Source organism: Leptosomus discolor, chromosome 1 (genome assembly GCF_034619465.1).
Source record: "Leptosomus discolor isolate bLepDis1 chromosome 1, bLepDis1.hap2, whole genome shotgun sequence".
Taxonomy (NCBI): Eukaryota; Metazoa; Chordata; class Aves; order Leptosomiformes; family Leptosomidae; genus Leptosomus; species Leptosomus discolor.
Genome location: NC_141391.1, coordinates 33,013,773 through 33,085,861, shown reverse-complemented (window position 1 = coordinate 33,085,861; position 72,089 = coordinate 33,013,773). Strand labels below are relative to the sequence as shown.

At 41.1% G+C, this 72,089-nt stretch overlaps 2 protein-coding genes across 2 annotated transcripts; one reads left to right on the top strand and one right to left on the bottom strand.

Annotated features, from left to right (window-relative positions):
• Nucleotides 1-11,414: 11,414 nt before the first annotated feature.
• On the bottom strand, nt 11,415-45,361 carry CCDC122 (coiled-coil domain containing 122). Its single transcript, XM_086478640.1, has 7 exons — nt 44,979-45,361; nt 44,211-44,343; nt 41,885-42,283; nt 40,622-40,738; nt 35,978-36,131; nt 33,839-33,896; nt 11,415-11,718 (listed from the first exon to the last, which is right to left on the bottom strand). The coding sequence occupies exons 1-7, from the start codon at nt 45,359-45,361 to the stop codon at nt 11,415-11,417; spliced, it is 1,548 nt and encodes a 515-aa protein (XP_086334766.1).
• Nucleotides 45,362-50,624: 5,263 nt separating this feature from the next.
• On the top strand, nt 50,625-56,105 carry LACC1 (laccase domain multifunctional purine nucleosidase 1). Its single transcript, XM_009950578.2, has 5 exons — nt 50,625-51,192; nt 52,472-52,653; nt 53,136-53,301; nt 55,195-55,420; nt 55,925-56,105. The coding sequence occupies exons 1-5, from the start codon at nt 50,625-50,627 to the stop codon at nt 56,097-56,099; spliced, it is 1,317 nt and encodes a 438-aa protein (XP_009948880.2). The 3' UTR covers nt 56,100-56,105.
• The last annotated feature ends 15,984 nt before the right edge of the window (nt 56,106-72,089 follow it).

The following is a 72,089-nucleotide window of genomic DNA, read 5'->3' as shown; positions in this document are numbered from 1 at the left end:
ATCTTAATAAACTGTCTCTCAGCCCCAGGGTCTTTGTTCTCATATAAGTGACCTACAGTTGGTCACCCTGGATCTTTTACAAAGCATGACGAGCACAGAGGTTATATGAGTTAATTGCATAGTGACTGCAAAAATAGCATGCTTCCCTCCTTTCAGCAATGTGGTCTTTATTGAAAACAACTGGAGTTACACTGTAATTCAAGTTAATGACAGAACTGTGTATCTGGATAACTCTATCATTAGTTAATGTTACCACCACACAAGCTTGTCTGTATAGTCTTTGACAACAAAATTCAAGTTAAACAGCCTCCTCCAGAATGAAGACAGTATTGGATTAATTAGAAAACTTGCTACACATTTAGAAAATGAAGATGAATATCCCTTTTATAACCATATTAAAATCCTATGGAATAAGAACCAGATTGTAAACTGGTATTGTAGTTTAACTCATTAATATCTCTTAAATTACTCAAAATTTAAATCACTGGAGATCAGAGTCTGTCCCCATACATCTTAAAAGAACATTTCACTCAGTACTCATGTAAAAAAGGACACAATCTCCATCCACACAGGAGATGCACTCCATAATGCACAGGAACCAATTTGTTTCCTAGGAGAGTTCAAAATTGTCTGACAAAAGAACTCATATTCTGGTACTCCTAACATATTATGTTATTTTTATTGGTCTACACGCTACTTTTGCTATGGAGTGAACGTCTGGAGAAAAGCAGAAACTGGGGTCCATTGCTTAGTCTTTTCCCCACACGCTTCCCAGAACTCAGATAAGTTTCCTCCTCTGACTGAAGACAGCCACTGGAAATACTCTAAGAAGTCCATAAAGCTTTTACTACCTAAAACACAAACCACATTCATTTTGTAACATGATTATTCCTTCAACATGGTCCAAAACTAAAAGCATGCCACTCTAAATAAAATACACAAAAACGTCGTAGCTGAGTCACAAGTCTCTAAATAGTCTGGTCTACCATTCTTTTAGTCTATTTTTAGCTCTGCTTTAACAACTTGGGATATGTCTACATAACCTTTTTGAAGATAGATTAGTTTTCTCTCTAGCTGTGCTTTATGATGCTTTTACAACAGCCAGGGCTGAACCTCAAGTCGTGTTAGCAAGGGATCAAGCGTGAAAAAGTGAATTTATCAAAATGTTTCAAGCCCAACAGTGCAACACAGCAAAATGCTCCACATTGAGCTGTGCACAGAAGAAAACACCTTCAAGCCTGAAACTTCCATGTTCAACTGCCAGTGTCTCCCATAACTTGATTGCTACATACTTCACTGTTCTCACACAAACAAGGATAAAAGAATGCTCATCTGGATTTCAGTTTAAGTTATGAAACCACGCTCCTTCTGGCTATCCCACTTCCTTTTATCCCACTTACTGCAAGGCTTGGTGAGAATCACAGACAAATAGAGTGGGAAACAACTATGCATCAGGATCAGTTGCATCCTTTAAAGACAACACAGTTATATCTACCATGTTCTTGAAGACTTCAACTGGTGAAGGCCCCACAATGTTCACACAATCCATTCTGGGACCCCTCTGCATCAATTTTCACTAGAAGAATTTTCCTAAACTTGTTGTTTCTTGCAACATATTCAGCCTATGACTTTTACTCTACTCACTGTGGGCATTGCAGATTTTTTGTCCTAATTTGCTAGTTTTCTTCCTGTTCTCCATCTTCATTCAAAGCTTCATCTTGTCATTCAGTTTCTACAGATGCTGAGGCTTCCTTCAGTATTTTTCTCGAATACTTGGTGCTATTTATTTGCAAGTTAAAGGAAGAAGGTTTCCACTTGAACTGGAGCGTCATCAGGCTGTAGCTGGTCAAAAACCTTCTGAAACCATCATTAGTTGCCTTGCTAAGATTACCGATTCTCTGTGGAGTATCTTGCTGTGTAAAAATTTTTTACAAAAGTTGTGTTCAATTTTGGTTTAAACAAACTTGCACTATTGAGGACCACAGAGTAGAGGCAAAAATAAAGACAAGATCTTCCTCAGAGGATGCCAAAGAGTATCCGAAGGAAGGAAGCATAAATACTCTTTTTTTCCAGCCAACTCCTAATTACACAGATGGTTCTTTCTCACCGAGATGAACTCAGCATCAGGACAAACCTACTTCAGAAGTTCTCATTTCAATTTGTTTCTGCCACTACTACACTTGCTCCTCAGGCACTTACAGAACATGTTCTTGTCGTACAGTCATCCCATGGCATCCCTTAGAGACATGGCTGAGAGCATTACAAAGGTCTGCATTTTTCCTTGCACAGACGCTCATAGCCAGTCTCCGAAGACTTCTCATATTCACTGAACCACGTTGCATTAATAGAAGTGCTGTTTATTTTAGGTTTGGATTTTTTAGTTCTGCATTTCACTTTTCCTTCATCCATTTAACAGCAAACTGGTGAATTTAAATGTCTTTAAAAAGGCAGTACACACAAGCTTACATCTCACCCTATATATCGCTCCTTTTGTGTTATGCTGACAGTAATGGTAGCTTGAAAGGAAGTTTCTTACCAAGTTTGAAGTCTTCATTTTTCCTAGTGTTTAAGATAGGAGTGGCTAATGGTCTCTGTCTTCGCAAAAAAACAAAGACAAACCAATTCCTCTAGAAGGAAACAATGTTGAAGAGCCACTGAAAAAACTAGAACAGTGACTTCAGTGATCATCACAGCTATATTTCAATGATGACAGGGTTGTCAAAGCATCTTGATGCTTTGACATCTTTGGGATTATCAAATTCAATCTTTTGCTTTCGATTCAATATTCAGTTTCATCTGGCAGCCTGTCTGACATTGAAGAACCAATAGAAATGGATTTTCTGCATGATTTCAAGGTGACCACTGGTCTTTTCTGTCTAGCTACTTGTGCTACATTTATACTTTAAGTATAGAAGAATTGTTTGATTTCAGTGGGTTAAGCAATTTGCTTCACACTACTCCCTTTATTCTTGGGCAAGATGAGCCTGAAAATTATTAGGTTTATCATTTCTATTTTATTTATAGTATACAATACCAAACAGAATTAACTTTGTTAATATGGAAAAGGTAAACCTAGGTGCAAGACAGGCAAGCTGGCCTCCTATAAAGCTGCCCTGTCAGATTGCTGCTGACTTCCAGATTTTAACAAATGAAGTCTGCTCTGGCCACGCAGTTCTCCATTCTCTTCCTTCTCATCATTATCCATGGCGAGCGGATTACATTAAGCAGCTGCTCCGTTCTTTCATTATCAGCGAGCCTTCTCTTTCCTTTTCCACAGAGATTTTATGCAGTTACATAATCTCCCTTAATATTTTCCAAGAAACTTAAAAAGAAATTCCAATTTTTCAGCCTTTCTCTTTTACTTAATAAAATGTTAATAGTTTCCTTCCCAGGCTGAAATTACAGCTGCCTTCTATTTTGCAAAGAAAACAATGTAAACTACACATTACGTATGTTCTGCAAGATGATACAGAACTTAAACAAACACATCATGAAAAATAAAACTGCAAAACCCAACTAATGACATACGCACCACACCTGGTTTCACATGTTTTTCTGTAATAGTATGAACCTTACAGAATTGCCAAGAAACTGGATAGCTAAGTAGACTGGTGACAGTACACCGAGGCTTTTACCTGGAGCGTAACATCCTAAGTTTAGCTCAGCTCCCTCTAGGAACGGACAGCCTCACAGGCTGTCAACGCAATAAAATGCTAATGGTTGTCTGGTTCATACAAAATGGGAGATTACATTGCAGAAAAAGAGCCATCAGCATAAACAGTATTTACTGTTAAGATATGAATAACCTTAAACCAAAAAACTGGCCAAGGTTACCTTCATTAGCTAAAATGAAATTAACCTAAGAGATGCTCATTTTAGGCCAGCTAATGGAAAAGCAACATAAAGAAGATTCTAAATCAAACGTACTCTCCAGGACCTTTAAGTCTTCAGCTTTCACACGTAACAGCCTGACACCAACACCTCCATTTATGCTCTGCGTGAAGATGGTGGAAGCCAGATGTGCATGTACAGAGGAGGCACGAGGATGCATGAATAGACCACCCATTTACAGCTGGTAAATCCACACAGAGTGCTTGTTCACATCCAGGTGCCAGTCATACACATCTGTCAGCAGAAGACCATGAACACACACTTTTTCGATGCATCTATAACCATACTACATTGGGCTGTGATCTCAGCAGATTTCACTGCTAAGTAAGGGTCATACCTCTGAGGAAAACTCTCAATAAACTAAGTGGATCACTTATTCGGTAAATGCAACTCTTTCTTCTGAGTCAGTGTTGAAGTAATGCCAACATCCATCGTAAGTCATCAGAAGAGATTAATCCATGGATCTTTGCCACCAAAATACAGGCCTCTACCACTGCAGAATAAGAGGGAGCTGCTTCACTTGGTAGAAAATAGCAAACTCTTACTCTATACACAGAGGAGCCACTGAATTAGGATATAACACAATTTCACAAAATGTCAGACCAGCAAAGTATTAGGAATCAACCTGCTACTTTCAGACAAAACAAACTTATTTGTCACCACTTCTTATTCCAGTGCCCATTCTAAGAGCGTGCTCTCATTCTGGCTGTTGCATTTCATCTCCCTAAATTCACCCCACAGCTTTATCAGCTACTTCTATTTCATTTCTTCTTTGCTTCCCTAACAAAATGCTTCCTAACAGGTATGGGTAAGTCTAAAGTGAATTGTAAAAAATACTGCTAAGCCCTCACTGTATTCTACCCCAGGCAGAGGTGTTACGTCCTGAAGCATTTTTACATTGTGTGTAGGGGGCAGACCACTTTAAAATCTACATAAAGCCAATGTGTCATACCAGAATAGTTGTATGTTATCTGCTCTGGCCATGGAGGAACTGTTCTTCATCATGTATTGATGAGATTTATTGCATCAAATCTCCACATCCTAAATGCTAACAATGTTAAAAGTCCCTGTATAAAAATGCTTTAAAGCTTTATTTAGCTTAACTCTAAAAATAAAGATTTATTAACAGAAATAAATTGTAATTAAGATTGTTGCTGACCTAGCTTCTCCCTGCAAAGGAGAAAGAGTGATAATCTTACAGTATCTTTCAGTCTAAAGGATTCCATCCAACAAGTCTGATTTTAGACATACTTATACAGAAGTGCGTTATTAACATACACAAGTAATATTAAGTAAATCAATCTACCCAATTTCATTACCAGCAACTACCAAGCTTGATCCACTCAATTTTATGGGTTCTTTTCATTTACCTTATCCATCCAGCAACAAATTATCCACCCATCAAAAAACCCTGTCCCTCTAACATCAGCAATGCACTGGCAACAATTTCAGTCTTAATCCTTATGTTCTACCTCAAAAAAAACCCTTCCTCCAGCTTCATTCAACATCTTCTCAGACCTTCATCATCAACACTATCAACAAACACCAGCAAGGGCTGAACCTGGTTTACCTGTCAGAGGATTCGTTTTTAAGCAGTGACCTGGGATGTATTGTGAGTGTACTGGTTTTTAATAGACAGACCAACTTTTTCCATCTTATTCTGCACACAGTGGACCTAAACCTGGCTTCCACAAGTTCAAAACACCACCTTCTTGAACCATCAAATACTTACACCAAAGGTCAGTCTCACCAACCAGCTCTACCCCAGATCAGCTTTCCCTTGTGTGTGGCACTCCTGCAAAATCACTGTTTTAATAATCATCAAGCAAGGAAGGGTTATTCTGAATCACTGTTTTTTACCTCGTGGTTACCAGAATAGGCCTTATTTAAACAGTTGGCTGTCAGGTATCCATAAAGCATCCACCTCCTCCTCTGCAATTGGCATGGCTGTTGGAAAACATTCCCTGATGATATCAGTCTGCACAACGATTTTTTTTCTGAATACTTGCTTCGAGTAAAATGAATTACAAGAAACCAGTGTAATAACATCATTCCAGACGAGAGTTCCTCAAGAAAACTGCCATTACACCTTGAACCTGCACCCTCCCTGGCTAAGTCTTCTCCCAGTCTACATGGGTGAGGGAGAAGTTTAAAGCAATGCACCCTGGGAAAGATCATCTGTATGACTCTCCTCCTTTCTCAGCCTCTTCCAGAAAACACACCACTGATGGCAGTAGTCATCAGGACTTGCACTGCACACAGACTAGCCAGATCACAGGAGACAGCTGTTATAAGATCAGGGCATCATGATAGGGGGATAGGCAAGAAGCAGTAGTACCTGCTATCCATCATTGCTACCTGACGGCAGTAAGTTTCCTTCGATGACCAAACAAAATGCTACAGAAACTGTCAACAAACAAAGCTGTCACCTCTGTGCCCTCTACACCACCCTGGGATGCTCATTGTTTTCAAAAAGGAACATAAACAAATAAATAAACTAGAGCTGTTTACTAAATAATCTACTGTAGCTGATCCCTGTACATCCATCATCCCAGCATTGACTCAACCTGAGCCCATGTGATGACCCTGTTCTGAGTCATGCATTTATAAAAGCATAAAACCCAATTGTCTTGGCACTGGAAACTGCTTAGCCAAAGTACGAACATCCCGGTTTGAGAAAAATCAAGTCAAGGATGGTTGGCCCAGTACCTGACCTAGTTTCTCTTGTAAGCGTCAGCTGAAACTAGAATGAAACAGAGACATGAAAAAGGGCAGTTAGATCTTGTACTCCATCTCCTTGAAAACGCAGAATTGCTTCCTCCAGTACATTTGCTAGTGACCTGCCTACTCTTACTTTAAATGTCTGGAGAGGCATGGGGGGCTTTCACTACACCTGGACTAACATAGGCTCAAATACATTTTTCTGTCATTAAGTTTTTGCCCAGAATTAAACTTAAACTTTTATTTCATTGATTTCTTGATATAGTCCTGGGTATTCTCTCCCATAACGTACCAGAAAAATCAGATTCCTTTGACTTCAATACATTTCAAATATCTATATGCAGTTAAGCTACTTCCCCCATATTTAGTGCCAGCCTACAAATAGGTCTATTTTTGAATATTTGCCCTCCAGCTTTGGAGGAGTATTTTGTTGCTTTTCTTCGAGCTTTAGTCCAATTGTCAATACCTTCCTGTTGATACAATATGTTCACGGCAGATTCTTATAAAAAAGGGAATCCCACCTCTTTGTGTCGCGGACATGGTACCTTCTTCTTGTCAGCTCAAGCACAAACCGTGCTGTTCTGTAATCAAGTCACACTGCAGACTCAAGTATTACTTCCTGCTGGGTCTTAATTCCAGATCCCTTCCAGCATCGCTATTACCCGCCAGTAAGTTCCCGATTTGATACCCCTTTCCCTGTGAACTTGCCTTTTCCACAAATTTATTCCCTTCACTCCTGTAGGAATTCTCCTGATGTTCTGTTTACTCCAAAGCAAAGACATTAGTTTCAAAGGTTATAGGTTTTGCTCAAGGCCCCTATTCAACAAAGCATTTAATTACATGCCTCACTTTAACCACATGCTTAAATCCAGTTGATCTCGGCAAGTAGAGATGAGATTAAGCATACATTAAAAAAAAAAAAAAAAAAAGTTAGGCATGCAAGTCAGTGCTGTGCTGAACCAAATCCTCAGTATCTGTAATCACTTGGATGGTTTATTTTCCATATTTGGCAAGAATTGACAGCTCAATGCTTTTATGTTACAGGATTTAAAAATGAAGCTTCAAGAGAGTCCAAAACTGACATCATGCTTTTGTTCCTTTCTTAAAATAAGAAAAGGAAATAAATACGTAAGTAAATATGCAACAGTACAGTTGCTTAATACATTAAGCCTATAGGATTTTAAAATGCCATAAGTAGCTCTATATTCTTGTTACTGCAGTACCCTCTTAAAAAAAAAAAAAAGCGCCCTGTGAAAATTTTGAAATAGCATGTGCATCTCAGTAAGATATGCATGTTCCCTGGTAGCTCATTAGCCATGACCACCATTGCGTAGTTAAACGGAGAGAACAAAGCTGTCCATTTCTTAATTCCCATCTACCAAATGTCTTTAAATTCAACAGACTTAACTCATTGTTCCAGGAAAGATGGGGTTTTAGGGGGAAGAAGGTACTGGTCTTTGGTTTTGGTCATGGGTTGACTATTTCCATCAGTCGCCAACCCACAAGGGAGCAGATGTAAGATTTTTACATTCATCAGCAGCAACAAATGCAGTTGGCGTAACGGGAATTTTGTGGAAAGTATTCAAATTCACTTCCAAATGTCTTCCATTGTTTACATGCAGAATACTTCATGACTTTCTCTCCCCCTTGTTTTTTGTTTGTACTTTTTGTTTTCTTTGCTTTCCCTCATTCTGCTGCCTTGTAAACACAGACAGAGACTAAGCGGGGACTGCAATTAGGCAGCCACACCAAGCTTAATCTGAGGACTAACTAATTGTAAGATTCAAGGTTTGGGAGGAGTGCCATCTGAGAAAGAAACGGAGAAGAAAAATTGGAAAATGACTACTTCCTCTCAATCCATAAAGCCTTCCAAAATTCAATTAACACATTCTAAACTAAACCATCCACACATGCTATGGCACTAAAATGCGTGATTTCAAATATAGACAAGAAAGTAGCTCCTCATTGATATTTTTCAGAATTATAATGTTCTCTGACCATTCCATTTCCACCTTTTTTATTGAAGTGGCATCTGTTGTAACACTTTTGTACCTCAGTACTTGAGATGAACCAGAAAAATGCCTATAGGCAATATAAATAAATTGTACATGCCTGCATATTGGATCTGTTAAATAACACTGTGAACCCCAAAGTCACTCAGAGAATGCCGTTCCTGCGCCCAGCACAAATATTGTTGTTTAATAATGCATACATGATTAAGTTTGCTGTCTTCCCCACGGCAATTTTTCTTGTGATTTTATAGTTTCCGAGATGGAAATTATATCTTCTCTTTCGCAGATTCACCAATGCAACCAACAGGAGAACAACCACTGTTTTTATTTATAGTGTGACTGCTGTAAATACCGCCGGATAGAGAAGACTCGTAGGTAAAACTCCATGAACAACTTTTTGCCACTTTCTCCTATAAAGGAAGGAAAGGTAGCAAAGAGACAAAAGCAAAGAAACACCTCTGTACAACTACTGATCTGTGCCTACTCACCTCCCTTCCCTACTGCATTTCAGCATCAACAGCAGCCACCTAAGCACTCGCACCTGCTGGCAGTAAGCACCGATACCGGGTTAGATCCGCAGCTTGCACTAATGGATTTTTTCAGATAGATGGCAGTGCACAAAGTGCATCCTGGTCCGGGGTCGAGATGCCATTTCAATGCTCAGACACTTTAACTAAGGGAATTACGGCTTAGGACCCGATTCGGTTGCACTGTGATAGCTCTGGCTTTTCTGTAAGGGTGAACTGAGTGCCAAGAATGTAAACATAGCAAAGCGGCACTTAGGGTTTTACTTCCCATTCCTGTGAGTGCCAAAGGATTTTTCTTTCAATACATTCTAACAAATGTAGTTTTAAAACACAAAGCTAAAGGATGCCTAACAAGACAAAGTCCAAAAAGATACTGTGCACTGGATGCAGGAGATGATAAATCTGATTTTCAAGGGTCTATAATAGCACAGATTTAGAAATAGTCCAGCAATAAGAACAGGGTATTTCAAATCACTCTTATGGGCAAAAATTCTACAGTTACTCCTTAATTTTGTGCCCTCTTCATTCTGACATTGTTATTAAGCTAGGAGAGCATTTTAACCATTCAACTGCATTTACTCCAGCAAATCCCTTTCTTACAAAAGGAAAATATTAACAAAGCAGCTGAAACAAATAGGAGCGAGTCTCACTGCACGATTAGTAGTTCTGTACCTACTACCTGGGGGTTTCGACATACAGCTATCATGATGTGGAAGCATCCACCATCGTTTTGTTTTCTGTTCACAGTAGGGGGTTGCTAGGAAACAAAATACTATTGTCTGATTTCATGATCTATTGCCTGGTTCGCCTGGCAATAGAGTCTTCTAAATCTATTACCGGATTATTTCATATTTTACAGAGAGATTAAGACTAACATTAAAACACATGCATGCAGAGAGGAACAGTAAAAAAAAAAAAATCCTCAAAATTCAGGGGAAAGGATGTATCTATTCCAGGTCAAGAAGACAAAGTATCCTGAGGAAAAATGAACTTAAACAGTCTGGTGATATTTATATACACATGCACTCACAAGCGTATCAGCGTTCCTCGACTGTATCTATAGTTTTGCCAACTTGTCAAAGACTCTCTTGCTTCTGAGGATACAAAACGTTCTCTTACTACTGGAGAGCTACTGTACGCTGCAAGTTCTGTAAATACCACATGCTGCAGAACGCCTGGTGCGGGTGAGCACACACGCCAGAATCATTTTTGTTCTTGGAATTCAGCTCGGGGTTCTTTCAGTGCCTTAATTTCTTTATGTAATCATTTTTTTTGCACATTTGGACAGATAGAAAAGTCAGCGACAATTCCCTACTCTCCTTCCCCTCCCCCCTTCGGTTGTAACATAAATAAATAAATAAACAAACAAATAGATACACAAATAAAAGCATCAGGAAAACAGATCTAAAATTGAAAGCCACAAGAGCAAATTTCACGTATTTTTACAGTGGCAAATCTTTGTAAAGTGAAAGATTAAAAGATCACTAAAACCAGAGAAATGTGGGTGCCTCTCAAGGCAGCCCCACAACATGACAGGAGACCTCAATAGCAAAAAACAATCAAAACCTGAAAGACAAACGAAGAGAGTTCAGCACAAAGCCATAGAGAAAAAGGTTTTAAAACAAAACCTGCAAAGTAGTTATTACTCTTTTATGTATATGTACAATCTCACACCGTGCACAACATGCGCTATTTCAAAGTCCTTTCAACTTATCGATGTCTATGCATTTTATCACTTCATTTTAAATTTGAGAAAAAAATGAATGAGGTACATTGCAAAAGACATCAAAGCTTTTGACACATCACAGCAGAACTTCCAGTGATATCAAAAAAAAAAAAAAAAAAATAGTAACACACAATACAGAAAATACACAATCCACGGGAAAGATCAAGAGAGCTTCTTGTCTCTCCTGCCCAGAGATGGATCTATTCAGCCTCTAACCTTCCTTTCAAAAACCAGGAGCCCTCACTAAAGACACATCTAGAATTAAAGAACAAAAGAGTAAAATGCAAGAGAGCTTTCTCCACCCCACATAGCAGCAAGCTACTTCTAGCGATTAGATCTAAGCAACGAGAGATGGACACGACCCACAACCAATGCCACTCCTCGCCAGGGTAGGATACGGCCATTCCCCAGCTGGTAACCCACACAATAACATTGCTAGTTACAAAACGGTGCCTACCGGTTCCCCTGTCCCTCACCGGTCGCACACCGAGATCCTGTCATCTACAGCTTCGCTGGAACCTGTTTTAAAGCACTCATTCAAGGAAGGGGGGAAGAGGAGGAGAGGGATGGGACAGTCACCTCCTGAGCCGCCACCAAAAACTGTTCTGCAAACTGCAGGGGTGGGTGCCAGGGTCCTCGCAGCCGCAGCCACCTAACTCTCGGGGGGAGAGCGGGCTTTGCAAGCGGGAGGGACCCCGGGGTCCGACCCCGGCTGCCCAGGGTGCGCTGCCCGCTGGCCCACGCGTGTACCCAGGGGAGGCTGCCCAGCGCGGCGGGGCTCTCCCCGCTGGGGGCAGCGGCGGGCGCGGGAGCCCCGTCCTCCCCGCCGCTGCAGCGGCAACTGCAATTAAAAAAAAAAAAAAAAAAAAAAAGGAAAGACAATCTAAATAAATAAATAAATAAATAAATAGCCCGCACGCAGGAATGGGAAAATAAAAACCCACCCTAAACAGGCGGACCTCAAACAACAACAAAAACCGGGCGCCCAGGACAGCAAACTTTCTGACTCACCGGGGAGAGCCGCTGCCCGGGGGTGCGGTGGGCAGAGGCGGGGGCGGCGCACGGCCCCACGGCGCCGGGCGAGCGGAGCCGGAGCCGGAGCCGGGCGAGGCGGGCGCCGCCGGCGGGGCTGCGGCGGGGCCGGGGCAGCGAGTCTCGCCCTGCTCCCGCCGCCCTCCCCTCCTTCCCTCCCTGCCCGCCCCGTCCCCGCCGCAGCGCCTCCTCCGCCGGGCGCCGCCCGCGGCGAGCAGCCACCGCGGGACCGCCGTACCTACCGGCTGCCGGTGCGGGGCCGCGGAGCAGCGAGAGCAGCCGCCGCCGCCGCCGCCGCCGCCCCCCTTCGGCGGCTGCCGGGTCCGGCGGTGCTGCAGCAGGCGGAGGACGCCCCGCGGCGGCGGGGAGCGCGGGGCCGGCGGCGCGGGGTGCCGGAGAGGCGGCGGCCGCCGATGCACAGGCAGCGCGGTGCCTCTGTCGGTCTGTGCGTGTGCGTGTGTGTGTGTGTGTGTGTGAGTGTGCGTGTGTGTGTGTGCGCCGGGGAGGGATGCTGCAAGGGACCGAGGGAAAATTCTCCCCTCCTAGCAAAGCCGCCGACAAATGGCAAGGCAGGTGTGCAGGGGAGGCAAGGCTCCCGGAGGACGAGGAGGAGGAGGACGAGGAGGAGGAGGAGGAGGAGGAGGCAGGGGGAGAGGGGCGGTGAGGAGGGCGGGGAGCGCACAGCCCGGCGGCAGGAGCAGCAGCGGGGCGTCGCGGCGTCCCCGGGGGGCAGGGACCCCGCCGAGGAGGTGCCGGGTGCGGCCCCTGGGGCGGGCGCTGGGGCCGCAAGAAGCGGGGTGATGCCCCACCGCCGCCGGCTGCCGCGGGGGGGCCCGTCCCGCTCCGCCGGAGGGGTGGGGAGTCGGCGCTGGGCAGCGGGGAGCGGCGCCTGCAGAGCGGCGGGAGCTGGGGGGGAGGAGACGCCCCGCAAGCCGGGAGTGCACCCCGCACCCCCGGCAGGGCACCCTGCCGCCAGTTTTCCCCGAGGCCTCCACTCAAACGCACCCGGCCGCTGTTCACAGCACCCTGCGCAGCTTTGGGAGCTACACCCCATCCGATGGCGTTGGTGCTTCCTCTGGAAATCCTCTCGTGAGAAGTAGTTGCATGTGTTACATGCAGAGGTTCACACCTCCCAGTTAGCACTGGGTTAAATCCAGCACCCCTCAGGGGAAACCCTTGCTACAGGGTCTGGGTTTTTTGGGGGTTTTTTTGCTTATTCATCTCTCAGGTAGGAGACAACCCGGCAAGAGCACCTGAGCTCACCTTCCATCCAGAAGGCCATGGGGCAGGTGGCCAAGGACAGCTCTTTCCAGAGCAATGCACTGGGCCCAGGGGAGGTGGCAACAAGTTCTTCCCCAAAGCCAAGCGCTGCTCCTAGAGATGACTCCGAACACCACGCCTGAGCGGAGAGTTAATGAAGGCATTTGTGGCTGCACCTCGGCTCCTGCAGAAGGTGCTTGCTAACCTGAACTCTTCCTGCTGTTTGAATGGGAAAAGCCTGTTCCTCTCCTGGCCTGAATTACCGTGCAGGGCTGCTGTAAGCAGTCCCTCTCCTTTGTAGAGATGGTTGTGATTTAGTGCCAGAGAAAGCCTTTGTATGCCCATTTATAATACTTTTCAACACACTTCTAGGTGACGATTAGTTGGTGAGTGAAAAGTGGCTGTGGCTGAAAGGTGGAAACTAACATCAGATATTAAATATTGCACACGGCAGCTATGATTTCTGGTGGTAGGAAGAAAATCTGATAGAAAAATCACCCGCCTGTCTTTTTCCACCGTACTGCTTTCACCAAGGCGGTACTGAATTACATCCACAGGTATTGGGCTAATTATATAGGCTCACCAGCTCATCGGTTTGGGTTTACCAGCAAGCACACTTACACAACAGAAGCAATTTCCACACCACTGGGCTCATCTGATTTAAACAATACTGGCTTATGTTGCCTCTGTGTGTAGCTTTTTTTCCCTGGGCTGGCAGGGTTAGTGTCACAGCTTCAGTCTGAGAAGTGACAACAAATAATACGGACACAAATTATACCAAGCAACACAAGGACACGTGTGGAGGACGAAACATGGAAATTAATGTGCTGAGGAGCAGGAGCCACTCTTGGCCCAGCTGTGCAGCTGTGGATCACTTATTTCCAAACTGGTTCTTACTTTGCTTTTAGTGGCGATATAGATAGCTGAATAAAGGAAGAGTTGCTGGAGGCACTTCTGTTAAATGTAGTCCTGATGAAAGTGAGACGTAATTATAACTTGGGCACCCTCTTCTATATTATTTACAGTAAAATACATCTTTTCAGTCTTTTAAAGCACAGGCCCTAAGCCGGTGCATTCTTAAGCTTTTAAAGAGCACCCAGAAAGCTTGCAGGGAAGTTCGTGCACAACTCACGTACTTCACCTGTAGTGTAAATTATTTTGTGAAATCAAGGACTAGTTAGAAAAAAAAATCACACAGACGCCAGTGTCTGAGTATATTTCTTAAGTTTGTTGCTTTTATCTCTGTTAAACTTGCTTCTTCATCTGCTCCTCTTAACACTGAATGCAGTTGTACTTAGAAACATGCACACATACAATATAACGCAGTTTAAACACACTCTTCTTGACTGTTCAGTAAGCCTTGTTGATACAAAACACAGGTAGAAGAAAATATCTTTGCCAATGTTGGTCTTGTTTAACATAACTGACCCTGGCGTGAAAACACTTGGTAAGTTTATTTCATTGTGGCAATTTAGGGTTGTCCCCTCCTTCCCTCCCACAGAGCTGTCTGCACAAGTGCGTGCACACAAACGCGCAGGCACGCATCTGCAGGAGAAGGTGTTACCTTCTCTGTGTGGTTTTCACTAACACTTGCAGCATTCGTTTACTGTTCGCAGGTCGGTACAGCACCTGGTTCCAGCCAAGACCTCACTTTGTTACATTCTGAATAGCTCTTGGGCAGTTGCTAGCTTGACCCTGAAGACTTTGCAGTCTAATTTTTTAATAACTGAAGGATTTTTTTAATTTCAAAAAGGACCCATTTTAGCTGTCGCATAAGCGTGCATTATATCCCAAGACTTCAATGGCAGCTGCACAATGTGCAGAGAGCACAATTAGGCCCTCTGGACCTTTTAAAGCTTCAAAAATAGTCATGTGTAATTCCTTCTTCTGTGGATCCTGCAAGCTTTAAGAGAATTTTTGAAAGCTGTAAATTCCTATTTATCCACTAAGAGGCTCACAGGCAATCTTCCCCTAATGGAAATAGAACTGTAAAGCCGAAACATTAATATACACAATATGATACATTACGCGGGGACAGACTCCTCAGAGCCAACGAAAGGGCACGGCGGCCGTGCCGCTACAGAGCCAGAGCCAAGCAGGTTCGCTCCACTTACGCAGCTTCCTGCACATGGGTTTTGCTATCTGATTTATATTAGCACTGTACAGTTCTCTCTTAAAAAAAAACAACAACCCACCAACCCATTTGACCTTTGAATCCCTCATCTGCATTGGCTGGCAGCTGGGACTGGCGAATCATAGGGCGGAGTTTGGGCTAAATACGAGACAGCTATTCTTCAATAACTGCGCTGTTAATATGCAAATCTCAGTCCTCCGTCAACTGTAATCTCCCGCCTCTGATTGGCTTCAGTGACGAAAGAAATTCAGGTTATTTGCTAGCAGGCAAAATACACTCTTCAGGTTCCCCCTTAAGATGAAGTGTTATAGAGCCTTGAGAACGTACATGCTAGAGACAAACAACAACAAAGCAAGACAAAAAGAAGCCAAGAAAATGGGATTAGAAACATGATAACAGGGGAAATTGTGCATTTAAAAATTCTCCTGGATCCCTTTCTTCTTCCTGGCGTTCTCTCGGGAGTTTTGCCAGTGACTGCAGATAGGCCATTTTTGTTCGTTTCTTTTTCAACCCTTGCCTTCTACATACGATGGTGGGCTCAAGTTCACAGCAGAAGACTTGAATTTGTGCTGAGAATGTAATTTCTGTACTGGAAGACATGCACGTGTCTGTCTTCATGAGTCAGCTTTGCTGGCCTGCAAACAGAATGCTAGGAAGAAATATATCAATATGTATTGATAAGTATCTTGATATCAAAAAAGGCGGACGGAGCAGTTGAGTGAGAAACAATCTACGGTTCAACTCTTTAAAAGCCAAAACCAGCCACCAATATCAGCACCAATATTGCCATATTCTTCACAGCAGGCCAGACTTGGCTGAACACTGAACTTAACAGGATGTTTTCTGCAAGATGTGAGCTGGTGGGAATACTCATGCCACTCAACTGTCGAGACAAACACTTCATTTTCCATCAGAGTCCAATATGGCATGTGTTCTCCATTACATGGTATAAAAATTAAATATTTCTGTCAACTCTGGCAGCATTAAATTCTGAGGAACATTTGCAGAGCTGGGTTGGGCTTAGGGATCTCCAAAGTGGATGGGCAGTCACACTGTTCCTCCCTCTTTGGCTTTATTTTGTACTTTTTCCTTCATTCTTGCAATTCACCTTTCCTGAAACAGCACCTGACAAGCTGCATTGTCTTCACTCCTGTACAGATGGGGCCAGCTCTCCTGCTTCCTTCTCTGAAGCGGCAGATGAGATCAAGCTGGTAATTTCTTAGATCTATGTATCTGGTCTGAAATCGTAGTCCCAGTTAAATCAGCATTAATTTCATCATCAGTGTTGTCACAACTGTGATTTTGCTTTGCGGGATTGGCAGCAGTGTTTTTGGAGGACTGGACGCTGGCTGTAATTTCCAGATAAGATGAAGGCCAGGTGCTGTTAGCCTACAACGAGTGACCCTCCTTTTTCCTCAGGCTTTTCGCCAAGGAGGAGCTAGATTATTTCAGGTGGGTGGACAACCCCTCTGAGTAAAAAGAAGCAGAGTTCTGAGAAGTAAGGTGATCTTGCCTGTGCTTCCCACAAAGCATGCAAGGCAGCTCCTTGTACAAATTACTGAACAAAGAGTGAAGCACATGTACCCATGAGGAACCCACAGTAACAGCGTGATAGCATTACTTGACTACAAGTCCCTGGACACCTTGGAAGGATGGGAGGGCTGAGCTCAGAGGGGGCTTCACACGGGGCTTTTGATTGACTTGCCACAAAGCGAGAAGTTGTAAAAACAGATAGCTGTGCCACAGAGCTGCTTTCCTTTTCTGTCTCATGCATTTCAGATACAAAGATAATGGGAATAGCACTAATGGAAATGCAGGCAGATATCGGAAACTAAAGGTTAAAAAGAAAATATTTTGACAAGAACCACATAGGCTTCCCATAGCAAAGGTCAAACAGTGACCTCCACACAAATTAATACCACTTCAGCTACTCTAAAGGAAATTTAATATTTCAGTTTCAGCAAAAAGCCTGAAAAACGCATTATGAAATCCATTTATTCTGCTGAGTTTTTTCTGCGAGTGTCGTGCCCATCTCTTTCAAATATATATAAGGATTCTCGTTTAATAAATAATAATAAAGCTAGGTAATAATTAACTCTCAAATGTGTTCTAGCTTGTCTTGCTCTAAGGAAAAAGAGAAAAAAAAAAAAGTCCACAGGCTTCAGCAGCCAGAGCTACAAGCACATCCAACCAGATAATTGACACAGCCGTTGAGCCAGCTCATGTTAACTCTGTTTTAAGCTTCCCCAAATCATCTAGCTTTAGAAACCATGTAACTTAACTGGATTGCTACAGACCTGACAGCTCTCTGTGTACCTTACGCTAACGGATCTCACCGTTACTGTATGATTGGATACATAAACTAATGCTGTCAGTCCTGGGAACTGTCACCAGCCCTGAAGCTTGTCCTTCATCTTCTGGTCACCATCAGAAAATGAAAACAACTGTGTTCCCCTAAATCTGAATATTTGGGAGAATTTAAACCCACCACATATTGGAAGCAGAAGGTTTGGGCCAAACCTCACATCCTCAGTCACGTAGGTGATCCTCCATCCTGTGGCTGTTCCACTGAAACTCCAGTTAACTCAAGCAGGCTCATAAAAATAATCACTCTCACTTAAATGAGGAAAAGTCTGCTGAACCAGGTCTTTATCATCCCAAAGGAGAAAATGTGAAGACAGTTTACAAGGCAACACTGCATATACTCAGTAAACACAGACAGAGAGACGGTGTGGATAATACAAGGTAAATAGCAGATTGACAAATTCTAAAATGCAGTTTCCGTTTCCACTTTAATGAAGCAAAAGCTAACAATATTTGTAAGCTGGAGATGTCCCCAAAGCAGGAGTGACAGGTAGGTGCCAAATCATCATCAAAAGTCTGTGAGAATTAGATACCCCTCTGTCATTTGAGTCAGCGTACACCTCCCCAGCATCACAGATCTTCTGAAAGAGAAGATTGGTGTTTTGACCTTTATGCTGTCTCTCTGCTGCCGCTTTCCTGGATGCCCATTGCACTTTATCACTATTTTGCTCATTTTGTAGCACAAGTTTCATTTTTATTTAGAAGTCACCCAAAGCAAGCATAATCCTTGTTCTTAACTCTTATGTGGGCTATCCAGATATTATTGCCCCATTTTAGGGCGGGAGGGGGGCACCTTGAAAGCACAGAGTTGCTCAGCCTTTCTCACGTTAATGTCAATAAATGCCTAAGCTGCCACTGATTACTTTGTAGACAAATGTCTGGTATTTCAACAACACCATTGGCAATTTTCAAAGCAGACAAAAGTAAATGCTCTGAAAGAACCCATTCCAGCAGGCTAGTCCTAATTGTTTTTCTTTTTGGGGAGAGTGGGTGCACGTCTTTTATTTTAAAACCATTCATAACGACAGCTATGCAGAAAGAGATGTGCAAAATTACCGTTTCCCTCCACTCTTCTCTGAGGACACCAGTTTTTCAGCAACTGCCCCTCTCCTTTTTGCCTTAGGTGATGAGCAGTCCTCAAGCAAACCTATCCAATAGGCTGTCAAATGACTCTTTTTCCCAAGCTACACCATTCTTTAAATCAAAGACTCAGCCAGACCTACCTTGCTTGTGAAGGTCTTCCTGAGTGAGACTACAAAATCCTTCCATTGCTCTTTGTCATAACCACATCACTATGCAAAGTTCCCACAAACCATTAACGATCTATACAGTCCCTCCATACTTTCCATGCATACTTTCATCAAGTAATCCTTAATTCAAGAAACTCTTACCCCCAACATTGCACTTTGATGTTGTAAATAGTCTGGAATTTTACTAGGAGGAGAGATCCTGATTTTTTTCCTACTTAGTTCAGCAATCAGTAAAATGCAGCCACATCTGGGGTGGCTCTTTAGCAAAACACAGCAGTGCTATATAACATGATTGGGAATGGAAAATAAAGACTAATGTATTCAGCTGCAACGGCGACTGAAATTTCCATAGGCAGAATATAATTACCTGAGCTGGCATTCTGCCAGGACACTGGGGTTAACATTATTACTCCTACAATACTCCTATTTATGGGCAATATGGAAAAAAAGTAACAACAGGATTTTTTAATTGAATCAGTGTGAACCCAACTACAGTAGGTTGCAGTCCAATTAAAATTGACAGCCCAGTGAAGCGGATACACATAATACACAGATAAATATAGAAAATCCATGTTCTTCTCTTTTTCTTTGTCTTCTCCTCTTGGTGTTTTTTTTTCTGCTGGATATTTCATTTCGCATTCTAAATCTTTTGATGCCAGGAAACTATCATTGACTGGAAACACTTACTAGCTTTTTGCAGACAGTTTTCGTAACTTAAAATAAAGATGGAAAAATATATCCTGTTAAATGTTTCAGCATTGCATTTCCTTCCTTTTCTACAGCACATACAGTATTAAAATTACATTGGCTGTGCAGCAGGAGATTAGAAAGAGCAACTGCTTTTAACCTTTAATAGCAAACGACGCTGAAGTCACTGAATCTGTCTTTGAAATACACACAGTGCACGCACTACCAATTGGAAACTTGTAGCTAACCTACAAGCAAGCAGTCTGATCCCGTACCAAAAATGCTGCAGAGGCTAACTCCTCAAAGGCAAAACTACTTTCTTTCCTCTCTTTTTTTTTTTTTCTTTCCTTTGTGAAAAATAAATGCTTAAAATGGCATAAAATAGATTACGCTGTTTACTCCTGGTTCTGCAGTCTTTACTCACATGAGTATCTCTTTCTCAGACACATAGAACCACGCAAGCACCCACCAAGGTCAATGGGACTCCTGGGGAATTAATATTCCCTATCTGACAGAGGTGTTGCGAGTCATACTTCATTAGTGTTCTGAAGCACTCCGTGAGCCCTAGATAACAGCTGCTATATGTTGTAAGAAAATAGTACTATTCATTATTACAGAAGAGCTAAACCGTGTTTGTAATTGACCATTGCCTGAATCTTTTCTGAAGTTACTGGGTTTGGAGATACGCCTCAAAGCAAATCTGTTATTTAACAGAATGAAGAAAGTAAAGCAGCAACGGGGTATGTTTTAAGAGGAAAACAGAAAAAAGCTCCCCTGGGCTGTATCCTACTGACCTCTAGTTCCATTATTGTTTCTAGAATGTTTTTCCATTTAAGGCATTGCCACTGCATCCTTCCCAGGAAGCCCTGGGAAAGGATATAAAGTGAGGTCTCTACTAAGCTTGTAAGTAACATCTCTAAAAATGGAGGGTTGATTTATGTTTTACTGACAGCCAGGTTTAAGGGGGGAAACCCCTCCAGGCTTTGGTTATGAATCTTCTATAATATAATAAATGGTGCCATCTACTGGCTCTCTTTTGCTTTTGATCATGGCCACGGTTTGTACAGCATAGCTACTGCAAGTAGCGTTAAACCACCAAAGAAATCAAGCCAACATGACTGTAGCTAGCGTACTTCCTGACAACGGATCTTGGAATGATTTACAGGGGTTTCCGTAAAGAAAACAAGCCCAAAAATGAAATGGGAGTAGTAGGAGAAGGAGAAATGGCAAGATGCAAGCAAGGGAGAAAAGGCAGAGTTCCAGCAGACATGTGAAACTGGATGAAGGGTCGATACCGAAAACAGATACAGCTAAGCTGAACCAGATGCAGCCATCCCATAGGACAAATCAGTGATGAGAATCCTCAGAGAGAAGACGAGAGCTTCTACACTCCCTCCCAATTAATTTTCTGTTAGAAAAAGAATAGCCAATTATGCTGGTTTTTCCCTTCCACCCACTCCAGTTTCTACTATTAAACAAAGAAGAAAATGTAAACAGCCCTGACAGAAGAAATATACAGACAGACAGAGAAGCTATGGGTCAGGTTTTTTCTCAGAGACAAATATTTTTCCTGATTTACACCAGGAGCAAGATTTGACTCTCTGACTTACGCCTCAGAAAACTACATGAACTGTGCCATTTTCTACTCTTGGGTACACTAAGCAATCTTGGCACCTCTTCTGGAGCCAAACTGGACTCACTGAGTAAAGGAACGGCTACAGAATATGTTTTTGTGGTTGTTGCTTTTAATATATCTGGATAGCTTGCTTGAAAAAGCAAAATCAGCTGAGGAGCTATTTTAGTCTGATTTCCTAAGAAAAAGAGCCTAGTGCAATCACAGCATCTGGCAAAGAAGAAACAGTCTCAAAAATACACAATTTTGTCAAGTGCTTCACAGAAATCAGAGTGACTGTTAGTGCTCCTTTGGAGGTAAAAGCGTGAATGGAAGCTCTTCATAGACATCAGACAACCCCAACAGATGTAAATCCATAGGAAGGTGCTCTCCTTCAGTTCAGCATCTCATAAAATACGTGTTTGTCATGATAGTCTTCACCTGGTAAGAAACAGATAAGCAGGACAGGATGGAAATGCAGGTTATCAGGGCTTTTATTGCTACAAATGGAACCTGTATTAGAGCAACTTACAGCTTCTTGGGCTCCAGCTTCATCTCCTGTCAATGAAGATCACGTTTATCTGTGCTCATGGAGTGCTTTTAGACTTTAAAAGTCCAAAGAGATTATGGAAACCACATCTTGACACAGCTGTAAATTTATCCGTGCCTGAATCAGAAGTGCAAAGGGAGTCAGCTGCTCTCACAGCAGAGTACCATCTCCACTCCCAGACCCCAAGATTTTCATACAGCCCTCAGGAGTATGAGTTTTGGCAGCAGCCACACAGTGAGGAATTTCGTGCCATTTGGAGTTGTGCTGGAAAGGACTAGGAACACTGGAGTTGCTGTGGAAAGCCTTTCGTGCAGCCCTTAAAATGAGAGGCTTCTGGAAAGTAAAATCACAGAACGCAGGTTGAGAATCCTGTTGCCATGTGCGTGATCAGGACTTTCCAAAGAGGGTAACTGAGGGCAACCAGGAAGCTCGTGACTATAAAAGTGGTATATATTTTGTGATTAGCATGCAGACCCAATCTAACAGACTCTGGTTTCATGTCAATGTGTGCAAACATTTTCTTCTCCCTTCATTTGGTTTACCCAGTATTTAATGGCCTGAAGTTCTATAGATTTGGTACCCGCTAGTTACAGGATCAGTTTTGTAGCAGGCTTTCATTAGCCTCCCTTTAACAGTTTTCATCAGTCTCAGATAAATGCAAGATTTTAACCTAATGAAAAGGATATTCAGCATATGGACTCCTTCCACCAGGCCAGGCAGGGCAGTTTCTGTCCCAGTACAGGTGCAAAGGGTAAGAGCTCTCTTTTTGGCACCAACTCTAACCCTCTGTCCTAAATGGACCCCAACTAGTCCGCAGTGACCTCTCGAACAGCGCCAAGTTCTAAGACAAGAGGCCCAGCTCCTGTAAGAAAGCTGCTGACAATATTTCCGTTTCTCCAGCTCATATAAGAAGTTCCCCGGACAATGTGAAGCATTGGAGAAATTGCCTACTGCTGCTGTGCAGGAAACCCTTCCTGTTCAATCCTTGGCTCCGGGAACAGGCAGGGAGCAGGCACGAGCCCAGGCAGCAGATGGGGACATTGCTAATTGGTCTGTTTTGATGGTGGGCCATCCGCTGACAGACACTTCGCACTTCTCTCAGCAGTGATTTGCCATGTCAAAGAGCTACAGATACAGGAATGATAACAAAGAAAGGGAAAACAGCAATCACTTCAGTGCAGACAATCATTTTTTCCTCAACTATGCTAACCAAATTTGCTGCAGAACGTTGTGAGGCATCTTGGACTTGGCAGATTCTTTGCAGACCAAAAGATGTGATTTATCCTTCTTACAGTGTCATGTGGCAATGATGTTACGTGCATTTCTAAGGCATTTTTGCTGCTTTCTTAAAAAAGCCTGGTGATTATAAAGGAAGGAAAGAAGAATGGCCTACCATATGTGCAAAAAAAATGCTGGGTGAAAACTACCATGAGAGCAGTGGTTCATAAACAAGAGATCAGAACTCAGTAAGGATTGCGAGTGCCACAGAAGTTTTATTGCAAAAGCAGGATTCACATCCAGAAGCAGGAATAAAAGACTGCAGTTGCAACAGGAAGAGAATTTAGGAGCATGTTGGAACAAGTGGAAAAGTCTGGGAGCTCTTCCATCAAACTGTTCCAGTTTAAAGAACAGCAGCACATTACAATCTTTATACTATGTAAAACTTCAACTTTCACATTTTCTTCTTCTCCAGAGATTCCTGGCCACAAATCTTAGTATTTTTGCGGTAACAATTATGGCTTTGTCTTCTGTAATGTCCCTGCCATATCTTATATGTTCTGGGACAGAAAATGACTGTGATTATGCTGCTTTGGGGGAGGTACAATATCAGAGATTCTGACTGCCTTTCACTTGGAAGCAGAGTTGCTAAGTTCTCTGTGTTTTTAAGGATTTTTTCTGTTTTTCATTAAAACAAAAGAAAATTAAACTACTACACTTGTAACAGAACAGCCATTTACAATGCAGTAAAATAAACAAAACGTTTTTTTGAATGGAAGGGATATAAAATGTCTTCTCAAACCACCAGTGCCTAAAAAGAAGGAATTTCACTGTCCATGCGGATCTCTTTAATTACCTCACATGGAAAAATGTCACCCTCTAGAGGGCCAAGTTCTATTCTTTCATTGTTGGTGAAGCCGTATATTTCTAAACAGAGGAGATCATAAGTGGAAATGCTGACAGAAGCATCAGTGGAGTACCTCAACACAAAAGGTAATTTGAAATTTAAAAGCAACTATGTTGCCTGGACTTTTCTGAATGTCATCACCTCTATCCCAGACAAACACAGGAAGAAAGACATTTTGCTGTCCTGTTTTCTACAGTAAGTGACCAGAAGTTACCTAAAATAAGTGGCGAAGATAGACTAAGTGAAAATAGTGTCCTCATTTAAACCAGATACCCAGATTTTACATGGCTAAAAGTAAGTGAGTGGCATCTATGCTCTATTTTAGCTGGAAGAGTCTCAAGTCCAGCTGGAGCTAATTGTGTTGGTTCCTTCCGTAGCACATGGAAAAAAAGTCACATCCACAGGACGATTCATGCTACCTCTAACAGGCATCAGTTCTAGCATGCACGCTGGTTGTGCTTCTCAGCCCAAGAAGCCTAGATGATTAGCTTATATTAGCTAATTCTTAAATGACTAAATATTAGACAAGACAAATTCCAACACAGTCAAATGGAAGAGCTCTAGTGAAGGAAATCACTGCAGGGCAATTCCACTTTCTTAAAGCAATTACTTTCACCCAACCACTTATTTGAGGAGAGGATGAATCACCTTCTTATGGTACCTCTCTTTCACACAGGAAATCTAGCTTACTTCTTTACATGCTTGGTATGGCTAAGGTTAGGCGAGAAGAATCCCACACAGATTCAGCAAGCTTCGCTGCAAGTGGTCTTCTGCCTTGCTGTCCATTCAGCTATTAAAAGTCTCTTTGCCATTATGGAGAGTGGATCGATCGGTTAACACAACATCCAATTACAGGCTGGGAAGGGAGGTGTTTTGCAGATAAGTTGCTTCGAATTCCATCACTGAAGAACTGCACTAGTGTATCTACTAAGGAACACCATTCCCAGTTGGAGTTTATTAAGCACATCTGCACAAGTAAGAGAATTAACGGCTGTGAAACACACCATTTGCTTTCATGACCACTAAATCCCCACTGAAAAGGTACTCTCACTTGGCTATTGATTCAAACTAACAGTTAGGCTAAACAAACATGTCCTGAATTCTGCCCTAAAGACAATTGACATATATGAATGACTAAGAAATAAAATGGACATGTATTTCACACTGGCAATTTGGACTCAATAGCCAAAATTTCCCTTTTGTTATCTCTGACATATATGCCTCATTTTCCATTCAGGAGAGAAAAAAAATCTCGACGAATGTATTTCCAATCAAACATTTCATCAGAATTCTCTGCTTTTGTATTGCACGTTTCCAAACTTCTAATTTTAGTATACTTGCACATGTTTTCTATTAACAGATCTTCTTTCTCTCATTTATACTTGACCTTCTATACATCATTAATTAAAGTTGTTAGCATCACAATATGTCAGCTCTTCTTGTGTTCCATTGCTTCTAAAAACAATGTTGCATTGCTGTTTTTCTTATCAGCTGCTCTTTTATGCTTTTATGACAGCTTTTGTGTTGTTTGTTTCCCAATGTACATTATTTTCCACACTTACGTATTAAAAGCAAACATAATTATACTAAATGGTATCAGAAAATTAAAGCATTTGGGAAATACACTAATGAAAGTTCAACACTCCCTTTGTATGAGAAAATTAGCACTCTTGAAGGTCTAATAAGCATGGTTAAGAATGTCTCTGGTGCCAATAACCTAAAAAGTAGTCAAAATCCCCTGTGCCATCAGCAAGTAATATAACGTAACACCAAGGAAAAAAAAAAAAAAAAAAGTAAGTACTGAGAAAAAACCCAAACATAGCAAAGCCATTCAAACGGAAAGAAAGCCATCTGCAGCTGCCTGGGCAATAGGAAGGCAAAGTGAGTTAGATTAAGTTTTAAAAGTGGCAACTAAAGTACCTACAGGTGTAACTGCCAACGTGTGGTTCCTTTTTCAACTCCAGACTTATTGAAGTGAGTGGAGTTAGACTTGACAAAAGCTGCAGTAAATCAGCAACTGATCTATTAGCTCGTACTTTTCAACAGAAAACCAAAAAGGCTTTGAAATTCTTAATTACTATATTTCTGAAAATGGAAAAAGCATGCTCTGTAGCTTCTTTTTGTGTATAAAAGGAAAGGAGTCAAACCCAGCAAAACATTGTGATTGCTACTGTAAGAACTGAAGTTGCGTTACGACGATTGTAATGAGTTACTTTTGATTTCATACTTTGATCCCTCTTTGAGTGGCGAGGTGTTTCTTTGTTGTTTTGTGAGTGCTAATTGCTGCAGTGCTGTGTAAAATCACTGTTATGCTGGTTTTCTTGAGCAGCAGGATAGATAATTGAATAATTACAAAGGAGAAGTTCATTAAAATGGGTAGGGCTATAGAAATGAGATTTTCCAGCAATTCAGTGAGGGCTTGTGTACAGTTATGCAAACAATCTGTTGAAAAACATTCTTTTCCTATCTAGAAGATCAAATCTTTTGTGCACACAGCTCCTCTCAGATACAGACCAGGAAATGACAACATCTGCACTGCGTTCACTTTCTTCTCCGCATGCTAGTGTGACAATCCTTCATCTTGGTATGATTCAAATATCAGCCACAGAATTCCTCTGTTATTATGTGTAACTCACCAAAACTCAAATTCTGCGTATAAAAACAGATCTCAGGTGTGTTGGAGGTGTGGGAACTACCGTACACCACTGAAGAGCCTGCAGAATAACGTAGAACGTCAATGAGAAAACCCTCTTCTACTTTGCACTTTCAAGCCATTCCTTTTCTAGTGCAGAAGACAGAAAAATGTTGGGTCCCATGACGGTTGAATACACCTGAGCCATTAGGTCACACAATGAAGGAGTAGCTGCAGTGTTGAGCTGCAACAGGACCGAGGTGTTACCTCTCCAGCTGCCATACTTACTTCCTTAAAAATTTTAAGCAGCTGCTGTGCCCTGTGAGGAAGCAGTGGAGGTGCCATGAGGAAGAGAAAGATGCTCCATGGGAAAACACAAATCAACCAAGGCTCATAGCTTAGTTCAAAAAATGAGTTAAAAAATAGTAACCTTGTGAGATTCTACTGATACTCGTGGAGGCAACATCAGGATCAGTCCTTTAGATCTTTTGCACAGGTCTCTGTCACATGAGCTAACAGACACTGACAGTAATGTAGACTGTGATTCCCCAGCGGCTGGAGCAAGATGAGAATATCTGCTGACTCTGGAGGCTTTTTCAGACTGAGAAACCTCACGTTCCACTACGGGGTCTGTAGTATAAAATGAACACAGGCTTATGCACTACTGTTCTCCCTTCCCCAATTTCTTTTACTTCCACTCATTGCAGCCTGTGTCTGTCTCCCATTCACATTCCCCTGCTATCCTTGTCTAAGTTTATTACTTGCGTTTCCAACTTCATCCTCATTTACAATGGACTGCTCAGCATTTTTCTGGTCATTAAGCACTAATTTTAAAAGTCTAGGTTACAAAGAAAAGACTGGAAATTCTCACTGATGCAAGTATTATTGGCAACTGGTGAGATAGTTCACATGACTGGAATGCTAAAGATCTTTGGTTAAAATCTGTTCAGGGGAAGAGGTGAAAGTAGTGAACGATGGTAGTGCTAGTACTACAAAAGCACTGATAGCTGGTCTATACATCCCGATAATTCAGAAACTAATTGTCAATGTGCTAAAAACGCAAAAGACAAGAAAAGAACACAGCAGAGTGGGAAGGAGGGAGAGTCTTTATAGACCATGAAACCATACCAGAATTATTTCTTATGACTTGTTTGCAGTGAGAGGCAGACTGCAGGGAAGCAATTGTCTTGCCATGGGAGAACTCAATTTCAGAAATGTAGCATGGAGGTTACACAACTTATTAGAGTTTCTAAAATTATTCCTTCTGATCCTTTAACACAGAAAGTATTATTGCTCTCAGTACAGGGTAACTCAATTATGGTCTCACTGCGATGGATAGAGCTGTATTAATTCCTGGCCTGGAGTCGGTGAGGGATAACTGGAGATGATAGATGGGATTTATGTCATGTAATTTTAATCACCTACCATAAGCTTAGAACTAGTGGCCCTGGGCTCCTTCTGCAGGCAACAGAGGGAAATAGGCACTGCTAGAAGACAAGGCCACCTATCTTAGAGCCCCAGGATGTTTCATCTCCCCTCATGTCAGTTATCCAAAAGGTAGACTTCTTCCCATCCAGATCCCCTCCATAGTCAACATAAAGGGCAAGGCACCACCAGACTGAGAGTTACTAAACTCTATATGGGTGTCTGAGAACAGGTGAGGCGAATCCCCCGCACAGCAGCTGATGCTGCAAAATGGCTAATTTCCCATGGCTGATGAAAATTGTGAGTGAAGTTGGCTGGGGAGAAACAGATAAAAAAAAGCAAATGAAAAATGGGAGTTCTACAACAGAAACTATAAGGATGCTTAAAAAGCAAAGATTACTCCACAGAGAAAGAGGAAATCTTTAGCCAAAAGCCTACTCCGGTTCACTGGCAAACGGAAATAGCTGTTAGAACCATCCTCCCAATGCTCCCCAGTGTAACACACGGAAAACATGACATTGAATGTAATACATAAATGAGAAGCTTACAGCTCAGGAAATCAATCAGGAAAGCTAGAGAAATTCAAAGAAAAATAAGTGGCCAGCAATAAGACAATAAAGGGCACCAAAAAACCAAAGAATTTTTAACCATTTACTAATAACGCTGTTGTGGCCATGGTGGCTTAAGGATAGAGGGCTTGGCTATATCTCACCTAACTGTAGACACCAGAATATAGTTATTTACATCTGAGACAGTGACCCTTCACTCTCTTTATTGTCAACTGAGAAAACCAGGACGTTTTAGGGCACAATTGCTGTCATCCTATGCAACTATATAAAGCAGTTCAGATGAAACACCCCTTAGAAGTGTTTCTTTCCCTTCACAGCTATAAAGGAAGAATCAACAGACATAACTGGGAAAAAACTTGAGACACCCAAGCTCTTCTCTGCCAAAATGTTTGCTTGCTTTTCCATCTGCATCCATCAGTTAACCTAATATAAATGCATCAGCAATTAAAGAAGTCTTAGAAACAGTATGAACTCATGATTCGAGAGAAGGCAACAGTTTTAGTAAAGATGAAGAAAAGGCAGATAGCGTATTTGTACTGCACCGGAGCAGGGCATTCCAATCCATTAGTAACTGCAACAGATATGACAAAACCTGAGGGTAAAATTTTAATCGTGAGACTCAGATAAATTTTATCCAAGTTGGTTGAGAAGGCTGCTGGTCTATCGATATAAATTTTATATGAAAGTTATAAAGTCAGGATTCAATAGATTAGAATTCTGTGCCAATACTGAAAAAGAGGAAAGGTGCTAAAAGTAGGTAATTACATGATGGTTAGTCTGAAAGTGTCCTCCCTCTTCCCTCAAAAGCCCCTGCCAAAGTTCAATCCTTTGCTCTGGAGCATGTAGCCATAAAATAAATCTTTAAATACAGGTAAATAACAGATTGGCTGTGCTATTTCTGGGCTTACCTCACACAACATAGGCATTTAATTAAAAGTCTTTTAAAATGAAGGGTAGTTGCTCTAGGATTCCTTTGAGGTGACTGGAAAGAGCCAGACTCTGCCATAAGGCATGCAAGGACTGAATCGGCCGCAGGATGCCTTTCTCTTGTCAAGTATATTGGGAGCCTCAAGCGATGACATTCATACCTCATGTTTAAGCTTTCCAGAACACTGACCTTGAGACAGAGCTGCAGTTTCAGGCTAAAAGATTCAGCCCAGGCAGAGTTATTTGAGAAGCCTGAAAACATGAGTTTATATAACATGTTGTAAATCCATAACTACCAGCTATCGTCAGTTTTAGTCAGCTGTAAGTCTGACCTAATCTTTTTGAAATATATTTTTCAGCAAACAGCTGGAAGCCAATGATCTTAAACAGAATCATTCTTACTAAGGAGAACGTGACCTAAGGAAAAGTTTGTAGAAGACTGCTCTTAGTCCACAAAAACATTTTTAAAAAATGCTTTTTAAGAGAAAATACGAAGTCCTTCTATTCGTAGTGCACTTTGCATTGTAAGTCAGATTAGAACAGAAGGTCTGAGGAAATTTGCCAAATTCTTCCTCTTTTAAAAACAGATCAATAATTAGGAATAAATAAATTGAATCCTCTAGTTGTTGTTTGCAGTCGTAAGAGTTAGAATACTCAGTATCTCCTTTTCATCCTGCCTTTTTAGAAATAAAACAGCATTTAGGAGTATTCATGATGTTCTGTAGAAATATTAATTAATCTCATGATAAGTATTGATCTTCAAAACGAAACAAGTATGAAGGATGCCTTCACCGTGTAAACAGACATTTCACCACTAGAGGGAACTATTAGACTTTATGGTCTGTGGGGAAAAAATCAACTGTGTTTCAAACTGTCAGTGCTAGTTCCACTCCAGAAAAGTCTTCATAACTTTGTTGAAAATACTGCAAATGATAGATTACATTATTTAATATAATGGCTAGATGACAGAGAAACATTGACGCTTTTATGTGACATTTAGTCAATAAATATTGAATATATGGTATATGACATTTATAATAAGAGAGATTAAGAAGCTCACTGCTCTTGGAAAGATTTAGAGAGAATTTTACTGAATTATGTAAAACTAGACTATGTTAAATTGAAAAGCTACTGCAAAATTTAGGCACACTCATGTAATTTTCTAAGAGGAGAAATCTCTGTTCAACACAGAGACTGCCCTTTGCTCATTATTGTAGGAACCATTTCAAAACGAGAATTATATTTAGTGACATGATAAAGCTGTTGCCTCTGTCTGCTTTCACCCAGATGGCAAATGTGCTGTGCAATTATCTTTCTTTTGGGGGGTAGGGTGGTTAGAAATGTCGTTTGTTTATTTTGCTTTGTCCTTTGCAGTTTGTAGGTCTGGATTTTTTTGTTTTGTTTTGTTAGGTCACTATGTGTTGCTTCCTCTAAATGCTAGAAAAGGCCAAGCGAAAGAATTGCACGTGGCACTTGAAGCAGGCTGTGAATTGTTTTTGCTTGGTCCACGTTTCTGAGGCAGTTCATCGCACTGCCTTAACCCTGCTCCTGAAAAAGTGCTTGCCTCTTGCAAAGCAGACAATTAGAGGAAAAACATTTCAGTACTGCTTGGATTTCCTCAAGAAGTCACTGCCTCGACATGAGTCAGAACTACATGCTGCAGCCACATTTTAACAAAGGCTGTAATAATTACTTTGATAACGATACATCGATACATTTTTGTATGTAATTGAGTAAGGGTTCTGAAAGGGTTGTTTTTCACCCTCAGCAGCACGACATACCATTGATGCACAGTGTGGCCATGAATTCTTCTTCCTCTGAAGCATAGTGTACGCACCACAGCAGGATAGCATTACTGCCACACTCAAGCACACAGCTTTCTGCAGGCGATGCTCCTGAGGGCCAAAGCAGACTCTGCAACAGAGGCAAAGCAGCGTAACGTTGGTCTCTATCCCCAACCCACCTCCCCTCTTCCCTTGTGTATCACATGTAGCCTTGAGGAGAGATCTTAGCAGGTGTGTCTGTTATCTGACATGTTGCCTCTGCTTCGGCATCTGGTGTTGTTGGGTCATGTGAAAGGGTTTCATGGGGAGTGTCAGCTTACAGCATGGGGAAGTCCTTCCCTTTAGCACCCATCAGTGCATTTACCGCATCACCTGATGTGATTCAACGGCTGTATTGTTTCCCTGTCGAGTGTGGAGTTCCCCCAGGACCTTCCTACTCATTTACGCTACGTTGTTGGAATAAATCCAGTTTCCTGTGCTTCAAACTTTTGCTAAGCGGTGGGTAGGACTCGTTGGTTGGTAAGTTTTTCCACACTCCCACTTATTTATGAGTCTGTTACTGCTTGCCGTCTCTTCTGCTGTTCAGAGTGGGCAGTTAATCCTCTTCCCGTTGCCCGCAGTAGTTCCCTCCTGAGCCCCACACCCAGCCTCAGAAGTGACTGGCACTGGTTTGGCAGCAAGCTCCTCCGCTGGGAGCTGAGAGCCTTATGTAAAGTACATGCAGTGCACTCACTGAGTTATCCCCCCCAACCCATAAATCATTCTCCTACTCTCGGTGCGCGCTTCCTAAGAGAAAAAAAATGCCCTGAGACCAACCTACTACTGTTCAACATTGTACTGAGAAAAATCTGCCTCAGTAGATTGCCAGGATTTTCTGGAATTAGACATTTTATAAAAAGCTACATCACTTCTTTTTTTCATATGTTGTACAGAATGCTGTTAGTTTAGAGAAGGCAGTCATTTGTATTTCCCTGTTTCAGCTGAGTTGTGTTCCCAGATGAGGTTTACTACCAATTAACTGCAATTGACTAGTAAAATGTTTACGCCTTTCTTATATTTATTATCTGTTAAATATTAAATGCTAAATTTGAAATGCTGCACATGGGAAAATATGTAAATAGTGTATGATACGAAGTTCTGTTTAATCAGAAGTATGCAAAATGTATTTGATCCATATAAACGTGGCATTTAGCATACAAAATAACTGAATGCAGATTTCAGGTGTACTCAGTGACTAAACTTCTACAAGTTTAGTGGGGACTGAGGATGACCAAAGCTTCTTTCAGAGATGAACAGACTCAGGTACCAAGGCAGAGGAGCTAAACACATAAATAGTGCGTTTATGTGGGAAGAGCGATTAGAATTGTGGCTTTTAACTAGGACAGTGATGCAGGATGACAAAAACAGTCAGAGTCCTTATGACAAATTATTTCAGAGATGAAACAGACTTTTCGCAACATGTTGACTTTGGACTAAACAGCATTTGTACTGAAGAGTTCATACTCTATACAGCCAGTAAAGCCAGTAAGTAAAATGGGTTAAAGACTGGTTCACACATTTCCACAGGTAATTGTTAAAGAAGCTCCAACAAAGGGGGTATTCAGTAGGACTCCACAGGTATTGGTATTAAGATCAATACTGGTATTTTTATTTGATATGGAATTAAAGATAAACTTAGTTCTAGTATAATTTTTTTTTAACTATATGAGAACAAAATAGTTACACATAGCACAAACATACAGAGTGAAATTACGTAACTGAACTATAGTCACTTTTTGTGGCAGGAAAGCTGAGGTGTGCTTTAGTTTCCAAAGCTCCTATCATTCATACGGGGATATGGCTAAACCAGGCAGCAGCTCGCTTCTGGCCTGCATGGCTGAGTTTCTTCTTGGGAAAACCAGGACATGAATTGGAGGGAATCGCAACTGGCCAGGGCTCTTTTTCAACTGTTACCAGATGTAGGGGAATCCTCTGTAGCCACCAGAGTATTTGAGACATAATTTAAGATAAGCTTAATTTGTTTAAATATGTGTATTGAAAAAGCACGTTTTACACTGAGGAAAAAGGAGGAATATACCTTTGATAGCTGAGATCCCTTGAAGGGGTCAAGGGCCCCAGAAGACAAGAACGTGAGCTCTTTTGCAAAGTACAGAGTAAAAAGGAGTATTAGACAACTTAGGCCTTGGATGAGAGGGGAGGTCTCTGTGTAGGAGAAGGCAATCTTTCCTCTGCATACAGCACTGATGGGAGTATTACATACAGTTCTTGTATTCCCCTTTGTTAAATGGTACTAAACAAGTTGGACACATGTACAAAAGAGCAAGAAAAGTAATGTGAGATACTAAAATTTACTGAGGTTTATGAAAAGGAACAGGGAAAAGGTTGATCTAAGGTATTTATTTGACATGAATCATGCTGTACGTGTGTTGATATGTAGAAACTGCCCTAATACCCAAAGAAGTGAACATCTTCATAGGTCAAAAAGAAAAATAAAGGTTAATTTTTTTCACGTTAGAAGGTTTGGATTGTTTGCTAGAATTGTTTTCAGCTGGTAACAAAGTGCAAGGTTAAACTGTGGTATTATAACCATGGTAATAAGTGTCAAAGTACATTTGGTTGAAGTCATTTGTGTAGCTGCTAATAAACATATCTTGCTGCATTGACTGTTCTGGTTCAGAAATAATTACAAATTAAATATGAAAACAAGACAATATCAGTGGCAAAAGGCACATTTAAGGGCGCACTGCCTTAATAACCTGAGAATTTTGGATGTTGTGCCACTTTTGGGGGCATAGCTTAAGCCGAAGTTCTCTGTCAGACCTGTCGGTCAATAACTTTGGAAGGCTTCATCTGTTGAATTCAGCAAGAAGACAGTGTGTAAGTATTTTTATAGAGAGGATATAAAGTACAGTCATTTCACTAGATGGCTGAATAAATTCAAATTAGAAATGATGCTAAACAAAAGAAGAGTAGTTAATCACTGAAACTATGAATAAGGCAGCAAACAGTCCAATTCTTCGAGTCCCTGTCTAGAAGATATACATTAATCAAACGCAAGCTATTTCGCTGTGTGTGGGGATAAACAGTTGCAATGTTACAGTAATGCACCATATACATGATAACACTCACTGTTTATGCGCGCTTTCTGGACTCGAATCAATGAATGCGTGAGTCACTTCAGAACAGAAAGGTAGTTGAGATTAGGGGTTAGTTTTAAGATGCCTTTCTTTGTCTTCTTTTAAAATAAATTAGGTTAGAAAAGTTTTAACCCAGCAAATTATTCGTATCACAGTACTTTTACCATAGCATAGGATATGGAGGTTTTCATTTCTACATTATTGTTTTAACGAAAGTAGCCTGGTTGATAGTACTGCAAAGGAAAAAGACCAAGCCAAACAAACCTGAGAGTCTAATGATGTTGAGAGAGAGCCTTCATGAGTCAGCATATTGCTTAAAATAACTTTATATAAGTGAAATTACATCTGAAAGGCAATGTATGAATATATGCATGTTCTAACACAATTAGTAACAGCATTGCATTTTAAACTTTGCTTTCCTAAGCTAACAATACATAGGTAGTTGTAACAGTTTCCATGTTAAATACTCAATTTGCTAAAATCTTCATTTTACATTCAGGAGTAAAGATGAATCTAAATTATTCAAGACAACATCTCAAATAAAAATCTACTTTCGCAGAACAGATAATTGCTACAGGTTATGTACATCCAGAACTATTACCTGAAGTATAAGAACAGAGAAAGTACTGTACATTCCTCAAATGCCAAGCACATAATGAAAAGAAGGCAGAGAAAAATGTCTGCTGTTCATTACTGTTTTAACAAGAATTTTTAATCGGTGGTCATTTATGTTAAGAATCACCTTACCGAACATTAAGCCCTTACACGTTCGACGGCTAGCGCTAGTTAAGATCTTCTACCCAGTAAGTTCCTCTGTAATCAATCAGCTATAACACATTCCTATTTCTAGAGGGTGAGTTGTTCCACTTTAAAAGCTGCCCAGACACAGTCCTCTCTTTACCTCCTCATTCCTCTTTGCTAAGATACGTCAGACCAGTTGAAGTCAGGTTATTTGAAGCCCCGTCCTGAGTGCACTTGTTCCTAAGCCTTTTATAACTGGGCAGCTTATGTCCTCCTTGTGCCCCATGCTAGGACATCCTGGCAGATATAGGGCAAACAGGCTGTAATTCACCCTCTATATGAATTTGCCACACAGTAAAATATGGGCCATGGGAGCTTTCAGAGTTCCTTAGCAGGCTGCAATAATAAGGGACGAAGATAAAAGATCTGGAATTTTGGTATCCCAAGAATGCAAATATACACCGATACCAATTTCTCTGTAGGAAAAACAATGTAGATCTTAATCTTCAGAGATCTAATCAAATAAAAAGGAACTCCACAAATCTTATTTGGTTGACTTCAAAGGAATTTTTAGATAAAATTGCCACATATTTTGAAAACACCTGGAAATGTTAATAACTTTCTTCCTGAACAGCCTCTGGCTACAGTAAAAAAAAAAACACAAAGTTACTCCAAAGCATTACAGACTGAGCACAGCCTAGTTTAGGCCACAGAATAAAAGGGAGAAAAACTTTAAAAAGAAAGAAATCACTGAGCCCTGGCCCAGCTATTGGGCAATATTTACTGTTTGTAGTATTTCCAGAAAAAAAACTCCTCTGTCTGGAAAAGATTACCCACATCGTAGCTTTGTTAGATTTGTTTTATACGGTACTTTGTAACTCCGCTACTCCCAGACACTTTCGCAGATCTGCTGCCTTCTTCTCCAACTGCTGAATGTTCCAGTGCCATTGTCTTTTATTGGAATGGAGTTTGTTCAGTTGGCAATGCAAACGTTTTAGAATAGCATCATATCTTTTATTCTGTACCTAATAAAATAGAAAAAAAATAAATACTTCAAAAAAGTAAAACTATTTACAGAGGTGGGTTCAGCTCACCTAACTCGGTCTAAGTGTAGATTCTGACATTTGACCATTCTGTGTTCACTTTACAGCTGCTGAAGAGACACAGACATCTCGGAAGCAATTAATCTGACTTATTTCAGATATCTGCTTTAGGACAATATAAATCATGCCTCTCCTGCCCACTAAGCGAAAGAAAAGATCTGTCCTACTAAAACCTTAAGTGAGGAGTTCAATGTGGGTATCAGTTCTGCAGATGTCTAAAATTTAACATAGTGAACCCCACCCAAGAGACAGCATCTCACAGCTGTGGCAGCACCTTGTACATGGAAGATTTCAGGCTCCAGAGTGAGAAAGGCAGAAATATTAATTTCTTGACAAGTGTGTTTGGGTATTAATTAGAATACAGATAAGGTAACCTAGAGGGCTGTAGTAGCACCTTCACTGTGGCACTGCCCTTACAAAGGTGTGTTTTTCTCAGAAAGGCAGTACTGCGGCAATGCAGTGCCGTATCAATTTTGCCCCCGTTGCTGCCTTATGTGAAGAACGGCTGCCGCAGACGACCCTTTGAAGATTTGCATTCTGAAGTGTAAAAGCATGAAACATTCATTATAATAAAAAAGGAAATCATGGATATTCACTTAATGAAAATTTGGGCTTACTTACCCTAGTTTGAATGGCATATGAGTGGTAGTGTATAATTATTCTTGTGTCTGCTTATTGAAACATCACTACACTGTATTTAACACACACATGATGGTGTACAGCTGCATCAAACTACGGCATCGCCAGTGACTTTCTGTGAGCCTTGCTGCCTACATTTCATGTCTAACTAACTCCCTCCCTCGCTAATGTTTTATAAATTGCACGGCCTTCTTTTACCGGTGATGGGTTGTCTTTCTTCGTGTTGCCTGGCTCTCCTCTATAATCTTTCACAAGGGATGCTGTCAGATTCACGCATACGAAGAAGCGTGTGCAGGGTCTGGACATCACTAGGACTGTGTTGTATGACACTGAAACATCTATGATCAATATTATCTGCTTTTTTTAGAAATGTGTCTCTAGCATCAATATTGGAAACTGTCTGGCACATCTGCTGAGGCAGGGGGCACCAATATACTCCCTAGGCAGAAGGGAGAGAGAACATTGCTCTTTTTACTGGGCTTTGTGTACATGTAACTTAATCATTAGAAAAAATTGTCGGGGCAGTCACAGAATCTCCACCACTGGGATCCCTCAAGGACAGAATAGAAAAGCATCTACCAAGAATAATATAGCCACACACTGGTATGGGGGAAAGAGGGCAGCAGGGGAACAGACAGTCTTTTGAGCTTTCTTTTTCTTATTATTTTTACATAATGCCCTATTTTCTATTATTTGTGGATGTCTGGAATTAGTCTTTATGACTGAAGCCTTGTTCTCCACAGGTAACCACCCTGATTTATTGTTGACATTGCTATTGCTGTCCAAGGCTGGGAGTACTCTCTGCTCATAAAGAGCTGAGTGGTGGGGGTGGTGCTCAGGAGAGAGAGTGGGACAAGGTCTACAAGCTGCCTTAAAAGTCCGTCAGTACCCTGCCTGATGAGAAGCACTCCACTTCTGAATTAACTGTAGGGTTTATTAATTAGCAATGTCGTATGACTGACTTTACTTGGAGAAAAAGAAGCTTAAGCACAAATTTCCTTGCAGAAAGACATTTTATCAATAATTTTTAACTTTCAAAATGCAGCTGCTTTAGAAAGGCATTCTGAACTACATTCCTGCATGATGTGCTTAGTGGGGGAAACCTTTGTGGGAAACCAGAAATAATACTGAGGCGAAGTGGGAGCACCAGGGCTGTGAGTCAGTGCATTCTGTTTGAGTGCCAGCTTAGCCATTGATGAGACTTCAACAGGAATTCTGTAGGCATATAAGTATAGGGTGGCATCGGGGGAGACTAGGACAAGTGCTTAAAATCATTGCTGAGTCAAGGCTCCAGAAGTCCTACAGCAACAAAAACCTCATTAATCAAATGGGATGACTTGCTTGTATCTGCAGGCTCAGGAACCTGGGAGCTCAAATACTCTTTGCAAATTTATGAATCACAGTCACAGAACAGTTTGGGTTGGAAGGGACCTTTAAAGATCATCCAGCCCAACCCCTCTGCCATGGGCAGGGACACCTTCCACTAGATCAGGTTGCTCAGAGCCCCATCCAGCCTGGTCTTGGACACTTCCAATCATGACAACTTCTCTGGGCAAGTTGTTCAAATGTCTCACCATCCTCATTGTAAAAATATCTTCCTTATGTCCAATCTAGATCTACTCTATTTCAACTGTTTAAAATGGCTGCCCCTTGTCCTGTCACTAGAGGCCCTGAGAAAAAGTCTCTCTCCATCCTTCCCATGAGCCCCCTTTATATATTCAAAGGCCGCTATAAGGTCTCCCTGGAGCCTTCTCTTCTCCAGGCTGAACAACACCAACTCTCTCAGCCTGTCCTCATAGGAGAGGTGCTCCAGCCCTCTGATCATCTTCGTGTCCTTCCTCTGGACCTGCTCCAACAGGTCCATGTCTTTCTTGTGCTGGGGGCTCCAGGGCTGGATGCAGTGCTCCAGGTGGGGTCTCACCAGAGTGGAGTAGAAGGGGAGAATAGCCTCCCTCGACCTGCTGGCCACGCTGCTTTTTACGCAGCCCAGGATACAACTGGCTTTCTGGGCTGCCAGTGCGCATTGCCTGCTCATTTTCTATCTACTGATATCCCCAAGTCCTTCTCTACAGGGCTGCTCTTGAGCAATTCATCACCCAGTCTGTACTGATGTTGAGGATTGCCCCAACCCAGATGCAAGACCTTGTGCTCAGCCTTGTTGAACTTCACGAGGTTATAAGGTGCCCAGTCACTTTTGGCCCATGCAGTGCTAGAAGCTGAGAATCCACACAACACGTAGAGGGTCCTATGACAAGTGCTGAAGTCTTGAGGTGGGGTCAGTCTCCAGATTAAGACACCCAGTTTTAGAAGTGGATGTGTGACCTACGTGTCTACATTCCTGTTTTGATCAGTAGAAATCTAGCCAATGCACACTATAAAGTCTAGAAAGACCAGATTATGCAGATCACCCTACTGTAAACACCTACCTATGGCCAACTGAACGGATCCCTAGAACACATCAACTGCACTGACTGACACTTCCAGTTATTACAACGGGAATCTGTCTGACTCCTCTGCACTCAACCAACCACATTTAGGTGTCAGCAGTCTGGAGCTGAATCCCATCACTGCAGCTCAATGCAACCTCATCCATGTGCCAAGTATCTCACTTTATTCCCATGCTTGGCTTGAGTATTCTTTCCTGAGTTGTGCTGACGACTGACAGGTATTAATGTCTCATCCTGTCCATTGTCAGTTTTTATATTACAGATCAGATTGTTTTCCAGGGAGCATTTAATACCCTGAAAGATTCCTTTTCTAAACCTACTTCTTTCTGAGACAAAAAGATAGTATAACCCAAACAACTGAAGAACAGGTTAACCTTCACTATTTAATTAAATTGATTTTGATAACAGAACAGACCATTATTTTTAGGCTGCCTAATTTCACTTTGGGTTTAGAGAACTTTCTTAGGAGGATGTTGCCTTGATAATAAAATATTTTCTCAGATGCTGAATAGCACAGACCTACTCTAAAGCGGCTGTGTTTTGCTTTTCAGTTTAAAAATTCTCTGCTGTTCTCTATCATATGAAAAATGATTCTTTTTTCCTCCTACATTTTACAACGGGCAATAGAGCTAACCTTAGATCAGTTAATCTTTATACTATCAAGCTTTGCTCATTAAATTTTGTGGCACTTATTTGAACTAACAAGATAAATGATGTAAAGCTTCCAAACTAAAAACTATCTAGACATACAAAGTATTTTTGTGAGGAACAAAATGTAAAATATAGTTCCACTATTTAAAAAGTGAAGGTTTTAACTATTTATCAGAATTTTATCTTGGCAGATAATTAGGAGCTGCTGTGTTACCCCTAATTTAATGTCAGCTCAAATTAGGGAGATTCATGGGAAGTCCATTTTCTTGGTGCAATTGATTCTCCCATTGATGAGTTCTCAGGAACCATGAGAGAAGCCATGAATAATCAAGTCAGCAGTGAAATTTAAAGTATTACAGAAATAAAAAACTGTGCACGTTGCTTTACTACCATTCAGTGGCCTTTCTTTTCAGGACATGATTCCAAAAGTTCACAGCTGAACTCCTTCTTAAAAGACTTAAGAAAAAATGTTCTTAACGTCAATTTCTGTCATGATAGCAACTAAGTTCTGAATTTTAGAAAGACTATCAGTATCAAGAATTTAGGATAGTGTGGTTACTGTACATACTTGAATAATGTATGGCCAGCAACGGTGTATAAAGTACTTCAAACTTCATTTGCACTAACCACATTCTGTTAAGAGAACTGTAATCATATTTTACTCAAATGGCTCACCTCAATTTCTTTTCTAAGCTTAGCATGCTTTTTCTTCTCTTCTTCCAGCAAACCTGTTTTTTTATTGATGAACTCCTTCAATGTTGTGATTTCCCTTTTTAAAAGTGTAATTTCTTCCTGCAGATATAAGTCAAGATACAGAAATCCCCTCCTTAAAAAGTTGTACAGTACATCTACTAAACTTATTTAAAATGTCACATTTTAACAGTTTCACTTCATTAATAGAGATAAAGATCTATAACAAACAATTTCACATTAAAATAATTAATAATAATTAAATTAAGCATTTTAATTAAAATTAGCAATTAAAATAATTTTTAACATGGCTTTAGATACTTACGATACACTCTTTATCTGAAATATACAAGCAACTAGATCAATACAGGAATATTAACTCATTTTGGTGCTCTTAAATGTAAGTTATTGCAAAGTCAAAGAATATTTAATGTAATAGTTGAGATCGATTTTTCTTTCTCATAGGGATATACAATGTTAATGAGTCTTTATTCAACAGTATTTAAAGATTTGCTTGTACAACCAAATTTTCATCAATTTACGTGAACAGAGTAACACCAGATTTTCAGTAATGCAAGTTGCATCAGAGTTGAAATCTGTGAGCCCGTTTTAACTTCATGCTTCTGTTTGTTCATGTATTGGTAAGTTTTGTGTTGTAACATTCCTACATGGTAGTTTTTAATAAGTATGGCAATTAGAGTCAGCTAGAAACAGCAGCATTGGACTAGAAAACCAAACCACATACATTTTTCCTCTCTCCCTCTATCACTGTCTCATCAAATCTACCCCCTGTTGGCAAAAATCAACTACAGTTTGTCACCTGACAACAAAGTTAAAAGAATACTGTGCTTTTACATGAAAAATGGAACAACATGGCAATGTTCCACAGAATTCTGAAAAGTGTCCACGTAAGTTTATCCAACAATTCAAAGAAGCCCACAACTAGTTTGGCAATGATCTAGTTTAATTTACAGCTCTGTAATTTTTTTCTTAGCCGAGTTCATTCAATCACACAGAATGACCTTGACTTTTACAATAATATACAGAAAACAAAGGCTGACAATTTTTTTGTACTGCATACTGAAGTCAAAATTTCTTCAATTAATGTAGCATTATAAATTATCTATATTCCCCATAGTCAGTCCCTCATGAACTGTAAACATATTAGACATCATAATCGTATTAGCTAAACTATGCCAAAATTATTTCACACAAAAGGAAAAAAAAATCAATGAGGAAATATAGTACCTGCACTTCTTTTATAACAGATCCTTCTGGATTCTGGAGATCACGCATTAAGTCCTCTTTCTTTATCTTTAATTCTTCAACAACAGCTTTCTTTTTAGCAAGCTCAATCATAACTGGCATTTTACTTTCCATCTCCCAAAAGAGATGTTTATGAGCCTTTATTTTTTCCCGATATTCATTATTTCTTGCAAATGTCATCTCAAATTCTTCTTGTACTGCTTCTGCATCATGCCTCAGCTTTAAATTTTCAGAATATAGGGCTCTGACTTGGGCCTCCAGACTTTCACAGCGATGTTTTGTCACTTCTATGGCATCATCTTGCAGATATATTTCCCTTTCTGTTGTCTTCGTTTCTAACAGAATAGAATTCATTTCCTTTTCTAGTTCCTGAAACTTTGCCTGTAAAATATTTCAGTGTTCACTTAAGAACATTTTTTGAGACGATACTAGGTATCTAGTTAAACACTGTAATTTATATTTATTCAACAGTCTTCTTTTTCACTTGTTCAATGTGGCTTGAATGGAAGATAATTAGACTTCCACTCCCTAAAATCATCACCTTAGAGGCACAATGCAAGAATACGGTCTTAGACTTCTCCCCTGAGTCTAAAATACAAAATAAAGCATCCTTGAAATAACTTTAAATTCCTTGTATTTGCAAGATACATAGGATGTGACAGATCAAAAACAATCCTAATGTTTGTTTTGAGCTGAAATCTGGTTAAGTCCTGATCAGACTAAAAATAACTAATGATGCCAAAAATCACTTACAAACCCACACAAACACACAGATGGGTGTTTGGGGTGATGGAGCCCAACTCGCCTGTTCTACTGAAGTTTTTAATTTTGCCTTCATCACAGCAGTATTTGAGAGTAGGATTAATCTCAGCTATTTTTAATCCCCTAAGAAAAATGCATCTAGTCCTGAAAAGGCCTCTACACCTTCTCACTGATGAGAAGTGAACGACTCCAGAAAGTAGTACTTCAACACCCCATACTAAATCATAGAATCATAAAATCATTTAGGTGTTGGAAAAGACCTGTAAGATCATCAACTCCAACCGTTAACCCAACACTGCCAACTCCACCACTAAACCATGTCGTTAAGCAGCAGGTCTACACTTAAATCTAAGACGGGAAGGCTGAATTGCTGCCTCAGAAATGTTTGTCTCTCTTCGATGACTAGCAAGGGAGCCTAGATGACTAATACAGGCTTAACATCTGACTTGTAGGTGATGTAAGCTAGCCATGATGAATCCCACACAAAGTAACAGCCAACAGTAGAGCATTAAGTGAGAGAATTAGCATCATGATTTATGTCACCTATTATCTCTTCCCTAATGGAAGCATTAAGAGTGCTATGAAATCTCTTACTCAATGTCTTAAAACAGATTAAGACATTATTAACTGTTAACAAAAAGTTCCTGCATAACTTTTAATTTGGAAATCATGGGCTACAGTTTTAGCAAGATTTGTATCACTGCCAGCCACCATCTACTGAGGACAGGAAAGCAAAAGATATTAATGGCAAAGACCTTTGGTTTTGGAAAAGAGATCACTGTTTTGTGTGTCTTCTGTGACATGCATATACAGCAATAATGTAAAGATGAAAAAGCAGTTCTGCATTCTGACTGCTTATTTAACTTCGTTGTTCTGCTAACATTAATGTTTGTATGAAATATCCAAGGGTGTGGGCTTTTTTTTGAAAGAAAAAGGAAAAGGTGTAGAAAGGGATGAAAATAAATGAGCTAACAATTACCTAGGGCTCTAAACTGCATGTATCCAGTGTTCTACAAAATGTTACTAAACAAAACCAGCACTTAATGACTATTTAGGACACCCATTTCAAACATACACTTTGTGTGAAAAAGATTCTACAAAAAAAATGATAGTCTGGTGAAAATCTGCCCAAAAGGATACTTTTAAAATCCTTTTTTCCCTATTAATTTCCCAGGAAATCACTATGAAAAATTCAAAGAGCTCTAACTTTGTATTGAGTTTTTGTGTGTTTACTATCCCTGTGGGGTTTTGGGGGGGTTGTTCTGGCTTGGCTTTTTCCAAAAAAAAATAAAAGCTTCTGCTAAAACCTGCTTTAATATAGTCTTGGCTACGTTGCAGCCTTACAAATAACAATATGCATACACAGTGTTGGCTAAGCCTAAACGCCACACAGAGGAACAGAACAGCTGCCTTACACTTCAATGCAAACACCCAGAAAAAAAAAGTACTATCAGCTTCTCTTGTTCATACGAATACTTCCTCATCTAACAAAAAAAAAAAAAAAAAAAAAAAAAAAAATTAAACTACTCCAAACAAGGCTTATTACCTGCAATTGGAAAAGAACTGTTTTGCTTTTTTCTATCTCTGATGCTTGTGAATGCTGCTGCTCTGCAACTTGTTTTACAACTTCAGTTAGTGGTGGAGAATTTTGCTTGGCCATTTTAGGCAAAAGTGGAGAACTGTAAGGATGAAAAAAAAAAAAAAAAAGGTGAATTGTTTTATTACCAGTCTATTTAATTCCTAACTGCTAACAAAAGAGAACAATATTAAGGCCTGTCCTATGGGATCTCAGATCAATACATTATTTAATTTGGTTATTTTTTATTAACAAGAACAGGTTACTGATGGGTGGGTCCCCAAAGCAAATGGTTGAGAATTAGAATCCTTTCATGCAAAGTTTTATAAAATAAAGTATTGCAACACTCTTCTGGCTTCTCCACAGGTCAGTTCCTCAGTTTGTGAATATAGTCATAGCTCTTAAAAGCATCTTAAGATCATTGTAAATGCATGAGAGCATATTTAGCCTGAATATTTACATTATTGCTGTTACCACACTGCAACTGCCTACTACATGAACTATTAAACTATAATGTAAGATAAACAATGTTGAGAACGCTGCCACATTGAAAAGTCGCAGGCTAGTATCACTGTAAAGATCACCCCCTCCAGCGATTAGAAAATATTTAGTCCTATTTTTGTATCAATTTGGATAGACTAATGAAGAAAATCTGTATTGTCATAAAAAGTGACACTGCACTCTCAAGAAAATGCAAGGAGCCTGGCGCAGATGCACTCATCTTCAGGCCCACCATACTAAACGGCACTCAGACGCCCCACGAACTGTGCCTGAAGGTTGGCAACCAGGACTAGCAAACCGCCATCTACCCTTCTACGCCTAGGGCTGGTGCACCGGCTGTCCTGGAGCCCCTCGCTTCTCCCCTCTGTCCCGCTCACGCACCCCACACCCCCCAACACCAAGCAGGCCGGCCCCTGCGGCACACAGTCCCCAACCCTCCAGCGGCCCCGACAGACGAACAAGGCAGTCCCCGCCGCCCCCTCACGCACTCGCACCCCCTCACGCACTCGCACCCCCTCACGCACTCGCACCCCCTCAGGGCGGGTGGGCTGCAGCGGCCGCCCCGCCCCCGCCCCTTCCCGCCCAAACCGCGGCGGCGCCCGCCGACGGCCAGGGAGCATCGGCCAAGGGCAGGCCCCGCTGCGCGGCGTTAGGGGCTTAGGGAGCGTCGGAGAACGGCAGCGGGGGAAGGCGAGCGGCGGAGTTGGCGTGAGGGGAGCGCGGGCCGTTCGCGGCGGCCAAGGGGCGGAGAGAGCCGGGAGAGGGCCGGGGAGCGCGGGCTGGCCACGGCAGGAGGCGGAGGAAAAACGGAGGGAACAGCTCAGCCTGTCAAAAATGGGTGGGTGCTTCGCGGCGGGGCCCGTAGCAGCAGCGTGGCCTGGCTCGCCCTGTGGCTGAGGCGATTTTGCTGAGCTTTTTTTCGCTTCTGAGTTCCCAGCGTTACCTAATTCATTGTATTAAACTGCATTGTCTGCCATACTTTGTTAGTGTTTGATGTACGCTGCAGAGAACGTAAGTTTTGCTGAGCGCCGTGCGGTTACATGGCCCAGCTTCCCCTGCTCTGCACTGTGCCCTGTTAGAGCCACTGGCTTGTCTCTCACCCTCTCGTATTCCTCTGAACTCCGGGTTAAGGAATTTTAACCCTAAATCCCACAATTTTTACAATTTGATTGCTTATCTCTGCATGCAATCTGTTTATTTTAGCCCTTTTTTGAAACAGCAGAAGCTGATTATAATACTTAGGCCAGAGACATAATATCAATTTGTCATTTTTCAGTATTGTTTTATATCCTTTCTGACCATACCCTTATCCTTTCTCAGCATTCTGCACCAAAAATAACCCCAGTAATTATTTTTCCTTTGAGTGAAGCAAAGAAAATGGTTGTGTTGGTCTCTCTCCATCAAGTCCCTCTATTAATGCTTATTAATAGAAGACACATTTGACAGTGGAGTGGAAAGCCTCAGAGATAACTGATTTCTGCAGACCTCATAAAAATAGGTGTCTGAGTGGGGAAGGAAAAGATACCTGCATCGGTTCCCTTTGGGAGGGAGAGCCAGGAGAATGCAGCCCTCATTCCTCTGCTGGATGGAAAAGCTGGAGGGGAAATAGCAGGGGACTTCCAAGGTGTGTTCTGGACCTGGCAGAAATGGAGGTTTACTGGAGCTCAAGGGAAGGGAGGGTCAGGGGGCACAGGACAGCAACTCACAGGAAATCTGATTTTATTAATTCTTCTGTTCTTGAAAAAATTACTTTCTTTTTTCTTGTCTTTCAGTTGTCATATGTTTATCTGTCATGACTGTTTTTAGCACAGTTGAGGAACATATTTATTACCATACAATTCTTGGACAAAGCCTCATACAAATCTCTAATTCCTCCACTTGCCTTTTGACCTTTGCGTTGTCCTGTCAAAACATACAGACTTTTTTACAGAGCTCTGCGAAATTTCTGACTGCTCTTAGGAGAAATCAGCATCCTTGTTTTGGGCCTGTGGCCCTGAAGACTGGCCTCTCATAACCTCTCTATCTGGGTGCTTCTGAGTATACTTTTTCTTGACAGACTGCCAAATTCTTCATTGGAACATGCAGTAACAGTTCAGAAAAGGAAGCTCTTTCAGTCTGCATAAGTTTTCCTTAAACTTCTTCGTGTTCTTACTCTGTTTTGCAGTGCTGTGCATTTCCGAGTCTGTTTGAGATTGTGCAAAGCTGATGCATTAGAACGTACGATTACAGCAGCGAGTTACATGGCTGGGTTAATTCTGCTTCCGGCTTTAACACTACCCAGGTAATTAATCATGTTGGTGCCTTTCAGTACAGTTTGTTATTTCCTGTAGATACTGACAGCAGCAGAGCAGGGGCTCATCATAAGGAAGAAATATAGGTTCCCACTCCAGTCTTACCTAGGAAAGGAATTTCCATCTTTTACAAATCATCTGCAAGACAGACAGTGGGAAGTGAGATATATAAAGCTGGTAATGTGTGTTTGTATCAGATGTTCTCCTTCAAGAGTTTAAAAGGATTGTCTACCTGTGTAAGTAAATTCCTGTGTTTTTGAGTTTGTTTATGAAAACTGTATGTACTTCAGTGTTTTCATTCTACGTGCTGATTCCTTCAACCTTGTGTAAATACCCCCAAGTTAAGAGAGGCAGAATGTTTTATTTTAATCTGGTTTAAGAGGGGTTTATGTATTCCCCCCCCCCCCCCCTCGTTTGTCTTTCCTGTTGTTGAACTTTTGTTACAAATACGTACTTATCCCTGCTCATCTGGACTGCTTTAATGGCCTGTTTTCTTTCTCTGGGCGTCTCTCTCTGGCAGATGTTAAATATTTCTTGCCTTTTTAATTTTCCCCATATGATGTCAGTTCTCTGCATTTCTGTAAGAAGATAAGGTGACCAGTAGGAATCAAAGGTGCAGGAAGTTGTCTTGACCAACACTGAGCTTTTAGAATTAGATTTCTAGGGGTTTTGAAAGTTTTTGAAAGACCCAAAAAGGATCTTTTTTTCTACACGGAGCTGTCTCTTCTCTGTAGACTGGTTTTGTTTCCTTCATTCTTTCTTTTCTGTATTCACTGTGCCTTTCTCCTTTTCACTCTTGTTACCCTCCTCACTTCTCCTCTCTTCGTTACCTATCATTTTCTTTGATTTTCTTGATGTCTGTGCAAGCAAACCTTTTTACCCACCAGTTGTTTGTACTGACTGGGTTCCAGAGAATGAAGGAAACACCTAATGTGTGGCCTTGGCTTCAAGTTTGTGCAAATATTTGCCTTGAATTATGTGCTGAAACGAGCAACTCCTTAATAAATGCACTTAATGTTTCGTGATGCAGTTATGTGCAGTGAGACTTTCTATGGAGCACCAGGACCGTAGAGCATGTTACCATGTATGCATTTCTCATAACCTAAAACATAGCTGTACTTGGCAAGCCTGTGTTTTGAGAAGGGGTTTGTTTGGGGGACTTAGAAAGCAGTCAAAAAATTTTATTACGACTGTAAGCCAATTTACTTTTGACACCACTGACCTCAGCAGGACTCTGTGATGCAAAACTGGAAGGCTGTGAGGGTGAATCACCCCCATTGTTTCTTTGTGTGCGTCCCAATAATTGCCCCTGTGGACTTTTTGCAATACATACACAACTTAGTAACAATGCAGGCAGTTACCTCTCCCTCTGCAAACACTTTCCTTCCACCCTTTCTTTGGTGGTACTTTTCTGGGGAAGTGAGGATAGCATCAAACTCTACTTACCTTTCACTATTGACATATCTGAAGTGGAGCAATAATCTGTTTTTCCACTACACCCTGCTGTTGCACTGTCTTTGTTGGGACTACTTGCTATATCTAGATTATAGGGATCATGTCATGCTCTTACATAGAGCGTGTCGGGGTAGGCAGGGAAATACCCTGATTTCCCAAGTCATGGTCTTTGACACGAGTCTGTTTCAACACCGTTTTGTTAGGAAGCTGTTTTCTCTAAAAGCTGTTGTCAGCCATATGTAAATAATACTTTGAGCAAGATCAAGACTCAGATGTCAGATGCTTTTATCTGCTGTCACATTTTGATACTTTTATTTCAGCTGTTTTGATAGTCACTGATTAATCTTTGTAAGCGTTCAGCTCGCAGAAAGGAAAACATAATTTTCAGTCAGGATTATTTTTCTTCCAGTCTGGGGGAAAGAACAATGAAAAAAATACAGAATGTTTTTTGTAAAAATGATCCATTAAAACCAGAAAAGTCTTTGACCTCTCGTTCAAGTGTAGAAACTCTGGGAATCCATTGTCGACCATAAAATGCCAAGGAGGACACCAAGTCCACCATAGTGTCAGGCCTCAAATACACACAGAAGCGGTATTTTTGCAAGATAATGAAGTGCTGTGAAGCCAGAGAATGCAAGTGGTTACAGGACAATGAGGGCTCAGGGCAGGAAAATAGTGCCAGACGTTGTCTGCTATGGTTAGTTCTGGTAGCAAAGCATTGATTTCAAAGACTTACAAGATTCTCAATTCCTTTGTTCCTGAAAAAATATTAATTTTCCTGTAAAGGAATTAATATTCATACCCAATTTGCTACTGTGCAAAAAAAATGGTGGTGTTAAGGAATACGCTAAAGCATTATGGGGTTTTACAACTGATGATAAAGCTGCATGTATTCCTTTTAGATCAAGCACAGTGCTTAGTCATGAAATCTGTATAGCTGTCTGTTCAAGGTTCCCAAAGCAGAGACATCTAGTCTTTTCTTCCAGAGCTCCAGAGGGTTGCACTGGAAACTGAAAAATTATCAGAGACAGAGGAAAGAAAATAAGACACTTCCTAGAGGATATGTAAAATAGGCTTACATAGCAAGGGAGAGAGGAAGAGACAGATTGACAAGTTTCCACAGGTAGGCAGCTTAGCTGGGCTTGGATCGACAAAGTCCAGAAAAGGAAAAAAAAAAAAAAAAAAGAAACAAACACCCACCAAACAAAACCAAAAAAACCCCACCAAAAAAATGGAATTGCACCACAGGGCACAAGACAAGCCATGAACTACAGGGTGATTTTGCATAAGCTTAACATGTCTTGGTTTCAGAGCAAAGAGTGCAGCTAGCGTGGTGAAAATGCTGAGGCAGGAAGCTGTGCACGGTATTATATTATTTTCATTCAGTTCTGTGTACTTCTTGCGTTACTAGGTAAAGTTTCAGTAACCTGTGCTGAGTTCCTGTGCGTGATGAGAAGAAAAACTATACCGATCGTGTGCCCCTCCACACAGAAGTCAGAAATTAGGAAGTCAATACTTTTGGTAACACAAAAGGGAGAAGTGCAAAAAGTCTTGTGAAAGCCTGTGGGAAAGATGTCATTGCGCTCACAGCCCAGCAGCACCCCTGCTGCCAGGAGGGGTAGCAGTCATGAGCTCAACCTCAGCGATAAGTATGTAAAATGCTTACAAAAAAGTGGTTGCAGATACTCCTTCAGTCCCAGCAAGCTGAGGGACCTCTGTATTTGATTCCCCTCATGGGAGCTGGAGGAGGGCCCAGCTGTCAGAGGTCAAGAAGATCCATTAGGCTAATGTGGGTTAATTGATACAATAAATCTAATGTTACGTACTAACCTTTTATCATCCCTGACCTGGGAAAAACCTGAGGTAGGCGGGGTAGTAGGGAAATTCCTAAATACTTAAATAAATATGTAATTATTTCCTTTTCCGCTACTTTTGCTGCAGTTTCTTTTTCTGCAGTCAGGAAATCTTAAGACAGTAATTACTGCTATGCCACCTTCTCTACACAGTATCACTGAATATGTTGCCTTAATAACATAACTCTGTGTTTGAACTAATGATGCTGTCTTGCCTTTTTGTTTGTTTTTTTTGTATTTTGTTACTGACTGGCAGTTGTAAGAATCTTTAAATATCCTGGAAAATGACGGAAGCAGTACTGATAGATCTGTTCAGCCTACCAGCCAACTTGCAGAACAACATCCAAGGATTACTACGTAACACGCTGGAAACTATCGAGAAGTGCTCTTCCATCCCTGCTCCATTTGTTTATGTCATGTGTTGCCAGAGGCAGGGGGGTGAAAGGAACGGTGAACGACAGTCCTTGCTTCCAGCTCTGAGAGATTTTCAGAGTCTGAATAAAAGACTGGAGGTGGTACATGCTCTGACTACAGCTGCTGCTTTGTACACCATCAAACAAAGACTGGATGAAAAAGACCTAAGCATCATTAAAGTTGTTCTTCCTACCTTAAGAAAAGACGTAATGAAAGTATATATAGACTACTTCTTTACAGAAGTGTACCAGTTTGAATTTGAGGATTTACAGGTGGCATCTGACTGTGAAAACCTACAGATAGCTGAACCTCGGAGTGAAGGGCAAATGCTTCCTGCACAGGATGTGGCGCTCATCCAAAGTGAGATTCAGATGTACTTGGAAAGCCTGCCGAGCCTGAAAGGGGAACTCACCATCCTCAGATCTTTCCTGATCCCAGGTAAAATGAATCCCAGCTAATAGATTTCACAGAAACTGTTCCCAAGCATACTTCTTCAAGGGAATTGCAAAATGGGTAGGATTTGGAAATGTCTTCAAGCAGCAAGTAACTCTGTATGATGTTATGATAGGGTATCGCTGTAAGAGGGGGAAGTGTCAACAGAGATACAGCAAAAGACTGGCAAGTCTGTTCCAGGCCTGGGGCATGATCAGAGGAAAGAGAGGCCCAGGGTTAGTGAGAGCGTTGCTGCAGACAGTAAAATCTTCCCTCTGTGTGGGAATTACACACTTTGAGAGTTACCATCATCTTCTGGAATGGCAGGACAGGAGTTTCTCCTGGTCTGCAGCCTCATGGATGGCTGGTTAATCAGACTGATGTCTCAGTGTCCCTGCCATGGCATGACCCAGTTTACAGCAGCATGTCTCTCAAGCGGTGTGATTATGGGGGCTCATGATTCAGAGGATTCAGGGGAAAGCTGAGAGTTTTGCTACTGCAAAAATCTGGAACTGTCTTTCCCTAAAAATATGTCTGAAATGATCCAGAACCTGAAAGGAACATGAGGTACTTAAAGCCATCTTTGCCTTCATTGTGCTTTGAGATTTTGACTGTGATTTTGAAAGGATCATGCTACATAAAAGAGATTTTTTAATCTCAACTCTGCATATGTCACTAAGCTTGTTAGCTGTTAAGATAGTAAAAATACCAGTTGTGGGACTATCTCTCTGTGTTCAACTTTGGCACGCAGACCCCCTCTGCCCCAGCGCCCCCAAAAGCTGTGATGCATTTGGTGCATGAAGCCACAATAAATGACCTGCATGGTAGAAAACAGAGTATTTTTTAGTAATGCTAGAAATTCTTGGTGCTTTCAGTGTACTTTAGAAGGATGTTTGAGATTCTGTGAAGTCTTGAGGAATAATAATTTATTTGCCAAAAAAGCTTGGGAGATGCCATCTTAGAACATTTGTTTAAAAATCTACTCTCATTTTCCTCAGTGAGTCACCTCGTCTCTAGGGTTTGCACCACAACTCTGCAAAAAGTCAGGCTAAATCTACTAAGACTCCTTCTTGCTCAAACCCCTCTACCTTGGCCTCAAATGATAATGTTTATGAGCAAGAAGGAAACTTAGAGTCCTTAGATTTAAATGCCACAGCTAAATACGAGGTAAAGCAATACTCAACTTGATTGGCTGATTCCTGGTCTCTTCAGTATAAAACCATGTAATATCTGGACTGGTCTTGTGTTGAAAGCAATTGTTTGTTGTCTTTTTTTGCCTTGCCAGATGATATCTTCCTACATGGGTTCACCACAAGGACAGGTGGGATCTCCTACATACCAACTCTAAGCTCCTGCAATCTCTTCAGCAGTTCCAAGCGAAGGGACCCACAAGTTGTTGTTAAAGAAAATCTCCGCCGGCTAGCTAATGCTGCAGGATTTAACCCAGAGACATTTCACAGAGTCAAGGTGTCTTATCAAACAATGGATTTATGTAAATGGATCAGATCTTCCTTCATGTATCACTGGCTAAAACTGTAGGCATTGTTCTAATCTTTCTCAGCAAGAACTTGTGAGAAGCAGGACAGTTAAAACATTTATGCTGGCAGTTTATCTGTGGGAATAGCCATCCAAACTATCCGCCATTTGGCACTATATGGGGAAGAAGCACTGTTTCTTCCAAGAATATTCTAACATTTAACTTACCACAGAGCAGAATAGTCAGATAAATGATCAGAGCAGTTTCTCTTAAAAGAAAAACACACCACCACTTCTGTGGTGGCTTTCTACAGATACAACTATACGGCATTTGAACAAGGGAGTGTCTGATTTCCATGCATGAGCAGTTGGTGCAAAAGAGTGTTTCATGACAAAGAAAAATCCTTGCATTAGTCAGAACTGGGTTTTTTGCTGCCATATCGCTGTCCATATTCTGGTTTTTGTCTTGACAGATTGCTCACGCTAATGCTGTGTGTATTATGGGAAAGACAGAGCCTGACACCTATGATGGAATAGTTACGAATCAGAAAGGTGTTACGATAGCAGCTCCAGGTGCTGATTGCATACCCGTGCTCTTTGCTGATCCTGTCCGAAAAGCCTGCGGTGCTGCTCATTCTGGTAGGAATTTTAAATCATGGCGATTAAAATAACTAGGAGACCACTGGAAAGGGAGTTTTGGACTAAGGATTATAAATTAGCAACCAAAGGAGTACAGAGTGAGAATGAATAAATGCAAGATCACATAACAATGTAGACCCTGACCTGTGAAGTTTGTATCCTGCCAAAACAAGACTGGTCTTGAAAATAGGTTGTTTCCCAAGATATGTTGTTTTGGTTTTTATTATTTTATAAACTTTATTAATTATTATTTATACATTTATTTTTCTGATCTGGTAGCCAAAACCCAGTAAATTTTTTTTTGTACCCTGACTTCATATGTAAAAACTGGCTGTAAAGCCAATGCCACCAACAATCATTTTGAATCAGAAGAAATACTTGTCTGACCCAAACCGAATGAGAATAAAACTGAAGCAGGGATGGTTAGCGCAACCTGGGGTTATATCTGATTTCAGAGGGTGTCCCAACTGTTAGGGTAGAATACGTATCCTGTGGTGCGATTTTCCTGCTGGGAGGTGTTTCATATTATAAAAAAAGTCTGTATTTATGAGACCAAGGAGAATGCACAGCTGAGAGTTTCTCCTCAGCTTTGATGCTAGTATACCCTTTGATATGGCAGGAAGTTTCGCCTCTGCCTAGAACTTTTTAATACAACCTAATTCATACAATTCTTCCTACCTTGCATAAATTAGCCAAAATAAATTCTAATTTGTGAGTCATCATAAGATGATCAAAACTTTGACTTTCCTTCATAAAGTTGTTGTGCCTCTCCCACCTGCCCCTGTGCATAGCAAGCTTAGGTTAGAGAAAGTGAGAGGAATGAGAACTGTGGCATGTCTGTCTGGGAGGAGAGGGGAACGTTGTGGGTTTTAATGGGGAGAAGGGATGGAAGGAATTTTATCCACTCTTGAAATGAGTTTTATGTTGTAAGTATTCAAACCTGATTATTGTGCCATACTTAAGAGTTGTAGTTCTTCCTTTCTCTGATACCTCTTCATTTATCTAGTCCCTGACACCCCACACTTTTTCCCTAACCTACACCGCTGCCTTCTCCAAGCATACCTCCCAGCTCTAGCCTGAACTCCTGCCTTCCATCTTGCAAGTTTTGCCCTTCATTCCCACATCACAGTCCTTGCCAGGCTTCCAGTTATCTTTTCCTAGATCCTTTCCTTCCTGTCCGACCCCACCTCAGTTCATGTTCAACTTCAACACATGTTGCTATGTATACAAATAAAGACAATTAGGTATAAAGTCATCTCAGTCTTTGGATGTAGAAAAGCACAGAAAAAGTTATTAGCATATCCTGTACTTCATTATGATGCACTCCTGTGCAATGCAAAGCCTTCCTGGGACTCAAACTGAGATATAAGAACTCAAAGCTGGGCTTTCCTCTAGCTATTCTGAACAATGCCAAAATGCAAAGCTTGGCTTTCATCTGTCTGTTCCAGACAATTCTCTAGCTTGAGCCTCTTTTTTTTTTTTTTTTTTTTTATTCTAAAATAACACTAAAAACATTTTCACCATAATATAAAAATACACTTCTGACTGTAACACATTTCTGTTACCATATTCCCATTTAAATGTTTCAAGCACAGAGGAGCTGTAAGGTATGCTCTAGTTGCCCAAACCAGAACACTGGGAAAAAGGAATTCTGGAATCCTAATCTAAACTCTTCTCTCTAGTTTCCATCTCCACAAAATGATGATGTCAGCAAACTGACAGTTGTTGATGTATTGGGTTGTTTTTTTAAAAAAACAATTATTTATTATTAGAGATAATTATTTATTTTTAGATATATCTATTCATTTGTACCGTTAACAATAGCACGTATTTTAACTACTATAATATTAAAGAGACTATACAATTTTTTTTTCAACCTCTCATTTCTCACAGGATGGAAAGGCACATTGTTAGGAGTTTCGATGGCCACAGTAAATGCTATGGTATCTGAATATGGCTGTAACGTGAAAGATATCCTTGTAGTGCTGGGCCCATCTGTAGGACCTTGCTGCTATAGACTTCCTCACGAATCAGCTAAAGAATTTCACAGGATTCATCCAAAGTGTGTGAGACTATTTGACTCTGCAAGTCCTTATATCGATCTTAGAAGAGCAACACGGTAAGGCTACTGAGTGCATTTCCATGGCATTCACTTTTTTTTGTGCTGAGTAGACTAGAGATGAAAGTGAAAGAACAAAAGACCAATACCACATTAGTTATCAATAATTATATCAATATTGTATTATCCATCAGTATTATGGTGAGGGTCCTCATCATCTTAAAATACTCACTAGTACTTTACAGAGCAACAAATGATACCTTTGAATGAATGGTATCTGCTCACTTTTCCTGGGTTTCAACTATTATTTTACTGTAATGCTTTTAGTTTATGAGTTGTAGACAAATGTTCAAATTAAATGTAGTTTTGCTGCTTGTGTAAAAGCAATTATTTTAGTCTAATATTTGAAAAAAGAAAGTGAGATAAGCAAATACAAGTCCCATCCACGATACTGGCACAGTTGTTTGATTGGTGTTAGAGGGGCTGTCTGAATGACAGTATCTTAAGGAATGCAAAGATGTAAAAAGCAAAAATATGTTTTCCATTTCTCTTTCTTTCTTTCAGAATTCTTCTTGAGAGGGGTGGGATTCTTCCTGAGAACATCCAAGATGATTCTGTCACAGACCAGAACCAGAATATCACTTTCTGTACTGCATGCCACCCCGATAAATTTTACTCTCACTTCCGTGATGGCACTAACTTCGGGACACAGCTTGGCTTCATATCAATCAAAGACTGAGATAGTATCTCTTACTCTCTGATAGTATTTAGACAATAAGTCTGGTGCATTGTCTGGCATCCTGCTCTCCTTATAGAAGTTCTTCCTCCCTTCATTTCACAGACTTGCAATAGAGAACTCACAGGTCTTGAGGTTCTCCTGCTTCTTCCCTTCCCTGCCATTCTGAAGCAAGAGTAAATGCCTAGGGTGTGGGGCCAACAGTTCTGGTGTGAGACAGGGTGCAGAGGAAACGAGGACAACCCACACCAGTGACGAAGCCCTTCTGCGAGACCAGGTGCAGGCTCCAAATTTTTGGAGCCTTCTTGACCAAATATTTCCCAGAAACCTTGCTGTCTTAACGTGGTGAAAGCATGACAAACCAGCCTTCATTAGCTTTTGGGTGAGGCCTCTGAATGAAGTTGAGTGTGACATTGCTGGTACACGAAGGGAAGCCTGTATTACACATTAACTGTTTGAGAACACCCGACTTCGGTAGTTTCAGCTGAAGGTTAGCCTTATGGAATTATGTGCCTGGGATTGTTTTTGTTCTTTGGATTAGTTTGAAGAAGAGCTCCAAAACACTTACAGGACTTTTCCTATGGAAAATGACTTGAAAGTGAGAAGGAAGCAGGCTTCTTTGGGGCAGACATTGAAAATAATGAACCCTCACCATTCTGCATTTTTTGATTGTAGAAAAATTAGGACTAAGACTCTTAATATGATATGACATATCTGTCATATTTCCTTAGGATTTTTTTCTTTAAAATATTGGCGCTCTGCTAATGCCCATTGAGATGGTCTCAACAGTGTCAAGTTATTTAGTAAGTATCTAAAAAGGGGAAGGGGTTTAGCCTCAGTTAATTTTACTGTGCACTGTTTTCTTTTGACCATAAAAAAATGACAATAGACGAGATGGTTCCTGACACATCGACAGTGAGAGGTTCCCAATAGCAAAACTGTGCTGGCTGTAGCTTGCAGAGTTGCCAAGCACAACTTGGGACAACTGTCCGCATGACGTATTTTCTATTTTGAATTAGATGATCTTTACCAATTCTAGACTTTTATGCCCACTAGAGGTCAGTGCTTGCTCACGCTGCACTTCCATCCCTGGCTGCACCGTCGATAGGGGTTTTCAAACCATGCATTTTGCAAAGCACTGTACAGCATACATTGCTACTTTTGCCTGCATAATCGTCTGCCAAGTTATTCTAGTATCTGTGTTTGAAGAGTAGTCTATTTTTCATTTTGTTGGGCCGTGATTGAGAGCTGACCAGATTAGAACTTTCCTTGTCCTCTGGGAGAACAGACTTTTTAAAAACTTTCTTTTACCTGTGAATGGTATGTCTCAGAGAAGAGCCTCGTTCTGATTATGTAACCCTCTGACTGTAACTATCTACCAAAAAAAATACTTCTTCCAACCCTCCTGCTTATTTTTTAGAATAAAAATTAATAATTTTAGAATAAGAATTATTCCTCTTCTGCTGTAGTCTGCGGTCCTTGACAATAAAAATTCTTACATTTTTGGTTACCTTCTAAAAACCTCACCATTGCTTTCATCATTCTCGGTTTCTTGTGTAACTTCACTGTGGTGGTGTTCACAGCTGGGTTCAAACTGGAGGTTCAGGTTCCGACATGGGCAACACTCACACTCCTCAACTGAATGCTGCCAAGCATGTTACTGCACACTAGCTGGTGGTGTGTATGGTATGTGTATATGTTAGTGTGTATGTGTATTATTGACCTATCCTAAATACAGGATAATATAATTATATGGACACTGACAGGCTTATCTTGATGCTCTAGGTAAAAATACTCAATGACCCACCTTCATCTTTTAGTTCTGTCCCTTTGCCCTGGTATCTCTGTGTGAACCACTTTATGGGCACTGTTTGACACAGCAGTGGAATGAGTAAGGTGTCTTCTGCTGTTTCTGCGGTGGGGGCAGTAGCACCACGTAGTCCTCAGTCCCTGCACCTGAAGCTCAGCCAAAGCTTGTTTGTCAGTGCCCTTCGCTTAACCCTCTTCCCTTGCGGATTAGGAGCATGCCGTCAAATACAGCTGAGTTACTCAGTTTTGCAAGGTACTGCTTGACAGCTGAAGCATCATGGGTGCGCGTGTGCCTGCTGTTTAGCCCAGCTCACCTCAAAGACGGTTTTAAACTAATGCACATAACTTTGCAGTAAGTAGAAAGCACCTTGCAGATGATACACTACTTACCCCAGTAACATGATACTGAGAGTAAGCCCTGGCTTGTTCATACCTGCTCAAGAACGACAGCAGAGACTTTCTGTTTAGAAAAATACCATTTACAGGTCATGGTAGGACCACGAAAGCCAGAGAGCTTGTCAGAATGAGCAGAAACACCAAAGGCTTTACCTTTTAGAAGACAAATCATTACCACCATCGTTGTTTGTTATTTCTTTTACACTGAATTACCTAGACTGTAAACCTGTCAAAGACAGGAAGCAGCCTTTTGTACATGGATTAGTGAGGTGGAGAACTCCACGACCAGTGAGAAAATAATAATGATGTTCAGACCCCAAACAGGCTAGGCTCTGTATCATACAGAGTTTCTTTCAAAAGGCCTTGCTACAAAGGCGTTTTAGTTCTGGTATAAGAAAAATAAAGTTTAAAGGAGTCAAGACTGGTTTGCATCCATATTTATTTACTTTTCATTCCTGTTGCTCACGAAAGGAGCCAAGCAGATCAGCCCTGATTCACCACCTCTAGGGAAGCTCTTAAAATGCTTCATAAATTGTTCAGCTGTACCTACCTAATGATCAGATCCCATTTATTAACCATGCCCATGAATTTATAAGCTGCATTTGCTCTATTATTGTTATGAAATAGCATTATTAATTATGATTGTGCTGTGCCCTGAAGCAAGCACAAGACACGATCACATTGAATATTGTTTTTGATAACTATTACTGTGCAATTAACATTTGTTGCTATTGTAGATTCTGAATATGGGCCTCTTCATTTACATTTACATATTGGAATGGAGTGTACCAAATATGTCTGAGAAAGGCAGTTGCAGTAAAACAGGGCAGCTCCAACACAGACTTCTGGTTCCAGTTCCTGGGGAAGCAGTGTGCAACTTGAGAGGCACGGATCAAAGCCCGAGATAATTAGTGAAATGTTTACCCAAACTGGGATTTATTTCCACAGGTATGGCAAAGGTGAAAAATATTCAGGGGAGTAGATTAAAAATGTCTTTAATTAATTTATAGAGGTTAGGTTCATCAGTGACTGCTGGTCTCTTTCTACTGACAACCTGAGGAGACAGGATGGAGGCTAGACGGTTGCCTGGTCTGAGTTTGGCATTTGATGGCTGTGTTTGTGAGTGGCAGCAAACTCAGAAGCCATGGGACTGGACCTTCAGCAAAACACTGGGGCACATCTCAATTCACAGAACGCGTATCATTCCTCCCAAATCACAAGCATTCAGTTACAGGAAGGTGTCTCCTTTCCCCAGCAATAACATGGTTTGCAAAGTGGTTGTCTTTGCCTCCAGTCTTATTTTCCTCACGCTTATCTTTTGTGCATTGCTGTCTTTGCCCAGCACTGCTCACAATCGCCCTACAAGGCTTGTGAATCCAGTTGCAAGGTGTTGGAGGAAACAGATGCCGTTCTGCGCAGAGCAGCGCCAGTGTTGCTTTCTTTTGTATGCGTGTGCCTTTTTTTTTTTTCTTTCAGCGGCAGTGTGAAACTTTTTGTCCTCAGCACAGGGTATTTATTGGAATCCTCCAACCCATTCCCATTTTATAGGTTTCTGCAAGGGCTCACCATTGCCAGCCGTACACGGCAAAGAAGTCGACACTCCTAGATTCTGTCATTGCTGTCCTCATTTCCACTCCATGCTCAATTTGCTGCTGGGTGATGCAAAGAGGGAGATGAGCTGCGCTCATTTGTCCCGAGGCTCAGAGGGGGTGTGCGTGTGTGCTCGCCTTGATGTCATGTGTGCGAGGCTTTTGTTCTCTGCACACCAACATCCTCCCTGAACTCCAGCCTCTTGTGCAACAATACAGCAGGACAGTGCACTGACGGGAGCAGTAAATCCAATATGTGACAGAGGAAATAATGTATTGACCTGCTGAGGGATTTACATACTGCTGAAGACTGACAGCAAGCTCAGCCTGTAAAGCTGACTTGTTCTACTTTCCATTTCCCGCAGATACTATCCAGGGTTTCCAGATGAATGATTCAGATAGAAATGTATGTGGATTTAGATCAGTCCTAATCCTGTGTATTTTTATATCCAGGATGTTACTAATTGTTATCCAGTGTCACACCTTTTTATAAGACGAAGAGATTTCGCTGCTCTACTTGCTTTAAATATACAGTGCCTGTGGCTGTGCTGCTAAAAAGCATAATTACCTATTTCCCAAAGGCATGCAGGGAAATAGGAAGATAGTTTTTTAAAGTGATCTCTCTGATCTTTCATTAGTGTTTAATTTACTAGTAGCATCTCACATTACAAATACTTGGCTGGCGCTCTTTTTCTGCTAGCTCTCGGGGGTCAAAGGGGGCCCACAGAAGAATTTTGAGAGTGCAGTCCCCAGAGGACAGCGGGGCTGAGGTCTCTCTTTCTCCCCCTTCTGCGGATGTGTCATCGTGTCTCCAGGGCAACCTGAATTCTGACGGTCATGGGAGCAAGGACATGGCATGGATTTCCATTTGATTCCTGCAACAGAAAAGAGATCTGAGACAAAAATCAATATGTGACTAAACTATGAGAGTTCATTTTCACAATTAATTTTACCTATGGGATCACATTTCCTCTCTTCTTGTGCAAATGTAATTCACAACGACTACTCTATTTGTTTTTCTGGTGTTGCCTCTTCTACATGTAGCAAAGGCCTAAACATCTGAAACAGATAGGTTGCAACATAAAAATTTGGGGTGTACCTACCATAAAACCAAACAAGCATTTTATAAGGGAGGCTGAAAGCAATGTTTGCATTCCAAGATGTATAATTTCACTTTTTCTCATGTGTTGCAATATTTTTAGGCAGTGATTCATAGTTCTGGTCAGATGTTTCAGTTCAAAGTGATTTTATCAATGCCAACTATAGAAAGCCCTGCCTGTTTGAAACAAATATCTAGCATATCTCTTTGAGGCAATGACCTCTGTCCTAAAGGAACATTCAAGCATCGGTTTCTGCTAAAGGAAAACATTTCTGTTCTGCTTTCATTTTCTTTGTTTGAAAGCTGTTAGCTTGATTTTGCTGCACAAGAACGAATCACAAAAAACTCGGTTGTAAAACCAAAGTTGTGACAGGTGGCTCAAACCGTTTTAGTTGGATTAATAGGTACTTTTAGGAAGTGCTTCATAAAATTAGTATTAAATAAAACAGGAGACAATTGCAGACGATTTTATTCTGACTCTCGGCTTTCTTCTTTATACCATCCCCGTAAAAAGCTTTCAGAACATGAAAGGTGAGCAGAGGAAAAAGCTGATTAGAGAGGTTCCTTTAGGCTTGAGCATGTTTGTTGCTATATTTGATGCTTAGATCTTCCTCAGTTCCCTCAATTACCCTGCAGCTTTGATCTTCAAGTTCCCCCAGCACTGAAACATCCCAGCTTATGTTAACTCCATGCTAGCAATGGCAGAAACACCTACGTAGACTTGATAGTGAAGTTTACGTTGTAGCATTTCTTCAGCCTATCTGGTGCTGGCATAAATGATATTATGATAAAAATATTATGCCACAATGCTGAAGTATTTTGAGAAAAATCTCCTGCAGCAGTCCTGCATTTACTTGAGGTTTTAGGGGCTGTGAGTCAGTAGCAATTTTTTGCTTTTCACAAGACTGAGAAAGTTAAAGAGAACTTTACACACCCTCTTTACCGAGCACATTTCTTCATCAGAGCAATATGATTTGGGTTTTAGAGTGTTGTCCGTTGTACAATTATATTTCTGTAATTTGCTTTAAGAATGGCTTCTTAAGAAGAGACTGACTGCATATACATTGGCCAGGAAGGGCAAAATTCAGCTGACTTATCTTCGTTAGTTTATATTACTGTTTAATATAAAAGTCTGTCAGAAAATGCAGGCACCGCAAAATGGGGAAATTGGACTGCTTGAGCTAAAATGTTCTTGTAGGCGAAAGGGTGAAGATTCAAACAAAGCTCATGGCTAGTTTCAACATCTTCAGGATGGCACATTTCAATCCATCTTTCAGAACAACTCTTCATTTCCTGTTTTGAATATTAAGAGCAATCTGAAATAAACCATTTAAAACTGAAGAAGTGCCATTGCAAATTAAAACAAATATTGAAATCTCAATTCATGCTGAAAAGAGGCAGCCTGTCTTCCACAGAGCTCATCTTACTATTTATGTATACCTATCTGCATGAGCCATTCCTCTTATTTCTTTAGTAAATATTTCCTTCATAGATTGTAGATTGTTATGTCCCCTTCAGTAAATGTTTAGCTAAGTTTTACATGAGATATTTAACTCCATTAGTCTTTCCTAACATGATACTTCCAGCTCTTAATTCTCTAAACTCTGCCCTATTAATATCAATTAGGTGATAATCAGTTTTCACTTACATGCTTTTTTAGAAGGAGAGTGACATTTGAATTTTGAACTTTGTAGAGGGACTGTTTTTTTCTGGTAGGCTTGCAAAGTTGTGCTTCTTGGTACAAAAGAAGCTTGAAGCAGCCTTAATTGAATAACCTTGGTCTCTCTATTCCCTCTTTTTCAAAAGAGTCATAGTCTATTGCACTTCAATTAGGATTTATTTTAGGCTTCCTAGCTGTAACTCATAATCCATCACATTGTTCCAGAAGCAATCTTTATGAAGGAGTCTCAACTCTGAAAGTGAAAAATAGTTGGTATTTTTGAGGCTGACACAGGATTTATGGTAGGAGAACATTTTTAACTTAAGTAAAGACTTTTTAAAAATCTGATGCTGGAAAGCTGACACAAGGAAACTAAAATACAGAAATAATTTCACAGTTTTTGCAGGGGGATGAGGGGAGTTTAACAATGTGTGAAACCAAATATTCAGCCCTTGAATTTTGTTTGCATCAGGACTGGACACCTTTGTACGTACTGATTTATCCCCAGTAAACTCGTCTGAGGCTGGAAGAAAAGGGTGATGTTGTTTGCTTGCTGTAATAAATGATATCAGAAAAGAGGGATACAGCAGCATTCCTTTTAGCAAGTGGGTTACAAAGTGCTCAGGCTAATGATGAACTGCTTTCTACTGAGCCAATATCTGAGGCTAAAAAAACAGCCAGTCATTCCTTGGCTCTGCAGCAGTCTTGGAGGCTGTTATAAAAACAGAAGCAGGGAATAAAAATCTCCTTTGGGATGCAGCTAGCCTGAAACAGATATCCATGGTGAGACACTGTGGGATAGAAGAGGCAGAAAAAGACAGCATCATGATGATGAAGACATTTCTACACCTGCTCATTAAAGATGTAGTGCAAGAAGAGTTCATCCATGTAGAAACCTGGCCCCCTACCATATTGTCTAAGCAGAGAGCCGTGTTGACAAGCATCTTCCTGTGTGTAGTTATTTGCCACAGTTACTACAGCTATCCAGGCTTCTTTGTGTCGTCAGGATTTCTCCCCAAAACCTGGAAAGGTTGGAGTATTTAATGCTTATGGACATGTCCCAGTTGTCCGCTCTCTTCATTCCTAATTTAAACCCTACTATAGGCATATCATGCACTCACAGTCGATGCAAGCAGGGGGAGGACCACAGTTAATTGTGGGAGGCAGATAATGACCACTGTACATATTATCTACGTGCAGGACTCTGGGACCTTGCTGTGTCCAGAATAATTGCAATGATGGGTAAATCTGCCCTTGCCCGCTGCAGCTGTGTTTCTGGACTGAAAATATGGAAGAGAAGCTGCTTTTTGAAATTTCAGTGAGCTTGGCTAACAGCCCAGTTCTGCAGACTTGGAAGATTTTCTATCATAATATTTCTCTGAAGCTAGCTGTGAGAATAAATGGCATGAGGTATGTTTGGCTCAAGAGCTGAGAGTTTAAAATTTTTGAAGAATCTTTTCTTGTTTGTTATGGAGCAAATCCCAAATGTCTTGCTTAGAAGTCCAGGCTCCCTGCTGCTGTGGGGCCCCATCTGAACATCTTGCCTAAAAGGAAGAAGTGCCCTCCTGTGTGAATACTTACCATTAACATTTCTACTCTTGGCTGTACTAATTAATATGACAGAAGTAATTTCACAGTGGATAAGGCAGGTTGACCTCCTGGTCAGTCCTAGGAGGGCAGAGAGGACAAGAGTGCTAAATATGGTGAAATTACTCCTTACTTACATGCCAGCCACCTAAGACTCTGGGCAAGGCTGTGGTGCTGAAAAGAGGCAGATCATAAAGAGGAATGAACCAGTTATCTTGGGTTCTGCTATAAAAACATGGTCAAAGTAGATTTTTTGCAAAGTATCTACTGTATATTTTGCTCCAGTCTACCCAACAGGAAGTTACCGAGCATCTTGAGCACTACTTCTTTTGGAGCAATAGAAATTTCAGGTATCTTTGATCCTGTCTAACTCTTGGGGAGAGGCTCAGACATCTTGGTACTAGTAGATCCTTCAAGATTTGGAGTAGTCAGTTGAATATCCTGTTATTACCATACTTCTCATAAGAAAGCATTAAGGAGAAACTTCCGATCTGTGAATTTACAGTGGTTTTATTCTTCTTTGTGGACAACGCCACTAGTAGAGACAGTAATGCCATTAGCTCACAAGATGGGCAACTCTACAGACATAGCACAAAGATCTGAAGGGATCCTCTTCTGGATATGTAAGATCTATGGACCAAGAGGCCTGTAGAGTTGTGTGAAAATTCCAGGCCCTGAAAGCACCATCCCAAAATTTCAGAGCCGTGGGACACATACCAGATGCTCTCAAAGCTGAGGAAGGAGAGGGGGAGATATCTAGGAGGCACACAAAGAATGGAAATCCTGTGTCTTTGCCTAAGATGTGTTTGGATGCTGTCTGCAGCTGGGTTTAAGTATGTCATAGGGCACCCCAAAAGCATAGTAACTGCAATGAAAAAACAGGACTTTTTCATGAGTCATGTGACACAGAGTTGGTTTGAGAGCTGTGCCGCAAGAGCTTGTGACCCTCATGCCTCTCAAAAGCCACAGCTGTCTACCCTTGGACACTGTAAAGCCCTTTCACGTTTTCAGACTGGCTCCAGCTGCTGTTAGAAGGCCCACTGTATGAAGTGCACATTTTTTAATGGGTGGGAATGTCAGGATACATTTTTGTTCTAGCAAGAAGCTATAAAAAATTTCCTTTGTAAGCAGTCAAAATTTTCAGCCATAGGTAAGGCCCTTTGTTTCAGTAAAAATCAGTGTTGTTGCAATGATGTAGTGATTACATTCTGAGTTACCATTTTCACAAATCATCTGGTTTAATGAACAAAGCAAAACCAACTTTGACCGTTTTGTTCTCAAATTCTGTCTAAGCACGCAGTTTCTACACACCATCTCAGGAAATTTTGGACTGTTTCCTACTTCCTGCCTTATCCACTGTGGGAAGCAGCATTTTTGTTCTTGTTTATTTATCAAGTGAGCAGAGGGAACAATTTGAAATTGCTGTAGTATTTTTCTCCTGTTTGCATATTGCAATTTTCATAGGTGTATTTTGCATTGGAATGTATTTAAAATTTTCAGCTTTGAGGATGGATCACAAGCAAAGCTTTCATGGAGGTCATTGTTTGTGTTTTAAATTTAATGATCAGCTATGATTCATCAGATTAGTTCTTTGAGTGGAGGAGCATGAATTACCTTTCCCCATGTATAGCTGCTTGGGAACTGAAACTGTGGTTACGGACATGAGTTCAAAATCCTCTTGATTGGAGAATGCATGCTGACACAAAATGAATAAAAGTTTGTGAAAAGAAGAATGTAAAGAATAAAAGCCTTACCAAAGAGAGTGTGCTTAAATATTGAAGTGAATAATCCCAGATAATTTGGAGTGGAAAATACACTTTGTTTATAGAGGGTGCAACACCTCCCTTAAAAACAGGAGGAAGATGGAGTATTGTTAGCCAAAAGCCTAATGGTGGCCTGAGGACCTCACAGGAGAAGGGCAGTGCTGTGTCTTGTTCCTGTATGTGTTTGCAAAAAGCACAAAGACCACAGGATGAAAAGGGCCATTTCCTTTCTCCCTCCATGCAGAGCCTCATCCTAATGCAAGAACTGGAAGACACTATTAGTAGTACACTTGATTTGAAAAGGGTTGGGGTAAAATGTATTCTGGTCAAATCTGGAGGGCAGCATGCACTCTCTTAAGGTACCCAAGCTTGCCCAGTGCTGCCTCCTTCTACAGGAAACACAGAGACTAGGTGTGACCCCTTGGGTAGCTGGTGCAAATATGGCATTAATTTTACTAAATGGGGAAAAATGCAACTGTATTGGACCAAAGGCTGGTAGTTCATCTTGTCTGCAAAGCCTTATAATTGAGTCAGGCAGGCTCTAGTCTTCAAGCTGCCATACAGGATGTATACTCTCAAGTTCTTTGGTGCATCTGCTGAAGAATAGAGTTCACTGCTTCCCATGGGAGACCTAATTAGACTGATGGCCGTGAGGGACTTGTAAAAGGACAAGAGGGGGGGCAGCTGCAAAATGAAGTGTGGATTAAAAGATGAAAGCCACCTTCTGGATACTATCCCGAATTTGGCTAGTGACATATAGGAGAAGGAATGAACTTGGACACTTGCAAGATAAGATCCCTTTTAAACACTTTTTTCTGCCCTCAGAGGTTATCCAGGAGGATTCACAGACTAGGCTGACTATTAGAGATGAGATTCTGATGAAAGCTTACCCTGATTTATCAGTTATACTGTAGGACTGCTGCACTGGAACTACTGTTAATTTAATGAAAGAAGCTTCCTTCATTTCCTAACACCGGCAAGTCTAGATCAATATTTAGCTTCTAATTTAATGTACTCCTTTATTTGAGAGTAAAGTACTGTGATGTTTCTTCCATTTTCATTTTACAGAGTCCTCAGTATTCCTATCTGTTCAGACAAATTAGACCAATTAGTCTTTCACTGTCCCTGTACGTGCCTGTTTTCACATTTTGTCCTGCAGAAATGACAGTAACAATTACAATATTTTGTTCACAGTTGAGCATTGCCAGTGGTTCTGATCTTTTCTTACCAGAAACTCTAGCACATCACTCTGTTACATTTCCTTAACATTTTCAAAGTGCTCATTTTTTTCCAGCAAGTGATCACATAGAAATCTCCCATAGCCTCTCTCTGGTTATTTCTTTCTTCAATGATGTGCATTGCAGTCTTCATTCTCCATTATCTAGCATTCATTTTTATTTTTTTTCGGTATATCTGTTATAAACTGAAATTATACTGGTTTTCACTGGTGGTGCTGATGGTACAATTCAAGGTACTACACTGGCAACTAGATCTGGATTTTGAAGGGTGGTCTGTGAGCTGCACCTGGAAAACCTGTAATTTCATCATTCTATAGGGGGACATCTTCAAGAGGCCAAACTCTACTCCATACTGATTGCCATAGTTTCTTAATACAATAAATTAAACCTGAATGAAAACAAGCATTAGTGCTGTTATGGAGGAATGTGGTGGTAAAATCAATATATGAAAGTCTCGCATGGGAAATATTTTGAGAAAGAGCACAAAATTATTGGCAGAAAATGTGAAACATAGCAATAAAGTTGAAGGTCTCCAGTATCTCCAAAGAGGTTTTTCTGTGCTTGAGAATATGCAGACAAGTCCAGGAAGAAAGATTCTTGGAATTTAAAGGAAGTCATGGAACATACAGATTTCTCTGCTCTTTGAATAGAAGTGCCAACTCTTTTGAATGCATATGCTTACATCCATATTTTTGTCACTTATTTACATGTGTAGGCACACACTTTCAGCTATGCACCTGTGTTTAAAAATGCACACAAGAGCCATGTGTGACTCTGAGCTTGTTTTTGTTAATGTATATGTGTATCTCAATCCAGCCAGACAAATAGCAATAATATTTCTTCTTGCTTGCTCATTCTTGGATGTCTCATTTACATATTTATACAACTCCTATTTTCTTTTCAAAATAAAACCCTATGAAATGAGCTGCCTAGGCTTTCACTAGAACACAAATCACTGAGCTTCTGAATTTTTGATTAATTCTGTCCACTTCATTTTTGCAATTCTGGATTTTCCTGAATGTGAAGCTATGCCATCAGTCGTTTGCCTTCAGCAAAGGCACAATAGCTCCAGGATGAACTCTTAATTATGGTCAGCATTTATGTCAACACCATCCATAACAAGACAAAAATTGATTGAATATCGGCTTTTTGTATTTAGCTTGTAGAGCTGACTTACTGTACTGTAGTACTGCTACCCAACAGAAACAAGAATAAAACATGATGAGTTTTGCATTGGTTTTATTTGTTTATTAATTTTCTTTAAAACAAGCAGATCACAAAACTGCTAGAAGAAGAAAAGAAATGGAACTAATAAAAACAGGCTGTAACTTAAGTACATTATTCACAGGATTCATTATACAGTCACATAGCCTTGCAGTTGTGACCTATGTGCACTTTCTATCTGCTTTGTAATCAGTTGTGCTGTGCTTTATATAGACTGAAAGACCTACAAGGAGTGAGTTATATCCTGGATTGTGGGACAGCCTTTGTGCTATGCCTCCAACAGCAAAACACATGCTTGTACCACCATCAGATTATACCAAGAGGTGTAAATCCAGCTCAGCTATCAGAGGAAGGATGAACCCAAAATAGAAAATAAATTAGTGGCCTAGCATAAATCTTCCCACTTCAGCACTAGTGCTGGATATAAATTTTCTGATAGAGAAAAAAGCTTTTGTGGGAAATTGCAGCATTTGAGCATATAGTACTTAATCTGAAACATCTTGGACTTTGCTGAGTTTTCAAAGAATACACAGATGATTGTTGCCCCATGACCAGGCAATCAAGGGTGAGATTTACCCCCACCTTTATAGCCCTCCCTAATAGAGGATTATAGAGAAAGACAGAGCCAGACTAACCCTGAGTGAAAGGATCTCATGCTGCACAGTGAAGGGATAAGGGGCAGCAGTTAGCAGTCATATCAAGGGAAATTCTGATTGCCTGTAAGGGTTTTTTTTTCCTTCCCAGTGAGGGTGTTGCCCAGAGAGGCAATGATATCTCCAGCCATGGATATTTCAAAACCCAGCTGGACATCATCAGCCTGATCTAACTTTGAAGTTAGCCCTGCTCTGAATGGGGCTTTGGAGCTCCAGGCTAACCTAAACCATTCTGTGACTCCTTGATTTCAGGCAGATGAAATACTCATATCTCCACTTGATTTAGTTCACCAAGACCTTCTTTATAGTCAGAGAGAAGCTGGGTGCCGCTCATATTCATCCTAAGCTATTTAGGTCTGACAAGCTGCACCTAGAAGGGCCTGTTTCTTTCCATTGGTTGCAAAAGGCATCTAAACCACCTGACTAAGGTGTGGGCACATGCATGGCAGACAAATGAATTTAGATAAGAAGAACAGCATCTGTTTTACCTCCTGAAAAGACATTTAGGCAATGAGGATCCAGAACTCCCAGTCTGTGTGGCCTCAGAGGAACTTTGTGGGATGTGGGAACCATGGAAGCCTTCGGTAGATGCTCAGTGAAACTCATATTCTCAGTTACGTATTCTGAATATTCATTTTTTGTACCTATATCATGACAGATCCTGAAGGGCTATTCAAAGGTCCTTTCATTGGATGAATTCAACTAAACCTGATGTTTTAACAATTTGAGTGAGCTGGTGCATCCTCTGAGGAATTTCCAGTTTGGTTTCAGTCTCATTCAATCAAACAAAATATTTTTAGAGCAGATTTCTGATTAAATGCTACTTTTTGTGAAACTCATAGTGCCCAAATGAGGTTGAATGCTGAAAACAGGTTCTTGAAGCTATTGTCTTCATATTCAAGTGAGACAACCACTATGTTAGTACCGCTACAAGGTCTGCAAGAAATTGAAACTGAGAATTTGAAATATTTGCATTGCAGTCAATTTGTGAGCCTGAGAACATGAGAGCTAATGTAGAAGGATCGCCCTGATTTGTGCATGGTTGAAAAGAGTCACTAAATTTAAAGAGGTATTACCAGTGTAGTGAAAAGAAGGGTGGACTGTAAGTCCTTTTACCTAATGGATGCCATGCTGAACGTGTGACTTACATCTGTTACCTCTGAAATGCTGTCAAGAGGGTCTTACCAAGCCAGTTGTGAAGGGTAAGGGTATTTTCTGCAGCCAAGGGATGCAGATGCCAAGAGGGAGCAGAGTCCTTTTACTGCCTTTCCTGTGAGCCCTTATTTGACCTTGACAAACGGAGACTCGGCATTCACCAAGACAATGAAAGTAACAGGCATTTCTTGTCAACACCTGGGCGCAAAGCACTTAAGATTTTTTTTTCTAGGAGGTGCCAGTGTGTCTCCCACAACTGTATGCACAGTTTTAATTAAGATGTGATGTTTACTACCATCTTTCTGAGCCAGAACAGATGTTGTGGTCCAGTGCAAGGCTATTCCAAGATGACTAGAGAATTCAGTGTCATATGGAAATTAATGGGATTTTTGTGGTCAAATTTATCTCAGCGGCATTTGCCACAAGGAGGTCTTGATTCATGAGTGCAGCCTTTGGGGCTTTTCCACCACATCAGTCAAATAGTATTACTAAAAGTAATAATAAAACCACTTCTCTCAAGGTGCTTAGAAACATTAATGACTGTAAATAACACCTCTGAGTGGTGAAAAAAACATGTTTATGCCAGTAAGGGAACTCTCTTTCTCTTAGGTGAAAAGAAGTTAACCTGCCCAAAGTGCTGGAACAAGCTGGTAGGAGCAGTGGGAATGGTCTTGAACAGTATTTGGGTGTGGGTGGATGCCAAACCATGCACTTCCCACCAGTGAATGGACTGAGAACTCCATGAGAGGCCAAGGCACCATGCTGCACTGGACTCTGTATCCTTTGCTCCCTACATGGTTAGCCTGCACTGAAAAACATACGCCTTAGCTCAGCCGGGCAGCCTCTGTGTTGGCAGGTCCAGTGCCAGCTGTGATCTAAAAGCTGGGGACTGTGTCTGCCCAGCGCTGAGCCCCAGCTCCCCCACTCATCCTGCCTGCCAGCAGGACTCCTCAGGGTGCATCTGCCCCAGATATATGGGTTGAGGTCTCCCAGAGCACAGGTAGCATCAGCATGCGTGCACAACATACCATGCACTCGTGTCTCAGGAAACTTGCCAAAATTAGAGAGAATTTGGCCTCTTCTCTATGTGGACTCTGCACTGAAGAAGAAAGCATTTTGTGGTATTAATAAGAATAGAGTTTGGTCCATTGGTTCTGAAGCAGACGAATGTCAAATATGTAAAATTAAAGGAGCACTTGTTTTGAGGACAGATCAGCTGCAAAAATGAATTGGCTTTGCTTTCCAGATCCTCCTACGAGTGCCCAGAATAGCTGGTGTAGTTTGCACTTACACAACCCTATTTCTGAACATGTTTTCCTCCCTTTTGTGCTGGCAAAAAAAAAGTCCTTCTTTGCAACAAGAGAAACAAGAGGGTCTCTACGTTTCATATGGATGAAATCAAAAGGGGAGTATATGCAGGTACGACTGTTTCACAGCTACATGCATCTCCGTCACAGGATAAAGAGGAGTTTTGTAAATAGCCTGGTGTTCCTGTATTGACATTTCCTCCGCAGGCAGCACTCCCTTTGTGCGGGTGCCTGGCACTTGCACACAGCTCCGCTCTGTTATGGAAAGCCAGGCATGCGTGAGCTGATTGCTGCAGACAAGCGAGGAAAAGGGGGACCTTGGCGAAGACGAGTCAGTTGGGGACAGGGAACACTGCGTCTTTTGTGGAGTGGTGTTAAGAAGGAGAGGGAGGCGAGAGCGATGCTTGCATGGCATCCCCAGGGCCCCCCCTTGCTCCCCAAACCCGCGTCAGCAAAAGGCAGACCTAACGGAGCATGGCGAAACCGTGCAGCAGGAAAATGAAAGCCTTGGGG

What these genes read in the sequence shown, in the direction of transcription:
- CCDC122 (XM_086478640.1), bottom strand. Translation starts at nt 45,361, where the DNA reads ATGCTCCCTGGCCGTCGGCGGGCGCCGCCGCGGTTTGGGCGGGAAGGG. An exon ending in GGGCGTCTGAGTGCCGTTTA is followed by an intron (nt 44,344 to 44,978) that starts GTATGGTGGGCC and finishes TCATCCTTACAG; the next exon opens with TTCTCCACTTTTGCCTAAAA. An exon ending in AGCTTAGAAAAGAAATTGAG is followed by an intron (nt 36,132 to 40,621) that starts GTGAGCCATTTG and finishes CTATTTTATTAG; the next exon opens with GTACAGAATAAAAGATATGA.
- LACC1 (XM_009950578.2), top strand. Translation starts at nt 50,625, where the DNA reads ATGACGGAAGCAGTACTGATAGATCTGTTCAGCCTACCAGCCAACTTG. An exon ending in CAGATCTTTCCTGATCCCAG is followed by an intron (nt 51,193 to 52,471) that starts GTAAAATGAATC and finishes TTGCCTTGCCAG; the next exon opens with ATGATATCTTCCTACATGGG. An exon ending in GATCTTAGAAGAGCAACACG is followed by an intron (nt 55,421 to 55,924) that starts GTAAGGCTACTG and finishes TCTTTCTTTCAG; the next exon opens with AATTCTTCTTGAGAGGGGTG.